Source organism: Protomyctophum parallelum (assembly GCF_964188405.1).
Source record: "Protomyctophum parallelum genome assembly, chromosome: 18".
Lineage (NCBI taxonomy): Eukaryota > Metazoa > Chordata > Actinopteri > Myctophiformes > Myctophidae > Protomyctophum > Protomyctophum parallelum.
In genome coordinates, this window is record NC_139716.1 from 32,192,565 (window position 1) to 32,250,540 (window position 57,976).

General features: G+C 42.6%; 8 protein-coding genes across 10 annotated transcripts; 7 read left to right on the forward strand and 1 right to left on the reverse strand.

Annotated features, from left to right (window-relative positions):
- The first annotated feature begins 1,129 nt into the window (after positions 1-1,129).
- On the forward strand, positions 1,130-9,868 carry LOC310875537 (placenta-specific gene 8 protein-like). Of its 2 annotated transcripts, XM_083788811.1 has the most exons (5): positions 1,130-1,265; positions 3,277-3,431; positions 7,367-7,976; positions 8,367-9,543; positions 9,624-9,868. In XM_083788811.1, the coding sequence occupies exons 1-3, from the start codon at positions 1,160-1,162 to the stop codon at positions 7,541-7,543; spliced, it is 438 nt and encodes a 145-aa protein (XP_083644937.1). In that variant the 5' UTR covers positions 1,130-1,159; the 3' UTR covers positions 7,544-7,976; positions 8,367-9,543; positions 9,624-9,868. The 2 variants fall into 2 exon arrangements, with proteins under 2 accessions (XP_083644937.1, XP_083644936.1); XM_083788810.1 differs by having other exon boundaries at positions 7,367-9,543.
- Positions 9,869-12,732: 2,864 nt separating this feature from the next.
- Positions 12,733-19,921, forward strand: LOC310875783 (cornifelin homolog A-like). Of its 2 annotated transcripts, none has more exons than XM_083789149.1 (4): positions 12,733-12,848; positions 13,861-13,980; positions 14,498-14,652; positions 18,971-19,921. In XM_083789149.1, exons 2-4 carry the CDS (start codon positions 13,872-13,874, stop codon positions 19,091-19,093), a joined length of 387 nt encoding a protein of 128 aa, XP_083645275.1. In that variant the 5' UTR covers positions 12,733-12,848; positions 13,861-13,871; the 3' UTR covers positions 19,094-19,921. The 2 variants fall into 2 exon arrangements, with proteins under 2 accessions (XP_083645275.1, XP_083645276.1); XM_083789150.1 differs by having other exon boundaries at positions 12,818-12,848; positions 13,864-13,980.
- LOC310875781 (signal recognition particle receptor subunit beta-like) lies at positions 16,167-18,024 on the forward strand. Its single transcript, XM_083789147.1, has 2 exons — positions 16,167-16,206; positions 16,342-18,024. The coding sequence occupies exon 2, from the start codon at positions 16,908-16,910 to the stop codon at positions 17,703-17,705; it is 798 nt and encodes a 265-aa protein (XP_083645273.1). The 5' UTR covers positions 16,167-16,206; positions 16,342-16,907; the 3' UTR covers positions 17,706-18,024.
- Positions 19,922-20,156: 235 nt separating the features above from the next.
- LOC310875782 (placenta-specific gene 8 protein-like) lies at positions 20,157-25,955 on the forward strand. Its single transcript, XM_083789148.1, has 4 exons — positions 20,157-20,433; positions 21,747-21,878; positions 22,742-22,926; positions 24,716-25,955. Exons 2-4 carry the CDS (start codon positions 21,764-21,766, stop codon positions 24,941-24,943), a joined length of 528 nt encoding a protein of 175 aa, XP_083645274.1. The 5' UTR covers positions 20,157-20,433; positions 21,747-21,763; the 3' UTR covers positions 24,944-25,955.
- A 2,770-nt stretch (positions 25,956-28,725) lies between these two features.
- Positions 28,726-32,227, forward strand: ugt5g1 (UDP glucuronosyltransferase 5 family, polypeptide G1; the record flags this gene model as incomplete). The annotated part of the gene is made up of 2 exons (XM_083789628.1): positions 28,726-28,808; positions 30,607-32,227. The coding sequence occupies exon 2, from the start codon at positions 30,620-30,622 to the stop codon at positions 32,225-32,227; it is 1,608 nt and encodes a 535-aa protein (XP_083645754.1). The 5' UTR covers positions 28,726-28,808; positions 30,607-30,619.
- A 1,929-nt stretch (positions 32,228-34,156) lies between these two features.
- On the forward strand, positions 34,157-37,763 carry LOC310875534 (putative G-protein coupled receptor 132). Its single transcript, XM_083788806.1, has 3 exons — positions 34,157-34,392; positions 34,756-35,633; positions 36,224-37,763. Exons 2-3 carry the CDS (start codon positions 35,053-35,055, stop codon positions 36,681-36,683), a joined length of 1,041 nt encoding a protein of 346 aa, XP_083644932.1. The 5' UTR covers positions 34,157-34,392; positions 34,756-35,052; the 3' UTR covers positions 36,684-37,763.
- Positions 37,764-39,870: 2,107 nt separating this feature from the next.
- LOC310876088 (prostaglandin D2 receptor 2-like) lies at positions 39,871-42,904 on the reverse strand (the record flags this gene model as incomplete). Its single annotated transcript, XM_083789534.1, has 2 exons — positions 42,629-42,904; positions 39,871-41,086 (listed from the first exon to the last, which is right to left on the reverse strand). The coding sequence occupies exon 2, from the start codon at positions 41,005-41,007 to the stop codon at positions 39,871-39,873; it is 1,137 nt and encodes a 378-aa protein (XP_083645660.1). The 5' UTR covers positions 41,008-41,086; positions 42,629-42,904.
- A 12,317-nt stretch (positions 42,905-55,221) lies between these two features.
- Positions 55,222-56,460, forward strand: LOC310876089 (nuclear factor 7, brain-like; the record flags this gene model as incomplete). The annotated part of the gene is made up of 1 exon (XM_083789535.1): positions 55,222-56,460. The coding sequence occupies one exon, from the start codon at positions 55,222-55,224 to the stop codon at positions 56,458-56,460; it is 1,239 nt and encodes a 412-aa protein (XP_083645661.1).
- Positions 56,461-57,976: the final 1,516 nt, after the last annotated feature.

Genomic DNA, 57,976 nt, shown 5'->3' on the forward strand with positions numbered 1-57,976 from the left:
TTCGACCTGAGTGCTTTTCTCTTGAGTGAAGACATGTCGTCTCTCCAGCTCGACGGTGCATGGACGCGTGCGTCACCCTGCAACAAAGGCCCATGTCACGTTTGCGAAGCAGGCTCAAGTTACTATACATAGATGATATAGCTGTGACAAGATATTGTGTCTAAATCTTTTATGACGATTTCATGTTGATCTTAATAATGCACACTGTTACTGTGTTGGTCGTAGTGTGTACTGTAGTGTGTGCATTGTGCGAGTTATTGGCAGACTGTGTTGTACTATATATGTTGTGCTTGTCCATGACAAATTTCTTCCAGGGACAAATCGAAGTCTGTATACTATCCTCCTTTGGGTCATCCACTCCTCTCTGATTTGCCAGAAACTATTCATAGCTACCACGCAACCACTGATCGATACAAATAGGACAATACAGTACATTCTGCTCTCAGCTTCACTACAAGCAAACCATGTTTCACAAGGCAAATGTGCAGGTGTCATATAACATTATAATATTACGCCAATATTATTTCCTCCATGTCTAAGTAGAGTGAATTCCCACTGTGTGTGTGTGTGTGTGTGTGTGTGTGTGTGTGTGTGTGTGTGTGTGTGTGTGTGTGCGCGCGCACACGTGTGTGCGTGTGTGTGTCAGTGTCCTGAGCATGACATTAAACTGCTCCGATGTAACTACCACCGTTAATGTATAGTGGGTGCAGATTTAAGATGCATTCGCAACCTCTGTGGACTGTGTGCTGTGATTGCAAGCTTGCATACAAAAAGGCACTGCTCACCGATGGAGTATAATACCAACAGCCGGTGCAGCTTGGTGGCCCTTCCCGTGAGCAGCTACCGGGAAGAGGCGTTGAACCTGGCCTTCTGTGTCCGTCTGCTGTCGGAACAGCCATGGGACATGCCCGCGGACCGGTTGTTGGAGGGGGTTTCGAATGTTGCCCATGGAATGCTGCATGGGTGACATGGCATGCTTGTTGTATTCGTAACTGAGGACATATGCCTTGATTTTGTTGATGTAACTTTATTGCTGCACCTGAAAGATTTATGTATGCAATTTTGTCTGTGTGGACATAAATAAATTGTTAAAATCCATGTCCATGTTCTAAATTCGTAGGTGTCTCTACCTTCTCTGCCCTGGCTACTGGCGACAGTAATGAGCCATGAGGAGACCCAGGTAGTGACATCCCAGCCAGGAACAAGCGGAGCACCAGGAGAGTGGAGCACGGGACTGTGTGACTGCTGGCAAGACATGGGAGACTGTAAGTGTCTCACCACAGACAAACTGAACGCCATCTGACTGGCCCATGAAAAGCAAAGGAGTTTGTGTGTCATGTGTTCCTGAGCCGACACTGTTTTTTGTTGGTATGACATACATATCAAGGGCATGGGTGTATATGTGCTACTTTTAGAAGTGGGGGAATGCATCTATACCGCATTTTCCCCTCTACACCAAATCTCTTTGCCAAAAATAGCCAATCTACAAGTAAAGTCACTGCTGTGGGCTTGTAGATCTATATTGATAGAGAGTATGCACATGCATTACTTTTCCACTGGGACACGCCCCCTCATCTAGACTAAGTGGCAAAACATGGAGTTTGGAAGTGCTTGTTGGAAATCACTCAACGATCCTGCACAGAATTTCTTGACAGAAAGTTGCTCATATCAAAAGCTTTGCAGATAGAAAGAGGATAAATTCAAGCTTTCTGTACAGATACAATGTTGGTGAGTTGTTGTTTAATACAATCATGGACTTTTTTGTTTGGATGTATGGGCTGTCAAGGCCAGAAAGTTATATTTTTTTTGTTTAATAATTTTTACCAGATGCAAAGCTGGTCATAGAAACTTGCACTACCACACCGACACCAGTAGTCTGCAAGTAATTGATCTGACCTGTCCTATAGGCTACTTTTACACAGCTGGAATGATGCAATTAATTATTGAGAGCAGTGTATCCATATAGGCTATGCACATTTTAAATTGCTGCCATACACATACTTGTATTTTTTCACATGAGATTTGAACCTTGTAGATGGAAATGTAGGCTACGGTTTTTTCTTGTTTTTTTTTGTTTTTTAATAATCTTTATCCCACGATTTTGTAACCCATTTTTCACCCCTGTGTCAATTACCTAATGTGATCCTGGGCTCTACACACCCTCTGCCAACCTAGTCCCCATATATGGGGGACATGGGGAGAGCAACGGACTTGAACTCATGCTTCCTTCATGCCTGAGTGTCCAAGTTGCTCCTGGGGGGAGTTTCCCTGGTTGGACGTAGTGCCTGGAAGGAACACGTTATTCCAACCAGTTCCTTTCCCCTCCATCAGGTGCCCCGGCTGGCCAGGGGGAGGCAGTTTAGAGACCAGGATTACTGCATTTTTTTTGTGAGACACGGGGAGAACATGCAAACTCCACAAAGAAAGGCTTGGTTATTTTATACACTCTATTACCAAGATATATGAATATGTCTGAGGAGAATCTAATGTCCCTATGCTGTGCTGTGGAAATCGCACAATGTCTCTCTCTCTCTCTCTCTCTCTCTCTCTCTCTCTCTCTCTCTCTCTCTGGACGCATCCTGTTGTTGTTTCCACACACATTAAATACAAATTCAGAGCACAATTCTGGAGATATACGGCAGCAGCTGGTTATTAATTTATATAGTGTATGAATTCTTGTTTTTACCATATTTATTTTGTGTGCCATTTTGCATTACTTATTTCTTGACGTCAGTATGTCTTGAACTACTGCTGAACAAAAGGCATTTTTGTATGACTCAATTGCCTCACTGTCAAACACCACACTTCCTTGGAATTAACACTATCATCTGGTGTATGCGTTTACATGTTTTCCAAAATGTTCAAAATAGTTGGATATAGTTGGATAGCCACACATACCGGTAATTGTGAGCTTCTAGATTAGGTTGTTTGACACCCAGTATGACTTAATAAGTTATTACGTTTTACAAGTGAGGCTTGAAGTGAGTCATACAAATGGTTAATCATACAAACCAGTTTTGCAACCAGCTCTATGAAAACAAGCCCGAAAGAAGCAACTATAGGCTACATGAGACCTTCTATTTGAAATTAAATAGCCGATCTACAAGCAAGGTTGACCACGCATAAAATGTTTTCAGATTGGATTAGAGAGGTCAAAGGTTGAGGAATGAATATTGCAATATTGCATAACTCCCTGACTGTGTGTGTGTGTGTGTGTGTGTGTGTGTGTGTGTGTGTGTGTGTGTGTTTGTGTGTGTGTTTGTGTTTGTTTTCCAGGCTGCTTGGCTCTGTGCTGCCTCCCAGTGTTCACCTGCAAGGTGACCAGTGCAGCGGGCGTCTGCCCCTGCCTGCCACTGCTGGACTGCATGGGCTGCGTGCCGCCGGCCTCCCTGGCTGTGCGGGCCTCAGTCAGGGAGCGCTACGGCATCGAGGTAAATACACACAGACATCACTAAACACTTGAACCCTCTAGTCTACACTTAGAAAACTGGACTAGAGTTGGCTCTATACTTTTAGAAAAAAGTACAGAACCATCTACACTGAGTGGCAAATCATTGAGCAGCATGGAGCATTGGAGATTGGACGCGCTTGTTGTAAATCACTCTGTGTTAGCTACATAACCACCTGTTTCTTAATCCTACTATAAATGTACCACATCTCTGTGTGTCTGCGAGTCTGCATGCGTGCGTGTGTGTACGGTTGAAATGCACCTAACTCGAGAACTGTTCGCCCCACCGACTTCACATTCGACACACGTTCCACACCCCCACACAGGGAGTGCAGCTAGTGCCCGGTATCGAGTCGGTTCTCCAGAACCACCACAAAAGGCTCTGCTCAGGCTCTGCCAGTGGGCCTAATCAGCCTAAGTCCCCTCACCTGTGCAATTTCCAGCCTCTGCCTCATGGCAACCCCACACCTGCAAATTGATTAATTAGCCACTACACTTTTCACAGTCAGTTTGCACTCTTCGGGCACAGGCAGATCAGAGATCTCCATATACAGTATGGGCACAAAAGGGACACAGACATGAAACAAACGCTTTACAGATTTAAAAATGATCATTCAAACTTGCCCTACAGCTGCAATGTTGGTGAGTTTAACTTTATTTAATACAAGCAAATCTTGCAACTCTAGATTCAAACCTATTTAAAAAAAAAATAATCTAAGTTTATGGGCTGTCAAGTAGTTTCGTCCGTCCGTCGGTCCGTCGGTCCGTCGGTCCGTCGGTCCGTCGGTCCGTCGGTCCGTCTGTCCGTCTGTCCGTCTGTCTGTCTGTCCGTCCGTCCGTCCATGTTGAGCTTCACACTGTGCACAGGTGCAATTGGCCATATTCAGGCCGCAGCCATCTTGCCAGCAAGGTGATACTTCCCAGACAGCCCATTCATCCAAACAGAAAAGTCCTCTCTAATTATATTAAACAACGTCAAAATCAACCAACATGGCAGCTGTAGGGAAAGATTGAATTATCCTTTAATCTGTAACGTTTTTGTTTAATAAAAATCCACTGTAGACATTTTATGAGCTACTTCCGGTCAAGACATTCCTTGCAGATGATTATTTTCTAAGTATCAGAGTATGGAAGCGCTCGTTATCAGTACAGCAACCTCCTGCAGCTGCTGCACTATGTGCACATTCAAAACAGGTGGTACACATGGGCGTGATTTTGAACGAGCGCTTCCAAACTCCAACACATGCAAGGAATTTCTTTCTTCTTGCATCATAAAATATTTACGGTGGATTTTTGTGAAATAAGCACTTTACAGATTGAAAGAGGATAATTCAAGCTTTACCTACAGCTGCAATGTTGGTGATTTTGACGTTATTTAATACAATTAAAGACTTGGATGAATGGGCTGTTTATGGGAAGTATCACCTAGGTAGCACCTTGCTGGCAAGATCTGGCTGTGGTCTGAATATGGCCCATTGCATTTTTCTTTTGTGTGTATCACCACCAGTACAGTACAGTACAGTACAGTACAGTACAGTACAGTACAGTACAGTACAGTACAGTACAGTACAGTACAATACAGTACGAGTACAGTACAGCACCACTCAGTTCAGACGGGTCTGATTTTGAAAAACAGGGAAGTTGTGCTCTTGTTGGTATGCAGCCATTCTGTGAACCATCAAACTGTTGCTCTTGTTTTTGATAAATACTTCAAGATACTGTACAAGTAAATGAAAGCAATGTTGTTGTTGTTCAACATCTTTAGACACAATGCTTTCCCACCACCCATAGAACTGTGTTTGACCCGGTTTGCCCACAGAAAGCCCTCACTCGGTGCTTTGTAATGCGAGTTAATCCCCAGATCTGGAGAGACCACTGATGATTTCACATGGGCCAATGCAAGGCAGGTCTAAAACAACACAAATGCTGTGCAATACAGAATATCAGTAGATTGTTTATGCCAGTGGTTCTCAAAGTGGGGTCTGGTAGTGGGGACCCCCCCCCCCCCCCCCCCCCGGGGTTCATTGAGGCAATTCTATTTTTGAAACATTTTAAAAACGAAATAATTCCTAATGGGGGTCCACTGCTAAATACATATTCATTTGGGGGTTCTTGAAGTGAAATGTTGTGATAAGCATTGGTTTGTACAGTGAACAGAATGAGAATGAGAAGGATAAGAAAAGGAACTGGGTGTGGGCTGAGGCAGGAGCTGGAAGCGAGAGCAGGTGACTCCTATGGAGGTGGAGTGGGCTGTGGACGCTTGTCAATATAATACACTGCACACAATGCTTCTGGGAACCCATTCAGATTAGCTTCAGCCTACGACTGTAGGTCTAATCTGAATGGGTTCCCAGAAGCATTGTGTGTGTTCCCCAAGCACTGTTGGGAAGGAGAGAATCTTATACATTTATGATACATTCTATTCATCATTACTGGTTTGTAGGTGTAGGTCTACTCTATACAGTATCCTTGTGTGATGGGAGCTAATTGGGGTTATACATTCTAATCTAAAAGACTGATTTGTATTTATATTTCTATATGTCAAATGGTTTGCCCTCAATGAATTAACCCTGAGGATCAAGCATTGTACATTGTATATAACAGAAAATGAATCATATTTTTAATTAAATGGTATTGAATATTATCATTATCAAATGAGTTTGCTGCAGTAAATTAATTCTGTCCTAAGAGGGAGCTCTTGCACATGAGAAACATTTATTTTCCACCAATTCCTTTGGCTCAACCTTTGTTGTGTGGGATTTGTATATTTTGTTTGTTTGTTCTTCAGTAGCTAAAACGTTATGTGCATTGTGAACCAATATATGGTAAAGACGTACTGTATAATATAGTGTATATTAATAATTGATATTATAGTAGCCTATTTGTATAGTGCTTGGAAGTGATCTCCCTACTAGTCCGTCAAGAAATTGAGCCGATGGTGTCGAGTAGGACAAGGACACCTACTGAATGAAGTAGTGGTGAAGTAGTGCTGCCTGAAGCTTATGAGTGCAATATGTCTCCTGACCAAACGCGGATTCCAAAGGGCAGCCAAGGGCCTATACTGCATGGGCCCAGGCCCAGGGGCCCAAGAGTTCATGATGGGGCCCCTATAAGCCAGAGCCTTTGTGTGAATTGCCGCTAGCTTTGCATTTGTTGTCAAGGAAGTTGGTCGTTCATGTCAATCGCAGAGCCCCAAATGTCCCACTGGGAAAAAACTGAAGGAATGTCCCCCAAACATTCACTTTGTGGACGTCACAAGAAAGAAACCGTCATTTGACCTTTTAAGTGCATGTTTTGTTTATCCTGTCAGTTTACCTTCAGTATATGACTTTAGAAGGGAGTGCAAAACAGCATTGAAAGCTGTAACATCCTGTTGAGATGCACATGTGTGTTAATTTGAGGTTGACATTCAATTAATGTAGCCATATATGCACATGCCCTGAAGTTCCACTTGCAGTTGAATATAAATATTGTGGTGTTGAGTTGACTGCAAGTTGGTGTACCTTCTGGGGGGTTGAGGGGCCTTTTACAAGTTTTTCTCAAATATGGGGGTAGAAGTTTGGTCTTCAACTCGCAGGGGCTTTTCCAACGTCGTTGAACTGGTTCAGTTATTTCTTTCCTGTCTAATGTTGAACCAGTGTTTCCACTGAAAATGAATTGGTTCAGAAGTTCAGAACCCTCATCGTTGGTTCGGAACAGAAAGAAAATAAATGGCCACCGCTTCCATGACAGCACCAAGGTTCCAGGAATGTAGAACGGAACCAGTTCTAGAACCAAAGTTATTTGGGTGTAAAAAAAGGTCCAGGGATTGTTGAAATCCTGGGTTCGTTGATGCATAAAAGTTACGGAATCCCAGCTTCACATTTTATGTTCAACTTTCCCCACCTGTGTTCACGCGGCTCTTTCTGTGTGTTCCAGGGAGGTGTGTGGAGTGACTGTTTCTATGGCTGCTGCTGCTACACTCTGTCTTGGCTCCAGATCTCTCGTGAGCTGAAGAGACGAGCAGCGAGCCACGCCAACTCCACTCGGTCGTCCTCCTCCCCTTCAGTCAGGTACACTGCTCTGACCTCCCTGCAGGGGGCGCACTTGATTTAGACTCGGGCTGTGGCTGGTATATAAGCATAGCTGGCTGTTCAGAGGTTGGCATGTGTTCCTATAATAAGCTCACAGTGGAGAGTCACCCTTTAGTCACCCTTCCTGTAGACACTCCCTGTTTTGCATGAACTTCAGCTAGTGATTTTTACACACACTGGGACAAAATGTATGCCAGTAATCCGACAATGGAAATGTCTTAATTCATGACGCTGAACGTGCTTTTAGACAAAATGGGTAGCATTTATTATGGCCATAATGTGATTAGTGAAGTTGCTTTCGTGGTTTTGTCATGTGTTTCAGATGTCTAATGTTTGGACTGTATAATACTGTTTCTTGGTGTATTTTGTGAAAATGTAACTACGCATTCAGATGTTCTTTTATATATTTACACCTGTCCTCTTCCTGTTTCCTGAAGAAAGTGAATGTGACTCTGGTGTGTCATCATTTTATGATGGCCTATAGCCTACAGTATTATCATTAATGTCATCCCATTCCATTCAGTAACAATGAAAACTAAAACCATTTAATAACATTTAACATCATAATCATAATTTCAAAGCAATCCAAAATGAAAGGACCATAGCTAAGTGTTACCACTTATACTGTCCATTTTCAACATTGCCCACATACAGTAGTAGCGACATGCTGTCCGGCTGGATTAGCAGCCTAGGTGCTCGGACGTCTAATGTATGGTTTGTGTATACATTAGTTCCTAGTAGGCTTCCTGGTCACAATGGGCTGATAGATGGTAGTATGACTGTCAGTGTCTACTGCTTATTTTAAGTCAACATGGAACTAAGTAGTGCTGAGGTCAAAGGTCAAGGTCACAATCACGGGGATGGTCAGTAAGGTAAAGAAGGTCACAGTTAAATACTTGTTGTTGTGATCAGGGTTTGAAGCCTAAGATGCCTTTTATTGCAATTTGTATAAAAAAAATTGCAAATCAGCTTATACTGTAATGCCTCGCATTGTGTGCTTGTAGATCGGATATTTTCAAATGGCCGAAATGTGTGTATGGGGCTGAAGTGGTTAATGTATATGTTTTGTAATGTGATTTCCATCACTGCTAACTAACATTTTTTAAACAACACACACCAACACAAACTTTACTGAGGTCATTACAGTCATGCATCTGTGTCATTAGAAATATTTGTTATAATGAACACTAAGTTTAAGGGCTTTAAATTAATATATTCAAACTACCATAGGCTGCCAGGATTGTTTTATTGCCTTTGGAGCATACGCCAAAGTATTTGCGGCTTTGATCCATGAGAATCCGCCTGAAAATAGTTCCATGGGTTGTTGTTGAAGAGAAAAATATGCCACCATCGTGATACGAGACAACAGGCTGCGAGGGCTGCTGTAGTCCAGTCAAAACCACCGCTAAGTTGCATTGAACTCATTTTCCCAGAAGCCCTTGCAGCCCAGAGCACGGGTCGATTTCCGGTTTCGTCGTCATAACGCGCCGGCCTCGTCACCAGGTCCGCAACAAAGCTGCAATTTATTTTTAATTATTGAAAAACGTCGAATTAAACGCATAAAACAAATGGCGGGTTTAGCGTATTAAGCAGCATCAAAACATGGATAAAATAAAGGCCCGGCCCTACCTGGGCCCTCATCAAAGCCTGTACACTCAAGACACTTCCCCCGCTGCCACCCTTAGATCTCCATATATGGAGCTGACCTGTTCTGACATTCCATATGTTGATCTGACCTGATCTGTACACAAGACGCACTCCATATATGGCCAGTACATAATTCATTCCATATCTGACCCCCCCCCCCCATGCCAAAGCGCCAGTGCTCGCCCAGCAGTCTGCTGTCACCCAGGCCGATGTGTGCACATAGCACAGAAAAACATGTTAGACAACTATAGTGCGTGGTATAATATCAGCACCATAATACAACACTTTCAGGTATATCAGGTTATTTTTCAGCCTCAGTGCATGCATGAGTGGTCTATCGTTGGAACACACATTTGATTTGTTTGTTTCTTTTTGGTTGGGACTCATAATTATCCTGGCTAATAAGCCAGACCAAATCAGCCGTTGGCAAAAAAAAAGAGAGAGAAAGATAAAAGACATTCAGTGAAAATGACACATACTGTAAAGGAATGTTGGCAGTGTCTCGAATCCATCAAATCTAGTTAAAGAGAAGAACACTCAAAGGAGTGGCTGGCTGAATCCAGATTCCAGAGGCGTAAAGTAATGGTACATTTACCCATGTAGTACGAATACTACTTTGCAAATATACCTGTAGATTATAAAATAATAATACAATTATTATTTTCTTAATTAATTAGCTTTTAAAAGACCACAAAGTGTTGCCTCGTGTCATTATCATTAATATAGGATTTAAGTGCTTAATGATCAAATGATCAATGATTAAAGTTACTTGAGTGGTGTTACTTTCCATTCTGATATTCCAGTTTAAAGTGAGGTCAAAATTGTTCAGACTGGTGCAGACTGCAGGGAAGATCATAGGGGTAAGACAGCTCCCCTCTCTGCAGTCTATTTATGAGGAGGCTACATTAAAACAGGCTCAAAATATTGTCAGTGATGTTACCCATGTTTTAAATGGCGAGTTTGTACTTCTGCCCTCTGAGAGAAGATACAAAGAACCAAAGTGGAAGTACATCAGATTTTAAAAATCGTTTGTACCAGCATAAACTAAGATGTTGAACGAGGCACTGAAACAGCAGTAACTGTGTGAGGCTAGATTATCCACATCATGTGTGCAATGGTGTAATGTTGTGTCTCCCTCTGTAATGTATTTTTGTCTGTCATTGATGTTTTATGTGTGGCTGTAGCTGGGGTGAAAGCCCAAGACAAATTTCCCTTGTGGACAATAAAGTTTACCTTGACCTTGAGCCCAAACCACACCAAAGGGTCAGAACTTCTTTTTTTTTTCAACCACACCAATGCAACAACGTGCAACAATGAGTTGCATTGGTGTCGTTTAGCGTTTACCTTTAAAACCGTTTTGTCCGGACCCGACCCTTTGGTGTGGTTTGGGCTTAAAGCAGTATAGCCATGCATGTTTCACTGGTTGCAGCTGCATTGCTTTACATTAAATACTACTTTGACCCTGTCCATATTTTGGTTTTTACAATGTGCAGCAATGCTAACAGAAACAAAGGGTATCAGACAGATAGCCAGTATCTGTAGACCAGTAACTTTGGGCGCCCTTGCATGGACCTCACCCATCTTTAAACTCAAACTGAGATCTTCGTTGTGATCTCAACCACACACGCTCATGACATCATCATGAGCGTGTAGTGCATTGATAAAATCTGTCCACACACACACAGGCACAAACAGACTCACAAGGTTAAAAAGAATACCAGCCACACTGTCGTGGCTGGTAACAAGCGCTAAGTCTAAAAATAAAGCCATTAATGGGAATACATGGTTTATGTTTATGCATTATATACGGCTGAATAGACAAAGGCATGTATTGATTTAGCTATTTTGGAACAGTGTGCTGAAGGATTGTTGTAGGTCTCTGAATTTCTGGACATTTTTAAAATAAATCTTAAGACACTTAGGTTTCTCCATTACTCTTGTAGCTTTTAATTTATTTTAAATGTACTTTAATGTATTATTAATGTACCCATTAATGTATAACCTTTTATTTTGCCTTTTATTTTTCTGCTGTGAAGCGCATTGAACTATATAAATAAAGCTTGATTGATTGGTGCTGGTATGATCCTCTAAGTGTCCCCCTACCTTTTTAGAAATTATATGAAACATCAGAAATATAATAAAAATTACATGGGAACTGAAAATGCTTATGATGTCGTTGAGGTTTCCTTATACTGTTTCAGCGCAGTTCTAAGAAAGGTAGAGGGCAACATTTAGCACCACGGCAGAAGAGCGACGCTTTATATTTGTGATAACATTTGCAAAGAACATGTACACACTGTACAGAAGCACACGACAAAAAGGTTTGATTTCGTTCACCCAACTGGAAAATGGCGAGTCACAAGAGTCACTAAAGGAAAATCCATAGGGTCACCAAATCAATAAGGTTAATTCTGGATTCTTCCAGTTAAATTATGCAATTCATTGTGTGAAGCAAGTTTATATTTTGGCTAGAGGGAAGCACTATGGCTAGACGGGGCCACTCAGTTTTAGGTTTCTGTCCATAATGCTATTGCTCAATGCAAGACCACTCCCTGTTTACAGACCGGGGCTGCTAAAACATCATGGAGGGGATTGGCCCAAAATTCGAACTTTCGTAGAATTTATCGATTAATCGATAAATACATCTATTTGGAATAAACCTTTTTTTTTTTTTTACCAAAAATGCCATCTGGGACAAGGAATAGGAGATACAGGCGATTGAAAGAAACAGATGGAGTGGGTGTGTATGAGCACGACAGATCAAGATGGCACGATCCAGTGTTATTGACACCACCAGATAGTAACCCAATGCTAACGTGAGTAGTATTACGACTTTTTAGAGCAATTGCCGTACATCTACAGCATTGGCGTTAAGCGTAACATTTATTAATTGACGTAGTTCAACGCCAATGACGGTACGGTCTTTGTGTTAATATTATTAGCTATTATTGAACACCCTTTATGTCTGTGTTGGTTAAAATAATATTGATCCATTGCAAAGTATTAAAGTATTTCAGTGATGGATCCTCAAACTATCTGCCAAACCAGCTCACTCCATCCGTTTATCCATCTTTTTTTCTTTTCTTTCCTTTTCCACAAATCAGTGCTATTGAACACCCTTATACATCTGTGTAGAAATGTAACCAATGGAAAGTATATTAAAAACCACAAAACCATTTTCTGAAAAAATGAACATTTTGAGGTTACCGGTAGATGGTTTCTTCCAGACAGCACACAGATATGTACAGGTTACATGAATACAACATTTCTGCTGTGGGCTAATATCCATCTTATCACATCCCCAATGGTAAAATGTAACCAGCGCCTGAAAGGGCTTTTTTACAGTAACCTACAGTACAGAATGTATACTGCTGATGTTTGAGATTTCATGGGTTGCGTGATCTGTGCATACTGCTACTCACCGCTCAGCACCTGCCCAAGTTGGGATTGGATGTCCATGTCTTTGTACCTTTTTCATGGGTTGCGTGAGGGTCAGACAATCTGATGTCTGAACATCTAAACTATGCACATGCACGTCATTAAACAGGACAGACCAGTTAGTGATATAGATCCTCTAGTCACGTTCACCTCTGTCCTCCACCTATAAGATGCTGTGCAAGTTCTCAGTCATCCACGTTATTCAGATATAACCGAATCCCTCGTCCATTGACAAGACCCAGGTAAGACAATCCATTTCATGGTTTTGCATGAGTTAGGCTAGACTTAACAATCATGATAGGGAAACATTTATAGTATTTGACAATCCTTTCCAATTAGGGAATCAATTATCGATTATCATGTTCTAATCCATGTTCATTCAAATTGCTCAGAGAGCTGATCTATGTAATGTATTCATCAAAGAAACCACAGTTGGTGTTCTCACTTCTCAGTATGGCCTAATGCTGAGAAATGACGTTAAAATACACAATTTCATAGATGAAATGCATCAATAAAAATATTTGTCCAAATCAGCTAGGTAGAGAATGGGAGAACTTGAATTTCTTCAAATAATTTCGATTCAGAAGAGTTCTTTCCAAGCTGAAGACGGCGCATTCACTGAGATGTCCTTTGGGTATTTAGTCATATCAAACATATGCTGCCCATGTATGCCTAACTAAATACATGATACCCAAAGGACATCTCTGGATGTGTAGCTGATAGTACTTCTAGTAGGTTTTCAACCTTAACCAATCATCTACATTATTTACTCAGGATAAAAAATATGCTTCTGGTGTATAGAAAGACACTTAAATTAATGTCATGTTTGATCACTGTTTCAAGTGTCCACTCCTGGTCTTATAGGGTGATAAAGGGTTGATAAAGACAAGAATCCTCTGCTCTCTCCAGAAGTATATAGCTTATGGATGAGCCTGCACTCAACTTTAAATTTTAATTGACACAGATCATTTTACTATTCATATCTGAAACGGTAGAGCAGCCAAAGCTCAAATTTGTCCATCATAAATCCCACAGTGTCACGTCAGACTGCATCAACTTTAAGAAAGAGGAAATTATGATTGCTATTTGAAGTACACATTTGATATTTCATTCGTGCACAGATTGCGTCAACCTAAAAGGAAACATGTCAAACATGGCACGTCATACATAATAAATTCCGGGTAATGCTGAATAATTTGTAATTTACTGTGGAACCAATGAAGATTTTGCAACTGTGAACTCTATTTCCTGTAGAAGCTGTCACCATGTCCACGAATAAGATGGTTGTCAGCCAGCCCAAGCCCTACACAGCGACCACCATCTCCAATGAGTGGAGTTCTGGGATCTGTGACTGCTTCCAGGACCTTCCAGGATGTAAGTGTGGCAGCGTGTCAACATTTGCTCATTGTGCTTGTTTAATCACTTAAACCCTCTATTATGTTATTAAAACGGACCGCATCGAATCTTCTAGCCAAAAGTAGCTGATCTACAAGCTTACAATGCGTGTTGCAACGATGAGCTTGTATAGATTGGCTATTTTGGGCGAATGTTCCCCCCCAGAATAGGGATGCTGGGGTTTACAAGCCTTTGCTATAGAGTAGCAGTAGCAGGAGGAAGGACGATCAATACATGTTTATGACGCATACAACAAACAAAGTATAGAGAATGAAATGCATTCATTGCATTTTTATGATGATTTGACAATCTAGAATCTTGTCATGTGGTTTCCATTTAGTTTTTGTCATATAGTATTAGTCGACAAAATTGACACTGTCCCACACCAGCGCCCTTGCGCCAGGCTTAGAGCTGGAGTTGCTGCCCAGTAGCTGTCCATTGTTTCCAACAGTTGGAAAGAGTCAAATGACACGTTCATCACATTTTCCTTTTTCAGGTTGCCTGGCCTTCTGGTGTCTTCCCTGCTTCGTGTGTAAGACCTCGCATGAGGCCGGGGAGTGTCTGTGTCTACCACTGCTGGATGCTTTCGGGTGCATCCCACCCATAACCATATCCCTCAGGGTGTCAGTGCGCCAGCGCTACGGCATCGAGGTACACACACACACACACACACACACACACACACACACACAGACACTTGCCTTTCTGGCCATCCTACTGTGTATGCCCCCCCCCCATCGTATGATATTGCACTTAAGTCACTTAAAGGACAACTTTAGTTTTTTTTCAACCAAGGTTCATGTTTTAGGTTGTCATTAGAGAAACTAAAAGATGAGTGTTAATTTTCTTTCATTTGCTGCTTTCTTTCGTTTTTGGGATTTTACCAGTTTCTGACAGGGGGGTGGGGGCATTCGAGCATGGGGCTAAATATGTATTTTTTGACAAAATATTATGGTGATTTATTATTTTATTATTTACTATAGTCCTAATAAACCCCAAGAAATTACATCTGTCCACAAAATATCACAGGATCTATTGAATGTGACAAACTGACATATTGAGCCTATACACACAGTATAAGCCTTCCCCCAGTAGGCTACCTTCATATTCAGTAGATCCTGTGATCTTCTGTGGCCAGATGTAATTTCCACCAAATGTCCTCGCAAGTATAGTATGTAAGTAAGTAATTGGTTTTTTATAAAGCACCTTTTTATTTTTTTAAGATTCGTTTTTGGCATTTGTGCCTTTATTGATAGTTACATTGAAGATGGACAGGAAAGAGGCGGGGAGAGACATGCAGCAAAGATCGTCATGAACAGGACTCGAACACGCGACACGCTGTTAGGCGGCAAGAGCCTACATTGTGTGGCATGCGCCTGGACCGCTAGGCCAGTGGGCACTATATATAGCACCTTACAAGGTGCACTATACAGTGGACAACAATATAAATCAATCAACGTGCAGTCAGGACAACTCAAGAATAGATGGAATAGATATTTATTGAATATAAAGGAGCAATATGTTTATTATGGTTTGGCGATGAACTGGATCTGCTTTTTAGGTACTCTGATCAAGCGATGGATGAGAGCGTGATGCTGTAATTAACGCCTGGCAGCGACTGCACGGAGGTTTCCTGACTGAACTTGCTCTGCACATGTCTGTGACAGGCACAATGCTCATTAAAACAAGGCACATAAGAGTGATATAACACAACAAGAAGTAAAAGCAACACATTGACCTGCAGGAATAGGTCAGATTTAAAAAATATAAGACAAAATGCGTATGAAAAAACGGAATGTGGTTCTGATTAATCAATCACCACTGCTGATCTTGGCCCATGTAGTTGGGCAACAGCTTGCAGTTCCAAGTTAAAGGAGCATTCAGTGATTTGGAAAAAAAACGGTCCGCCCCGGTAACAAGATGTACACATGCACGCTCTACAGCGCGACACACACACACACACACACACACACACACACACACACACGCAACAGGCCAACAGCGCGCACACCAAGGCCCGCCCCCGCTCGATCATGATTGGCAGAAGGCCCCTCTCTATCCTGATTGGATGACGGCTGGTCCATTATAGCCAAAAGCTAAACCTACGTTTTTTTTTTACCCCAGGTGTTAACTGGGGACGGGGAGGCACTCCTTATATTATGGTCAGCACACTCTATAGTAGGGAGGATTATCACAACAAAACAAGTGATATTTGAATTAAGTGAAATCACTGAAAATAGCTTTAACACACAACCACCATTAAGACCTGAGGCTGATTGTCTAAATGGCATGCGTCTGCTCGCTGATACATCAGATACTGTCAGTATATGAATGGATCAGAGGTTCTCAGCGTTTGCTGAGCTCTGGAACCACTAATATTAAATTAGTTATGCGTAATATTGTGCAACAAACTAAACCAAGCCCTTAGGCCTAAATAACAGCCATGATTTAATATCATGTTGTTGTTTTTTTACCCCACACCAAGCCCATATCCCATAATACCCAACGCAGCAGCTTGATTCTTAGTCGAAGTGTCTTTGAGCAAGACACTGAACCCCTAATTGCTCCTGATGTGCTTGGTTGGTGCCTTGCATGGTTTCTGCCACCATCGATGTATGAATGTGTGGGTGAATGTAATGCGCAATCTATGTAAAGCGCCTTGGATAAAGGCGCTATATAAAAAATGCACCATTTCATAATTTTCTCGGTATTCAGTACGCTGTCATGGTGACATCAGACAGGGTCACTGGCTAGTCTATATAAGGTGTGAGGTACTTTCACATTCACTTCAACCTGGTACAGTCCATAATAAACCCTAGAAGACGTGCGAGAACTGAGAGACGGAGAAGGACCGACGGAGAACAAATTTAGCCTAAACAAGCCCATCCCCATCATCACAGTCCACCATGGACTTCTTTGGCAACAAACTGCCGCTCCTGGACGGGGAGATGTCCGAATCTCCAGCGTTCATCATCGGATTCATCGTTGCTCTATTGGTCATCATCATCACTTCTATTTTCCTGAAGTACCTACACGGCAGTAAGACGACAGCGGGAAGGAGAGGTGGTGCCGTGGTGCTGCTGGCGGGATTGTGCGACTCCGGAAAGACCCTGCTGTTCACTCGGCTGCTGTCCGGGAAGTTCAGGCGGACACAGACCTCCATCACCTCCGGCACCGGCCTCTACCGAGGCAGGAACGAGGGAGGAGGCGCCGCCGTGTCGTGGACCCTGGTCGACCTCCCCGGTCACCCTGGCCTTCGTCCTCAGTTCCTGGAGAAGTTCAAGTCCACGGCGAGGGCGGTCGTGTTCGTGGTGGACAGCGCCGTCTTCCAGAAGGAGGTGAGAGACGTGGCCGAGTTCCTCTACGTTCTGCTGACCGACGCCGTGATATGCGGGAACGCGCCCGCTCTCATCGTGGCGTGCAACAAGCAGGACATCGCGATGGCCAAGTCGGCCAAGCTCATTCAGCAACAGCTGGAGAAAGAAATGAACACGCTGAGAGAGACGCGCTCCGCCGCGGCGGCCCTGGGCTCTCAGGACGGCTCCGTCGACGGCGGCGTGCGCCTGGGGACGAAGGACGGGGACTTTGAGTTCAGCCAGCTGCCCATGAAGGTGGAGTTCTTGGAGTGCAGCGCCCGTGGCATCAAGGGCGAGGAAGGGGACGCGGACATCGACAGTCTGGAGAGCAGCCTGGCTGAGCTCTAGAACCATCCATATGCTCCCGTCTCGGTTCTCTCCACGAGGACTCTGCAGGTTGCACGGTCCCTGGGATGAGTTCAGCTCTATATAATTCATGCAGGGTGGAGACTGGACTGGCTCAGGGGGTAGACTGGCTTTCAGAGCAGCCGGATGGGGAAACCGTGAGGTTCCCACTGGCACTTAGATGCCGGGCTCCCCCAGAGTAAGTGTCGAAGTGTCCTTGAGCAAGACTCTGATGAGCAGGTTGGACCACCTTGCATGGTTTCCTCCGCCATCGGTGTATTAATGGGTGAATGTAATGCACAATCTATTTAAAGCACTTTGGGAAAAAGCGCTATATAAATGCACCACTCACTGTAAACGGACCTCAGTGACGAGACTGCCAGCTTTACAATTACAGCCTGAATGTCTGCACCTGTTAACCTTTTAAGGCAACAAGGACAAGACATCAACATGAGGCTCCAACGTGTGGCTTTGTGTGTATATATGTCTGCGAGACAGAGCCCAATTAATTAACTATTTATACTCTGGGGCCACAATCTACATTATAAAACCCAAACTCACACGGGCAGATGGAACAATGCCAAGACGCGCTGTGAGCAGATATGGAGCAGATGCATGCATCGCTGTGCCTTTGCCTTCCTTTGACAATGAACGGTAGTTCTGCATTGTTTAATCTGCCCCGTGTGAACACATGAGTGTACAAATAAAATGGAACCAATGCTTTTTTTTTGATTGATTGAAATATTTATTAACAGTTTGCAGAATTACAGTACATTTCAAGCGCAAACTCAATACAAAGACTGTTAACTGTGAGTGGACGACCCAATTAAGCATTACACTTGTTTACAACAGGGTCCACCTTGTTCAACATTTAGAGACGTACAAATAGACACTTCTATATAGTTAAAGAACAGAACAGGAATTCATTATTTCAATTAAAGGTAAATTATGTTATGCTACAATATTACTTTTCTGTGCCAAGTATTGCATTATATTACTTTTGTGTGCTGTTCACAAAACAGGGTAGGGTAAATGGAATGGAGAAGAATGACACAACATTGTTGTTGCTATTAAAATGAGCTTTTAGTAGCCTATATTTCAATGTCATACTGAATCACAAGCACCCTCTCTATTGGTGCTACCAGACATACCAGCTTTATACCAGCAAACTAAAGTATGTTTTTATACTAAGCTTTTAAGTTGACACTTTTATGTACTGAGTGACAACCCACCATCTCTCTCTGTCTCTCTCTCTCTCCCTGCATCAGGATACGGTTTGCAGTGACTGTGTGCAGGGCTGCTGCTGTGGACCCTGCACCTGGTGTCAAATATCGAGAGAGATTAAGAACCGCTCGGTTCCCGTCACCTTCATCAACACCATGTCCAGATAGATTAACGAGCGACCAAACGTCCAAACGACCCCCACACCTGTGCTGCCGTAACCCTGCTTGTACATTTGTTTTGTTTATGGCCAGAATACTCTTCCTTCAGCCGAAACAACTCACTTACTTCAGTAAGCATGGTATTATGCTAACTCATGGAATGAGCATCCCTCTTTGACGCCATCCTCTTTTATCTTCTACCATCACATACAGTATGTACCTGTTTGCCTCGCACACAATGAGCACACGCACGCCATGTGGGTCTGAGGAATGCCACCGGCTAATATACGACACACACTGATGATGAATGCATGGAGGTGGAATGTAGTTTGGGCGTTGCGTACTGTACAATGACAATAGGCACCATTTTGAACACAATTTATAGCCACCTCGTTTCCCTAATGCTCTATAGAAATACATATTTTCATGCTTTAATACTTCATTTTTTGTAATTGTAAGATCTTTAGTGACATTTATTGTACAGCCCCCTTATAAATTCAGACTAATTTATTGGATGGTATATCTGGTATACATCCAGACATTGTTCATATCAAGTGTTCATATTTCTCATTTGGCCCATACTCTATTTTATTGATTGATTGAATATTAACACATTTTGTTGACTATGTAGTACAGTCAAAGCAAAGATCATGCTAAAAGGATAACACCAAATTCCCCAGGGGGGCATGTGGTCCATTGTAGATATTCTTGGCATGTTTCAATCATGATCATTTTTAGAGGTTTTCCTTGTCTTTTCTCCATTTTCATCTATTTGTGTACACAAATGATTATGTAAATCTTCACTTGCAGTGCAATAAATGTCTTTACAGTAGCCAATATCTGTGATCCTTACTCTTTGAACTCACTGTGGAATGGAACACACAATGACACGTCACACAAGAGCCTTTCACGCATTGTGAAGTTGTAGATCGGCTATTCAAAAGGGTTTTTTATTTTAATATACACTTTGAATTCGTGAAATGGGATTCTGCACATTGAGTACTGTTACTTTTGGTATATTTTGATGCCAATACTTCTAACAGACTATTACATTGCCGTATTGATACTTTTACTGGAGTGAAACATGTGAGTACTTCTTCACTCCATATGTCTCCATGTGGGGCTACATCACTGGCCCCAGACAGACAGACAGCTCAATCATACCGTATGAGCCACAGACCGCTCAATCGTATGCAAACCATCAACCTCAGAGTGTTCGGTACATGCAAACCACACCGATGCAAATCACGAACTGTGTCGAAGCTCAGTTCTTCCATGAAGTTCCAGACACCAACGTGGCTCAGTCGTGTGGTGTACCAAAGATTTGCCCACAGTCCACTCAACATCAGGTACGTATACGATTGTGTTGTAAATGTACTATGGAAATGAACCACTTAAACCCTCTATAGTCTTATAGTGAAATGGATTTGATTTACAACTGTACATGGACCGCTTCTTTCGGTCTGCACCATCTGCTAACCAAAAATAACCGATCTACAAGCTCAATCTGCTTTTGTTGGCGAATGTTCTTAGGTTAGGAGTTGGGTTAGGACTCCTTTACAAGGAGGTTTTTTTAATGGTCTAAATGGGTTAATGTGGGCCAACAGATAGGCCAACTTAGATATTTATTAGTCTATATGGACTAATAAATCATTATCGTTGTTTGTCTATATTATAGACAAACAACAATATCACCAGTTGCTTTAAATGAATAACACATCAGCTATTTTCAAGTACAATTTTGAATGCAGGACCTCCACTTGTAAGGGAGTATACTTTTATAGTGGTGTATTACTTTTACTTAAGTGAAACTATCTCACTTCTACCAGTGCTTGATACGCTTATAATAGCTGGTTCTAATGGCTGAAAAAGCAGCTGTCAAGTCATGAGAGGAAGTTGCACATAGTGTATTGATTGTACTTGCCATAATATTGACCTATAATTTATAAATATACATTGTAGACGTATAGCATTCAAACCCACCAATAATTGTTATGCTCTTGATTACTCTCTATTGTTGAGTGTGAAATTAAATGTATCTTTAATTTCTTTATGTTTATACACAGCTTGAGTGAGTTTACCAGGGTTCTTCCACTCCTGACATCACAAAGTATAATTTACTGATTGTTTTCTGAATGTTGTAGTGGGACAGATTTAGATTTAACCGAATTATAATATTGGTGCAGTTTCTTCCCCCACGTTATTTGAATTTCTTACATTTTTTTCTTACATTTGAGATGTCATAACTGTTGCCAGGTCTTTGAGCGAAAATGTTGGCACAGCCAGTGACCGTATAACTTCAGGCGCAATGTGAAATGCATGGGAAAAATGTGTCTTGACTTATATGGTAAACAGCTGTCAGCCAGTGAATGCCCAAAGCAGCCACTTAAGTTGGTTCCAGGGTGTTCTGGGAGTGAATGGTGTTAACTTTGCCTTTATGGAGATTTAAATGAACCATATCACATGGCAGAACAATGGAAGGAAGGAAAAGTGCTGCACACGAGTGTGCTGAAAGCTTTGTTTGGTTAGTTGGACGTATGCCTACATAATGTCATGTCAACATTGAGGAATGCTGCGAAAGTAAGAACTGTGAGAAGGGATGAAAAAATAAGGGAAAAAAAACAAAAGAAAACTCCATTGTTTTGTTTGTGTTTTCTTTAAGACTCCTTGTCGATCACCATGGCAACAAACATGATCATCAATAACGGCCAACAACAGGGATCGTCCCTCATAGCGATCCATTCCAGCCAGTGGAGCACCGGTATCTGTGGCTGCTTTGATGACCTGAACGTCTGTAAGTGTGTGGAAACTATAAGGAACTAAACACCTTTACTCAAGCACTGTACTTTAATTTAAATACAATTAGGTTAATTTACTTTATTGGGTATTTCTGTTTTTTTTTTTAATCAGGGGCGGGTGCTCAGATCGGTGAACGTGAACCAATATTATCCAACGCTTGCTCCATGTGCTATACCCGCCCCTCTATAGAGCGTCGCAGTCCCGACCCCTTTCATGACGACGCCAGGCCCAGGAAATGATTCCCAATGCATTTTTCCCATAGACATTTCAAAAGGTATTTATTTAAAGACGGTTACGCCGCGGACAAAGCCAACTCGAGTCGTGACAACTCATGACGACAAAGGACAAACGCAATATTTCGGATCAAACAAATAATTACAAAGAAGAAAAACAACAAAAAAAGCAGTTTTTTGTCTTCGTTCTAATTATTTGTTCGGCCCAAAATGTCCCCTCCTTTTTTCACTCTATACTACAACAAATCTCTTTGGCGAAAATTGCAGATCTACAAATATGAGCTTGTAGATCTGCTATTTTCATTGAATGTTTGCCTTTGTTTGGGATGCAAGGGTTCATAGGTTAAATTAAATTAGTACTTAAAGGCTATGCATAAGCTTTGCTGACTCTCAGAAGCACTCGGCTCGCCTTTGTAGTTTGTGCTTTGCTTTCATATCAGCTTTTCTGATTTATAATAATTACTGTAATCTGATGTTACAAAGGAAAACAAACATTCGCCATGTAGAACTAAACCGTACACAATTTCTATTGAGATCAGAACCTGGGACTTGTTATTGCACCGGAACATACAATGACATGTGAGATAAGAGTGCTTTATCAGTGGTAACCCATCTCTCTCATCAGGTTGTTTTGCATACTGGTGCTTCCCTTGCTTTGCCTGCACCACCACCTCCCAGTTTGGAGAGTGTTTCTGTCTCCCCTTGCTGGACGTGCTGTGGGCCACGCTTCAAGCGGTGGGCGTCCCATCATGCACCCCGCCTGTGTCCATGGCCATGAGGAGCGCTGTACGCCACCGCTACGGCATCCAGGTAAGTTACTTGATGCAGGCTGCAATTATTCATATTTCAAGACTCAGGGGGGCGCCGATGGCCTATTTAAGGCACAACCTCAAATAGGCTGAAAGTGACCTGGCAGCGTGTCGTGGGTTCGACTCCCGAGCCTGGCGACCTTTGCTGCATGTCACTCCCGGTCTACTACTACTATCCAAACTATCCAAAGACTTATAGCTGCACTATGTAGCCGTATAACTTTCCTCTTTATTTAGAACCCGGTATCCTGAAATTGAATGAAGTGCTGAAATCTTTACCATTGATCTAATAGAGCCTTCCTGCTTGCTCAGGGGATGAATTGAATCTTGACCATCAGGTCAAAAGTCGTGTCAGGTCCTGTGTCTAGATCAGGGGGGCAGTCAGCCAGATATTTCGTGAAGCCTCATTTGAAATCGGTAGTTCATATAATGGCCTGTTGTGGCGCTGGACTGGACCCAAAAAGCCCCATAGCTCCATAGAGGCCCATGTATTTTGGCCCAACTTCACCTAGACTGTATTACCTTAATAAACATGGTCATGAATACTTTCTTCTTCCAGTCACTAGTTTAAAGTCTAATTTCTAATGTCATAATATTCCTTTTGGAAAATTATGGTCCCATTAATTAAAAAAATGACCATAAAGAAAAAAAAACATCGCGTATGTTCTGAGGGGCGTGGCTACCGTTACAGTCTATGATCGGGATTCCCCTCCCACTCGAGTCAAAATAAAAACCAACAGAGAAGAAGGGGGGAAGTCCCGCCTCGTTGTCTGGGCAGCCAATGGCCAGCTGGTCCAAAACGGAGCCAGCCAATGGCCAGCTGGTACCAAACGGATCTAGAAAGATGGCGACTTACAGTGCAGGAATAACAGGCTTCATTTTACGTCCATGTTAGACCCGGCGAACGCTTTGTCCATATTTTTTACAGTCTATGGTCTAGATGAGACATGACCTTAGGCTTTGACATGATCTAAAATGTCTCAATAGAAGAGCAGGGAGACAAAATGTGACCACCCCAATTGTATAAGTTATATTGTATTAACATACACTACCAGACAGATTGGACAAAATTACATTTAATTTCATTCATTAAAAAAGGTAAGCCAGTGCCGCTTTATGGCAGCAACATATTCCAACCAATATTTCGGTTTAGGAAGGGCTTTCCGAACTGTTTTAGTGTTTTATACTGCCTGATGTTGAATCCCGCCCACTCAGTGCTGTGTTCAGCACTGGAACCGGTGGTATTAAAACTGGGATCTCCATGCTGTGTACTGGGAGGGATGGTTTCGGGACCAAATAGGGGGGTCACAGAGGTGTTTCTACCTTCTTGGAGGTTCACTCCTGAGACTAGTACCTCCCAACATCCTCAGCCAATTATGTCTCTTCAAAACTATCAGTTTTGCTGCTGGCAGAAAAAAGCCTTCGGAAACAAAAATAATTAAATCACACCTAGAATGTCTGACCAATTGCACACAAATCCACGATGTTCTGACTTTCTTCAGCTAGTCACTACATTATTCTTTCCATTGACACAATGTTGCTCTTCATTACTATTTTTGCAAGTTGCTTTGTTATCGCAGTTATTGTGTAACTTACGAGCAGACTGTTCCTGAAGAAACAGTGTGGGCTCGAGTAGCTCTCTACTCGATGATGATGTATTGACGTGGCATCACAGCCCCTCTCCCTCTGTCTTCCTATTGGTTGACCCACATGACGTCACGGCCCGACGGCTCCGGACTGACTCGCTACTCGAGCCCACAATGATAAACGTTTCTATGTGTACTCTTCAGGGGGACATGGCAGGTGACTGCGTCTATGCCACCTGCTGCAACATGTGCTCCTGGTGTCAAATGGCCCGCGAGATCAAGAGACGCAGCCAGACGGTCACCGTCATCAACAGCCAGCCCACGGTGCTGGCCAACCAGTTTATCATGCCCATCCAGCAGGGGGTCATCTCATCTCAGCCCATCATGTCCTCGGCTGTCTCCCAGGGGGTCATGACTTCCAGGATCATGTGACCTGTCTGTCACCCCCCCCCCCCCTCAGCATGTCATTGGGTTACTGTATAGGGCTGGGCAATATGGACACATATTACAATATTGTGTAGAAATACCTCAATATTTGTGATAATATCGTATTATGACGATAATATCAGATTTTCGTAACACAGGGCTTAAATATATTGCAATCCTTGCATCCTTAATTCTCGGCCGAACATACATTTGGCCAAAATAGGGTGAAAACAAGAGGCTCAGCCGATATGACCAGTAAAATATAGTTTGTTGATTGCTTTTGATGCAATTTTTAGGTAGTAAAAAGGTTATAAGTCCTTAAATTGTCACATAACTGTCATCTGGGGACCACCCTGGGGTTCCCGACCCACATGTTGAGTGCCCTATACTAGTAGGGTAATATAGTATAAACCCGGGGTTTAAATTTAAATGATTAATTACAACCAGGAAAAGAAAACATATGCCTTATCACTATATACCGGTACTCTAAAATCCAAGACGATATCTAGTCTCATATGACGACATTGATATAATATTGATATATTGCCCAGCCCTAAACTGTTCATTCTAGTATGTGAAACTTTATGAAATATCTGTAGGCCTAATGCATAATTACTAACTACTTATACGTACGTACTGTACATAACTACAAACTAGCTTGTTACGATATTTCCTGGAAAAGGTGTGTTACGCAGATAATGCATGCAAATCTGCCTCGTTCCAGTGACTAGAATTAAACTCTGCATGTGAGCCAGTAGAACTCTCTCCCGTTCCATGACACCCTTACGGTTCCGTTGTTACAATCTCAGATTTAAATGAACACTTGTGATTTTGCTGTGTGCTCTGCTGATAGTACGGGAGTCGGGAGGGAGTGTTGAAATCAGGTCTATGAAAACAAGCCCAGAAGAAGCAACTAGTAGTAGGATACATGAGCACTTTTAGCACTTTTAAATTTAAAAGAAGAACGTGGGATCTTTTTTTTTTTAAATGTTTAACACAAATCTTCTCTTCTGGGGGTCCCTAGCATAAAATATTTTCAGATGGGGGGGGGGGGGGGGGGGGGGGTCTGTATACAGACAAAAGCATAGGCCTATTTATTAGGGGGTCCTGAGTGACTCCTTGACATGAAAATGTTTGAGAACCACTGGTTTGGACAGCAAGCTCAAATAAGCAACTGCACTTTAGAAATAACCCCAACCCAAACTTGCAACCCGCAAGTACAGTACCAATATTAAGCGACTTTACAGGAAAAACAAGCCCAAAGTCGCTTATAATAGGCAGCCATGGCAACACTGGTGTGGACCTTGAGGCAGCCTGTTCCAGTGCCAGGGTTTCATAACTCCACAGAGGGAAGGTAGAGAGGAGGTGCGTGGAAGGCTGCAGCACACTGATATGACTGTTCAGACACACGCGCCGTTATCGGAATCATCAACACTCATTTTATTTTCCCTCGCCAGTGACCTTGCTGCTTCCTCCCACCCTATTTCGCTCTTTCCCTGACACCCCCCCCCCCCCCCTTACTCTCTTGCTCAAGTCTTTTCTCCTCCCAGAACAGTTTTGCATGAATTAATAACATAATGAAGTCTGGCATGTTGCATTTTTATTAGAATTATAACTTTTTGTTGTTGAAAGGTTGCCCTGCTCCTCTTCAACAGAGCACACTACTGTGTCCCCTATTCACACTGCCACCTTTTGGATGTATTATGTAATCAGGAACAAAGGAGCAGACCACCTCCGCTCAATATGCTTTGATCTACCCTAGCTGGTACACAGGTCTACTGTACCATAGCCTCTAGATGTAGCTGTGCTGCTCCTGGCTGTCAGGCATGGGGGCTCTTTCTGGGCGTCAGTGTCTGGAGATTTCCCCCTAAATGAAAAGCTTAGTTATTATCTCAAACAATGGGAATGCTTTCTTTCAGTGGTAGGCGACATGGCCAGAACTGGCCGCCACTGCCAACAATATTATATCTGGCCCCTCATAATTCATACATGTAGGTATGATGTGGACAGTTAAATAGACAATGGCTTTGCATTGATGAAAACGAGCAGGAGAGTTCTATTTCCATTCTTGTGAATGTTCTGTTTTCACAGTCAACTTTCCTCTTTAGACTTTTGGATGAAAAACCTTTCTCACGTTTAAACAACTGTGTTCACATTTATTCAACTGTACAACTATACGCTGTCCAAATCTAAGAAAAGACCTTGAAAAATTAAACGGCTTTTGTTTGAAAAGCTGTATGACTGACTGTCTGTCTCCAGGTAAATGTTCTTTATAATCTTTTTATTATCTAAATATCCTATACTGTATGCCACATTCAAGATTGTAGCCTGCACAAAATGATTACACAAGCATTTCCATCTGCATCTGTGATTGCACAGACCATGTGCAATTATAACATACTCATCTTTATTTATTATAAGGCCTTTTGTAGCATGGTCCACTTCCTAAATTAAATAAACCTTTTCTTATCACCATGCTCTGACTCCTCTGGTGCGATATCCTCTTAGATCAGGTTTTCAACTGATTGTGAACGAGGGACCACCACCCTGACTTAGAATCAACCTGGGGACAACTGTTGTGTTGGGTGTGGGGATATGGACTAAGATGATTAGTGCTTTTGTAACACTTGCCATGTATCCTTAGCCATGTGTATTACATCCCACTGTTTCTCAACCAATTTCCTAATAATAATGACTGAACCAGACCAGACAATCCTGTGCACTTTACCCCTCTTGAGATTCCAACTCTGTTGCATTTCTTGAACTCCAACTTGTCAATAAATTACTACATGGACAGTCATCATAGGTCACCAGGTCATTCAGTTCACTGTTTCTCAACTAGTGGAAAGCACATTTTTTAAATCAACAAATCCTACATTACTAGGGACCACTTGCAATACTTCCACAGACCACCAGTGGTCCACAGACCACCTGTTGAAAACCCCCGTCTTATATATATACATTTATAAAAGTAATGAGTGGCAAGAGTGTCTCTAAAATTAACAAATGCACTGACGAAGGCTGGATGGCCGAAACGTTTGTTCATTTTATAAATGTTCCAGTTCCTAAATTAGCCATTGATTGTATTCTGGCCTGCCATTGCTTTGAAAAACATTGGCCAGAGGCCAAACTTCCAGACCCGTCTCTATTTGATGTTTGTGATCACAATTTCAGAGTACATCACTTCCACCTCCACTGTAACGTGCACACTGCACACGTGCGCGCGCGCACGCACACATACACACATTAACAGTTAAACCAAAGAGCACGATGTTTTTCTCACACTACTTTTTCTTTCACCTTACAATACCTAACAAAAAGAAAGATATCGCATTATTAACATATGTAGGCCTATAAACAAAAGCACATAGTAGTAACATGAGTAAGCCAAATAAAGTAACTTTTGTTATTGCGTCTTTTTTTAAAGACTAGACTAGACTAGAATTTTTATTAAAAAATAATAATACAGTAATACAATGATTATATACTGTCGCCACCATGCGCCAAAAGATTCCACCCAGCTGCAACCAATTAGATTGCACAAAATTGAAATGAAGGTCAGCTTCTAGCAAAGCAAAGTTACCCATAATGTACCCGATTCCCGGCCCCAAGTTTGGCTTGGTTTGGCTGGCCCCATGGAGGCAATACTAGATCAGGCATGCACTCCAGTACAAACCAGTTTATCTGACATCTCACATTTCACAGTGCACTGCACGCTTCATAATACATCATGGGGAGATTGTCATTACTTTTGCTCGATGTTTAATGACACAGTGGGCAGGACATAACGGAAGGATAATTGTACTCACTCCTGGTCTGTGGAAAACAGGCAGAAGACAAGCATTGGAACTCAAGTTACTCAACTCTTGCTGTAAGTTTCTCTTTTTTTCTGTTTCTCACTTTACACATACAGAATATTTGCCTGCGTGTCTTAAGTCTTTAAGATGAATGTTTAACAGACATTTTCATAGAAATGTATAGTCTACTATCGATGTAATAATTCTTTCACAAATTGTGAAGTGACAGAGCATGGATCTTTTCTTTACCATAAATATCATCAATATAAAATACTTAACAAAATATACTGTGAATACAGAGCATAACTTTTAAATGGATGATATGACATGATATAGTACTTTATTGTCAGCTCGCACTGACATTTGTCTTAGTGTATAAAGCAGGGGTTTTCAACTGATTGTAAACCAGGGATCACCACCCTGACTAAGAATCAACCTGGGGACCACTTGTCATGCATCCCATGTCTGTGCATCCCACTGTTTCGTCCACAGACTACTAGTGGTCCATGGGAAAACGTTTTAAAATGGAAATAAATACAATAGCTTTGTTAAATGTATTAAAATGTTTAAATAATTTTTCATAAGTCCATAAAAAACATATTTGAATTAATAAGGGTGGGGGGGAAGGCTTGGAAATGAACAATTCGTTGCATTGTATTGTATATAGTCATAGCACGCCATAGTACATATGTATAGCATAGTAGTGAATATGTATAGTTTATTATGTATAGTGTATGTATAGTTTCATCATATAGATATTCCACTGTTACCTTCTTAGCTTACGCATGTTTCATGATAAATGCTTTTATGTGATGTATTCCCATGCTTTTGTTCTTGCTTAAATGTAAGTCGCTCTGGATTAAGAGCGTCTGCTAAATGCCTAAATTGTAAATTGTAAATTGTAAATTGTACGATAAAATCATACTATGCGGTAGTACACACATCGCACAACAGCACTTCACTTTCCTACAGTACGTTTCTAATTGCATGATTAGGGATCACATGCAATTCCTTCCCGGTGGTCCATGGACCACCAGTTGAAAACAAACTGCTAACGAAATAATTTACAATATCTGACTGACTAACGTTTTGTGTTTTTTCGTAAATTAACGCCCTACTTGATCATACTACAGCATTGCACGAAAGTAGCAAAAGTAGCCAATCTGCAAGCTCGAAACATGGCGCGAAGCGGCGCGTTTTGTAGTTTGTCGATCTGCTGCTTTTGCTCTACATTTATTCAAACGCCTAACTCTGACTGGGGAGGGAGTCTGGAAGATAGGTGGATTATTGCTCTGAGTCTAATGATCATTACATCCTAATGGGAAAGAAAATATTACAAAAGACAATAATACAATAAAGGTTGTTATATAGCCTATGGACAATCAAAATCAGTTGGAAACATTACATTTTGATGTGGCGTCATAATTGAATTTTATGTTGATATGGCACACTGACTATCAAGAAAATGAAAACATGGCACTTCACGTCAAAAGGTTGCCAACCCCTGCCTTAAACAATGCATTGTTTCTCTCTGTTCTAAAAGTGACCTTGAAACATGAAAGAGCTCTAAGGAGTATGACTGCATGTCTGCACGGACGGCTTATCATACTGAAACATAGCTTTGCTTAGTTAACTATTACTATTACTTTTCCCTAGTTTATTACTTATGTGTGAATATACTATATACTGTGTTTTTAACAGAATTTTAACCTATTGAAAGCTATTCCTATTTTTCATTACACTGTGGTATAATGTCAACGTATTCTATTCTAGTGTACATATTTATAAGCATGGCCTCTATATCTGTTGGATGAGAGCCCAGCCATGAGAGAATAAAACAAAACTTGCTTTCCCCCCCTATGTGAATTCCAGCTTCTTCGAAAGGATGCTTGTTTGTGGAGCAACAACGCTCTCACTCAGTCCCCTTATCGGCCTGCTGTTCACGCTCCTGGCCAGCGGCTGCCACGGAGGAAAGATCCTAGTGTGTCCCGAAGACTACAGCCACTGGATCAACATGGAACTGATCCTCCGGGAGCTGCACGCCAGAGGTCACAGCCTCACGGTGGTGCGCTCTGCCAAGAGCTGGTACATCCGCGAGAACTCTCCAGTCTACGCCTCCGTCACTGTCACGGCTCCGGACACCCCCGGCGGGGACGTCGGACGCGACTTCTATGCCGAGCTCATGCAGCGGTCACTGGAGCTGCACGAGATGTCGCCGCTCTGGCGCTTCGTCGAGCAGCAGAAGGACGTGGCGGCCATGCTGCGGATGTTCCACGGCGCGGCTCTTCGTCTGATCACCGCCGTTTTGGAGGATTCTTCCCTGACGGCGACGCTGAAGGAGTCCGGCTTCGACCTGGTGCTGACTGACCCCACGTTCCCCGTAGGGGTCCTACTCGCGCAATACCTCCGACTGCCGCTGGTGTACAACGTCCGATGGCTCAATGCTGCAGAGGCTCACATGGCAGTGGCGCCGTCTCCACCTTCCTATGTGCCAATGTACAACTCTCTGTTCAGCGACAAGATGAACTTCCTGCAGAGGACGGAGAACGTCCTAAGGTATGCAGCCGGCATGTTGCAGGAAAATCTGGTCATCCTGCCTTTCTACAAGGACTTGCTCCAGCGACATTTCCCCCCTGGAGCAGACCTGCTCTCCATGCAGCGCTCTGCCGATGTGTGGCTGATGAGAGTGGACTTTGTCTTTGAGTTCCCCCGGCCTACGATGCCCAACATGGTCTACATAGGGGGCTTCCAGTGCAAGGAGGCCCTGCCCCTCCCTGCCGAGCTCGAGGCGTTCATGCAGAGTTCTGGGGATCAGGGAGTGGTGGTGATGTCTCTTGGGACTCTGGTGACGGCTCTGCCTCGGGAGATGACAGAGTCCATTGCTGCAGCCTTCGCTCAGCTCCCTCAGAAGGTGGTGTGGAGGTATCTGGGCAGCAGGCCCTCCTCCCTGGGAAACAACACCTTGCTGCTGGACTGGCTGCCCCAGAACGACCTCCTGGGACACCCCAAGACTCGCGCCTTCGTCGCCCACGGAGGCACCAACGGCTTGTACGAAGCCATTTACCATGGTGTCCCTGTCCTCGGGGTCCCGCTGCTGTTCGACCAGTTTGACAACGTCCTGCGGCTGCAGGTGCGCGGCGCAGCACGTGTAGCGGAGGCCACCTCTCTAACCACGGACAACTTCTTGGAGGCCCTAAAGGACATCCTGGAGAAGCCTTCCTACCGACAAAATATGCAGGCACTGTCCCAGCTGCACCGTGACCAACCTATGTCCCCTATGGACACTGCTACCTTCTGGATTGAGTATGTCATCAGGAACAAAGGAGCAGCCCACCTGCGCTCAGCAAGTTTTGATCTACCCTGGTACACATACCATAGCCTAGATGTAGCTGTGCTGCTCCTGGTCATCAGTGGGGCCTCTTTCTGGGCATCAGTGTCTGCCTGCAGACTGCTCTGCTGCCGGGGGTCCTGGAGGAAAAGAAAAGTAGAATAACGTATTATAGATTAGTAGGCTTTTTTTAGTCTTGAAATCGTCATGGGTTCTATTTGAAACGTGTAAATAAATCTAGATGGATATGTGAATAAAATGACTATTAGTATAATTTTCCATGTGAACATGTAGACTGTGTTCTGCATACTGTAGAGTACTGTCCTTTTAAAATGTATAGAAATGCTATTCGTTATTTAATTGTCCCTCGGGGTACAACTTTCACCTTGAATCATCCATCAAATAGCAGACTGGTGACATTTTAAAGGAAACATGCAACAAGTGATTAGACCCTCCTCCCTTTGAAACCATGTTGTAAAAATACTGCCTAGTATCCATTGTCTCAACATTCCCATTCTTCCTCAAACAATTTCAATTGTGCAACATTTTCCTCCCCTGCACCACAGCCAAGTTCACCGTGGGTAAATTGCTGAAGAAAATCTGCAGGGACAGATTTTCTTGGTTACTTGATTTCACAAAACTTTAGACTTATGAGAGCGTAAGACTTTCTCTGTCTGTTCTGTTCTGTGGGATTACTGACACTAGTTCAAATCGGGTGCCTTTACACATGGACAACTATAGGTCGTATACTACAGAATCGTGCCAGATTTCTGTTAAGGATAATAACTGTTGAGTGAGAGACTTACTAGATATTAACTCATACTACTGTATAGTCTGTTCTTAGGCCTATTCATTGACATATTCACTGTTGATAAACTGTACATATTACCCAGATACTCACTGTTGATGTACACATAATATGCATTCTATTCAAATTCACTGTTGATAGTCAGTATATACACAGTATCCATTCATATATTCATCCAGACGTAAAAACAAAATCCATAGACTGTGAATTCATACTGGTTGTTGATACTGTTGTACTGTACATAATGTGAACTTGTTTATTGAGAGACTCAAATCTAATCTAATCAAATCTATTTGTTTTTATTTCATATTGGCTCTTAACTCTTAGTCGTGTTTGGTGTTCCTTTGTTTCAATCTTACTGCCGTCACTATGACATCACTATGTCACCTGAATTTCCGCCCAGGGATCAACCAAGAAGAAATGTCTGCATGTGCATTGTGTCGAGTTCTCTGTTGGCAGACTCTGTCCATATGAGGCCCCCAACATTTCCTCAAATCTAATCGATCAAGTTACAGTTACAGTTTCAGTACGCTACTTAATGAACTTCCTCTACTCTAACCCAGTGGTTATCTAAGTGAGTTCTGGGGACCAACAGTTGTCCTTGAGGAGGTTCCAGGGAGTCCCCATTAAAATGTGTTAACATATAGCATCAACACCATTTTAACCACTTTAACCCTGTTTATACTTTGGGTATACATGAAAATGTTGAGAATTCTATTCTTGCTATTTGTCATTATTCTTTGCTATTTTTGGATACCGGTATAATATTTGTCACTATTCTTGAAAGATTACGCAAATAATGAGAGGTTGAAAGTTAAAGTCTGTGGGTTTTATCACTATATTTAACCAATGAAACGCATTAACAAAAGCTTATGACAAAATAACTACATTATATCCATGGAACACATTTCCGTTTCCTAAAAAGTAACCGTTTTGGACATTTTCTGGTTTCTGCTGCCTGACAAAGCAAAGTGAGACAGGCGGACAGACTGACATTTCCACTTGCCTGTTTAAGACTGTCCTATAGGCTGTACCTGTGTAATCGAAATGTGCTCGAGTAAAAATGTATATTATGTAAACGACTCATTAGATGCATTATATGCAGTTTGTTGAAATGTATAATGCCAAAACGGTCTGCACTGGTATTATTCACACATCCATCACCAGATCCTCCTGACGCCCTTCTGAATAGCCCTGTCCTGTTCCTGAGGGGGAGGGAAAAGTCTGACATAAAGGGTGAGAGAGCGGGAGAGAAAGAGTGCGTGTGATCGTATGCGTGTGTGTGTGTGTTGTTGTTTTTCTTTTTTGTTCTGGTGGAGAAAGGCGTTCTCCTGCCTCAGGATGTTGCCTTTAAAACCGAAGAAGTGGGTTTCCTGTGGAGGAAACGATCACACAGTAGACAAGGCCTGGTTCGAGACTCTGTGCTCCCAAATACACCGGCAGCAGGTCGTCAGGCGGCAGTGTGCGGAGAGAGAGCAGCGTTCGGGAACAGTCCCTTTTCTCATTTTCATAGTCATGAGAGGTGAGTGAGCAGAGTTCATGTGATTGAGCATGGTGTGAAAGCCTTTAACCGCTTAAACTTATTATTCTTATTTCTTACTTGACCATGGTACCCCAGGGCTCTATCCTTGGTCTGTTTCTTTTTTTCCCCCCTCTACACCAAATCTCTGCAAATCTCTACAAGGTGTGAGCTTGTAGATTAGCTATTTCAGCCAAATGTTCTGCCCAGAATAGGGACATTAGGGTCCATGTGGTTAGAATGGTGACCTTGTTTTCATTTTTATGCACCTGTTTACAATCTGATACTGTGACACAAAAACGGTCCTTTTCAAGGGCCTTCGTGTCTAGGTCTAACCAGGTTCATTCTCTGTTCTGTGCTTTGCAGGCAAGAATGGAAACGTCGAAGACCCGAGTCACCCGACGGACACTTCACAAGCGATAAGCGATTTACAACCTTAATTAACACAGCAATGGCATGACAATGGACCAATCATATAAGTGGATAAACCCAACTGTCACCTTTCGGTAGATCAATTTATTTTCGTGTCTGCTTGGGAAACATTTGTTGTCTATCCGTTCAGGTGGAACTATATAAAGTAAATCACATCTGGTTTCCCATGTGAGGTTGTCACCTCTGACACATGCACCAGCACCACCCAGAGACACGTCCCCCGCCAGAGACATGTCCAATGACAGCTGCGACCTCCCCCTGGACACGGACACGGTTGGTCTGACCTACATCTACAGCCTGAGCTTCTCCCTGGGTCTCCCCAGCAACCTGCTGTCGCTGTGGGGACTGTACCACCTGGGCCGCTCGGGCGGGGGCGGCTGCCAGCTGGTGTACATCCTCAACCTGCTGCTGTCGGACCTCCTCCAGCTGCTCACGCTGCCGCTGTGGATCCTCTACCTCCAGGGGGGCCACCGCTGGCCCTACGGCCGGGCCGCCTGCGAGCTGGTGGGGTACGTGTTCTACGTCAACGTTTACGCCAGCGTGATGTTCCTGTGCCTCATAGCGCTGGACCGCTGCCTGGCCATCGTGTACCCGCTCAGCAGCCGCGGGGTGAGGACCGTGCGGGTGGCCGCTGCGTCCGGAGTGGCGGTCTGGACGCTGACCTTCCTGTTCTGCCTGGGCGGTCTGCTGCCCTCCGTGTTTGACTCCGAGAGGCTGTGGTGCCTGGAGCACTACCCAGTCACGCCCAGATTCGCACACTTTAAGATCGCCAGCGTGGCCTTGGGGTTCCTGCTACCTTGTGGGATATTGGGGTAAGAGCAATCTAGAATAGATAGTCTATCTACTAATCTAGTAGTCAATTCTATTTTATTCTACTCTATTCTGACTGAGGCTGAATGTAGCAGAGTAGCTCAGCCAGCCTGGCCTGGCCTAATACTGTATCTCCCCTAGCTGGCCAAGAGGCTTCACTGCTGATTGTTTGGCATTAGTGTCCCTGTACTACTCAGGAGACGTGGTTTGAATCTTGGATGTTAGTTACCGGCACATTTGCATAGAATAGCATTTATTTCTTTGTTGCTTGTGGGTCTTCTTTTCAAACTCATCTTGCTTTTATGTCCAACTGCAACTTCCAACTAGCACTTTACACATTACCTACTCCAATTTGGAACCACCAAAGGAAGATTATTAGATCAAAATTATGGATGCTTTTATTAATGTGTTTTTTGTGCTTAAAAATATATATTGTATTATTTGTTTATATTTGGGGCCTAAATTAGTACAGATGCAAATGTGACCCTATATAAACCAGCATGCTGTAAAAATGAAGCATTGATTGATGCTTCCGGACAGCAAGTTAACTGACCTCCCTATGGTCTCATGCAGCATCTTTCTCCCTCCACAGCTACACCTCAGCACGCATTGGGGTGACGCTCCAACGATCGCCCTCCGTCTCTGACCACGAGCGTTACAAAATCGTGGGCATCCTGGTCGTCATCACCTTCAACTTCATCGTGGTCTTCGGGCCCTACCACTTGGTGGGGGGTTACAGGTTTGTGTCCTTGCTGCACACAGACCCAGACACACAGTGTGAACTGGAACGCTCCATCTTCCTTGTCTATCGCCTGTGTTACGGCCTGACCAGCCTCAACACGCTGCTGGACCCGCTGTTCTACATCTTCCTCTGTCCCGACGCTCGCCTGGAGCTGCGTCGGTCCCTGCCCTGCGTGGGACATGGGCACGGCCGTGCTCCCAAGGCCAAACAGTTCATGCTGAACCCCAGAGCTCGCCCGTGCCACAACAACAGTGACGGCGCGGAGAGGAACATTGTGACACAGACGGAGACAGAGAGCATAAGGATGTAATTATACGTTGTCGTGTTCTTTTTTGGAACGTTTTTGAACATTTTCGCATATAAAATAGGAAGTCAGGTTGAAAGTTAAAGTGGTTAATTTATGTAACAGACGCTGCCTGCTTGATACAGCAAAGAAAGATGTAATTGTGCCACCCAGTGGTAATGTTTATGTACAGCATACACAACAAAACATGCATTTTGCTTAAAATAGACAACAATCAATACACCTGTTTCGTGGCTGCAGTCTTCTGTGCGTGGCTGGTTGTGATAGTTCTACGCTTTAAGATAGAGGTAGGCCTAGATGCCCATTTTATGTGTAGCATATTTACTTATGTTCTTGTTCAAAATGTGCTTTTTGGAACGTTGCTTTCAATTCGATTCAAATTTATTATTATTCAATTTCACAACAAGTTGTCTGAACTCTGAAGACACTTTACAAGACACTTTATACCCATTGTTTTTAGAACATAGAGGTTCTTTTTCAGTTTGACGTTTACGACGTAACATTTAAACTTGTTTAATTGTCACATAATGCATGTCTGTACATCAACTAAAGCCAGTAATTAAACATCATTTCAAGAACTTTAATACTTCAGATCACGATTATCTGTTTGATCGGTACAGTACTGATTCACTCTCATCTGTGTAAGCATTCTGACTATGCAGTGACCGTCCAGTGACCATGGCCATGGCATCACATTCAAGTATGATTATGCAGATCGACATTAAGGTGCATGGTCAGGTCACCGCATTATCAGTATGTTTAAACAGATGAAAGTGAGTGTGAGTACAGTAGGTCAAACAGATAGAGGTCAATCCTAACATATACACAGAGTCATACCAAAGACTATCAGCATCACGGGTAAGCATCATGTCCATGGGAGTGTACGTATATATGTGACATACTAGCATCATGTCCAGGGGGTGTACTTGTGCTGCATAATGACATACAGTACCAGCATCATGTCCAGGAAGTGTACTTGTTCATAATGTGACATACTAGCATTATATCCAGGGGGTGTATTAGTACATCAAGCTGCCTCACGATTGACGCTAAAAAGAAGATAGGCTCCTGTGTTTAATACACAAGTACATTAAAAAAAAACATCATTAGTAATTTGGACATGAAGATGAAGACCAAACAGGTAAACATTCAAGAGGCATTTATTTCACTGAAAGAACAGTTGAGATCATTCTCAGCAAAATATATTTAATCACAATCAGAATCTGTTTATTAGCCAGGATCATTCACCTAACCTTACAAGCTATACAGTATCATAATCATAATATTCTCCATTGTTCTCCATAAAAGTCCCAGACGATAAATCAAGGTTCAAGGTTCCTTTTATTAGTGTCCCCGAAGGGCAAATGGTTTTACAGCAGATCATAAGGCTTGAAACACATATAACATACATCAATCAAACCAAACTTATTGCTGCTGGTCGCAAGCGTGTGCTGCGCCCGGATCTCATATCACAATATCAATATTACTGGTAAATTGATATATTTCCCAGCTCTACTACCAACCATCAGCGAGGTTTGTTTGGTTTTTAGATTTAAAAAAAGCTGCCAACAGTATATATATATATATATTTTTTTTACAACAGAAGAAAAAAAATGTCATTCAGTCCAGTGAAGCTGGGGCAAACAGTGAAATTGGCACTTTACGTGTTTAACCACTTAAACCCTATATATATTTCATTGACCTGGCTATAGGGTATGCACATGCATAAGAGGCAAATCGAGTGGCAAAGTGAGTTTAACGCCGTTTAGCGTCGTCAGATTTGGATGTATGGGCTGTCAAGGCCAGAAGGTAGTTTTTTGACACTGTATAGGCGTTCCCGCATAACTTCCTTGTATGATGATGATGTCACGTGCATACCCTCTATTGACTGGGTCCATGTTTTAATCTCTGAATAATTACCACCCACCTCTGGCCAACACAGAATCAGAATGATACTTGGTCATCAAAATCACCAAACACCAAATCTCTGCGACAAAAATAGCAGATCTACAAGCTGATCATGACTTATCTGATCTGCTATTTTTGCTGAATGTTAGGCAATTTTAGCCGGATGTTTGTCTATTGTGACATGCCCAGGCTTTAGGACGCTACGGTTCATGTGGTACAAAAGTACCTGGACATGGAGGTAATGGACAATATATGCAATGTTTGACATCAAGGACCTGCAAAATGAAAATACATGTTTTCTACTGCACGCACAGAGGAGGAAATCATTGCAATGTGTCAGCAGAAGGGTTTTTTTGTGTTGGCCACTTCTGCTGAGAAACGGCATTTCATGCCATACAGGTTTCTGTGGTTTTTGGTTGATGCACATGCTGTTCCTGCACTGAATAAATTATTGTATGGCTCGTTTGACGTAAACAACACCTGTCCAAGATAAGAGACCATTGCAGATTGTTTTCCATAGTCATTTTATCAGTTCATCTCATGAAATCCCTCGCTCCAAATCTAAAAGCAACATGCTATTAAAGCTCAGCTTGGCTGGGCAGATTCTGTACATAATACTGACCTCTTCAGCCTATTCTGTGGTCATCACAGACACATAAACAATGGCGGATGTAATTTCACTCAAGTGGTAATGTAAGTGATTTTTGTTTTGTTTTGATTCAAAATAAGTCTCCCCACCTCTATAGTCAACATAAAATAAATTTTCAGATTGGGATACCAATTTTATCCAATCATGAGAGAGAACCTAGACATGATACAAGATGTGAAATTGGAAGTGATGTAACAAAAACAAAATTGCTGAGAAAATGTGAACTGCAACACAAAAATTGAAGCTGATAACTTATCTTTCTGAGTGCTCTCTCCATGTGTTGTATGAGAGAAGGGGGGAGCCATTATTACTGAACAAACACACAGCGGCCATTTTGCTCTCATGGGTTGGGAAGAAATTCCACCTCCCGTGGCACATTAAAGATTGTGCCTTTTGACCTGGGCCTCAATGGGCCATTTGAGAAACCAAAAATACACATGGAAGACATATTTCAATATTCTAACCACACCTGGTGGTAGAGTAATGTTAACTCCATAGACACATACAAAACAGAAAAAGTACAAAAATCACTGTAGGCCTAAGTAGGCCTATGACTCAAGTGCAAAATGGCCACCATATGGTCTATAATATCAATGATTGATAACAGAATATAAAACTTTCCCTTTCACACCACTTTTATGAGTTTTGAATTTGAGGATCCTCCCCCTTATATTCTTCTGGACTCTGACTAGGTTTGCGTAACAGCAGGACTTCGGTGTTGTTGATGATTGACGAGCTTCGGCCTGTGCTTCGCCTTCGAGCCAGGTCCACCAGGTCCTCTGCCATTACGGTCTCCATCACGGCACTCAGGGACTGCCTGATCTTACTGCACAGGTCTGGGCAACTGAACACATACAGGATCGGGTTGAGAACGCTGTTCAGGAAGGAGAGGCTCGCCGCGGTGGGCAGGGCGCGCGACGCAAGCGCCTGTGCGGAAGACCGGTCGGGGGCGACCACTTCCATAATGCTGAAGAGGTGATACGGAAGCCAGCACACCACGAAGCTTATTACCACGGCCGAGACCAGGCGGAAGAAACGCAAAGGCCGCCGTGAGCCTCGGCGCGCCAACCTGGTAGACACGACGACGTAGCTAGAGATGATGACCAGCAGAGGCCCGAGGAAGGCTACTAACATTTTCATAAAGGCCAGGGCTTCTTCACGCGTTTCACACACAGACGCCAGATCCTCACCGTGAGGAAGGAAGCGAGCGTAGTTGTAGTAACACTGGACTTTGCCATTGCGCTGTGGGATGGTGTCACGGAACAGGTAGAAAGGCACGGTGCAGAGCAGTGCCATGGCCCAGATCAGCCCGCACACTTTCCCCACCAGCTGCACATTCCTGCGGTTCTGGGCCCAGACGGGCTTCAGCACCACCAGGCAGCGGTCCAAAGAGATGGCCGCCAGTATGAAGGCACTGACAAACATGTTGAGGAAGAAGACCGAGGAGTGCAGCCTGCAGAAGGTAGTGCCCAGTGTCCAGGTGTTTCCAAGGGCCATGTAGAGGGTGAAGAACGGCAGGGCAGCAGTGGCCAGCAGGTCCGAGGCGGCCAGGTTGAGGATCCAAACGCTGATGACCGTGCGGCGTATGCGGAAACCCACCACCCCCAGGATGAGGAGGTTCTCCAGGATTCCCAAGGAGGAGATGATGCCATGGAGGCACACTGTGAACAAGCCCAGGGCACTGGCCGTGGCCGTGGAATTGGACGCACCCCCGCTGACATTTGCCATCCGCTGGATGAGGGGGCAGTAGACTGGGCTGCTATGTGTGCTCATCTTGATGGGAGGAACTGCCCCGAAGCCCTTGAACCCGGTGGTCTGTATACTGTATACTTGTATCTCACAGTGATCAAATCTGCAGCAGAAAGTATGAGAAATGACACACTGCAGAGTTCAGTTTTAAAGTTAACCACTATATGCTTTGTCCTATGGGGTAATAGGTCTAGCCATTGTATGCAACTCATTGTGAGCTCTGTTATTTCCTCAGAGGTTTCACCAATCTTTGCCCACAATAGGGAAGCTAGGGTTGAAGTCGTTGAAACAAATGCTGCGTCACATGGGCAGATGCAAACATATTACAAAGATACAAAGATGCAAAGCTACACAGCGTATTTTTATAGCTTTGTATCGTTGTATCTGAAGTTGAAACCAGCTCAAGGTTTTTGTAGCTTTGCAGCTTTTGCTTCGCTGGCTTCCAATGAATGGTAGACTGTCTTTGCATCTGCCCGTGTGAATGCAGCAAAATAATAAAAACAAGGTGCTGTCTTGTCTAATGTTATTGTGAGTAAAATGCCCCCAATCATGCGTGCAAGAAAATGCTTTTGTCATAAAACTTCCATCACTTACAGTGGATATGACCGCATTAATCATGAAGGTCTACTACCTACATTTAATTGTCTCCATCACTAATTATTCTTTGATTTTGGTGACTTTTCAATCGCTATAGTCCAGCACCATTTAAAGCACCTGTGGTTTAATATGACCATGTTTTCAACATACAAAATACAGCTTCGACTCCTATAAGGTGAGACAAAATAATACGAGTTAAACTGCTCAACAATTAATGGCCACAGTGATTCTGCTGTAGCCCCTTTCAGCCATGCCAAGAGTATAGCTTAAAGGGCTAATATTTTCCAGTAACAAATGAAAGACAGATTTTGTGCTGTGGTAATTACTAATTACGGTGTCACTCCCTCCAGTAGCCTTTCTCTATTGATTGTGCAATGAAGGCCACACAGTACATTAGTAGGCTAATACAGTAAATGTCATAGTGTTGCATGTTTGTTATAACAACAACACAACAGTGACTGTAAAATGTAATTTGACTTTCTGAAAAATGTGCAGTGTTTCAAAATGCATTTATCAATTTCCCTTCTTCAGCAGTCACTAAAACTATACCTGAGAAACCCATGTTCAAAAGATAACCTTCTGCCACTTGTGCAACAGTGATGTTGTCTGTGAGACTGAGACCGCATGCAGCATCACCACTATCTGATCATCACACTTCTCTCACATCCTCTGCCCATAGCATATCAGAACGAAAACAATGTACCAATGTACCAATTAGGCACAATACGCCCTATATAATACTGTAGCCTGCATACACTACAGTAAGTATAGGCTATGATATAGGCTATACAGACCATATAGCTAACTTAAATATTGTAGTGTGTAAGTTTTAAATGTGGAAAGAGGTGTGTAATTTATATTATATAAAGGATAGGGCTGAAATTGAGCTACAACACCAAAAGCATGGCTACAATAATTACAATGCTAACAATACAATATACAATAATATAATATGATACGTTTCACTCAGCTATTATAAGGCACCAATATCCAATGCACTGTAGATTTAGTTATTGCACCAAAGAAAATCATAAAACTTTAGGCCTACCTGGGTTGTTAGTTAACAGAATTCAATCACTTCCACCCACCATTGATCAGTTCTGTCAACTCGTTGCGCTGGTTATGACTATACACAACATCAGCAGAAGGGCGCACGCGTAAAGGCGCGCAACAGCACACCTGCATAATGCATATTACAAATAATAGCGACGATCAAAACAAAAACGGATATTCTTGTCAGACCTACGATTTCTCGGCTAATGTGTTATATACCAGTAAGAGAAAACAGATGATCACGGAGAATCATCGAGTGGAAACTGGAATGAATCGCGTAAATGCACCACGTTGGCCAACATCCTCGTTCCAATGCCTCCGCCTCCTTCCTTCCTTCACGGCTCACCTGCTTTTTGGCAGGTCTGACAAGCAGAGCAGAGCGAGTAAGTATGTTGTCAAATAAGAGTAGCCTACGATATCCGCATCTCTCCTGCAGTAGTAGTTTGAAAACCTGCTGTGAAACCAGAGGGAGCTTAAATGTCAGCTGTTCCTTTTTGGTTCACTCTAGTTCACACCCAAGGTGACTTGTATCTTGCTGCGGTCTCATTGCTGGATGGATGGATAGTTTTTTCTTTTTGTATTGATTCTTGTATGCTATATCTGTCACTGTCAGAGTCTATACAAAAATAAATCCATACCGTTAAGGCTAGTGCAGTCTTCTGGTGTTGAAGAGATATAATGAAGGTGGTCATTATAGAGAAATACAACCTTTACTGACATCCCACATGGCCTCATCACCCTGAACAGGTTTATTTATTATTGAGCTTTTTCTTTACATATTTATTATTCAGAATTCATTTCTCTATGACCACCTGTAAGGAGTAGGCCTCATTGGCTAAGCTGACACAAAATATAGGCCTGCAACAAAATGTTGATGCAAAGACATGCAAAGACTCCGTTTGCATGCAGGTTATATATAGCTTTTTGTTTGTTTCCTGTAGGCTATGTAAAGTAAAAACATAACTGCTGTGTCATTGGCCTCCTACAATAGCAATAGCATCCAATACGCTGTTCTTTGATTTATCCAGTTTACACTGAAACTACCTGCTATACCAGTTTGTAATTGTATGATAAATCATTAGTGGGCATTAGGCTACGATGTTGAAGAGAAACCACAACAACAAGCAAATCAGAGAAGTGACGAAACGTGTAACTTGTCACACTTTGTTGAAACATTCTGTAGGCCTATATGGTCTACTGAGATCTGCCCCAGGTTTGTACCACAGGCTGAAAATACCAAACATTTTTTCCCCACTCTGGCTTTTCTTTCTACACTAGGTGTAGCCTAATTATAGCCCAATTGTAGTAGGATATGACAGATGACTCGTTTAATCAAAGAAACCGTCGTACACACACATAATGCCCCTGCAAACAGACATGCTTTTTTTGGTACTGTGTGTGTGTGTGTGTGTGTGTGTGTGTGTGTGTGTGTGTGTGTGTGTGTGTGTGTGTGTGTGTTCCTTTCCTTTCTCTTTCTGCATTTACGGTTTGTAGTCACTCTTACGGCCACCATTGTATAGGATCATCGTACTGGTGTCACAAGAGAGGTAATGTTGAATTAAACTTTAATTATTAAAGCATAGATTGAAGTATTCTCATTTCTAATTAGGTTATTGCATTCCTGTCATGCTGCACCAAGCCCCGTTCCACTAGGAAATGTCACAATGCTGAAATAAAGTAGTCAAAATGCCATTTTCTGTCTTTAAAAGGTGCATCTGCATTAATTGATATATGGTCATGATTTGTGTGTGGCAATTTAAAGCAAGCCTGGATAAGCTGAGGCCTTTGTCTCACAGATAGACACTCAAACTAGCTAATAATGCACCCCCAAATTGAGTTTGAAAGAAGCCCATGCAATTAACAAGAGTATAATAGCTTGATTAAGTCCTGCAAAAGCAAACATAAAAAGTCCATAGACTTGGCTGCCACATGACATCACCGGGGGCACACACAAAGCCAGGCGTTGGAGGGGCTAGCGCCCCTCAAAAACTAAAATGCCACACAAATGTATGTGCTGCTGGAACCTAAACAATGCCCCCAGCCAACTAAAAAAAAGGACTTACGGAAAAAAAAACGATTAAATAAAAATAGGACTCTGGCTCCCCAAATCCCCATTGCTTCTGTCTAAAAACAAAGACTTGAAAAACGAAATAAAACAAAAATCAAGGCCCTGCCTCCGCAAGAGCCCTTTTCTTCAGCTTAAAGTTTATTTATCACATCACAGGTTTACAAATATCCATTTGAAGTTACATACTGTCAGTGTAGATGATAAGAAGAGATAAATGAAAATGTGAAATATCAAAACAAAACAACATCAAAATATAAACATAAATTCATCAGTTAATCAGTTAATCCATTCATTTATACAAAAACAAGATAGGGCCTAACGATGGCTACCATGTCGATGACAGACATCATGTGGCCAGCCTGTCATGCCAACCGTGACATTTGACTCCCAATGGGAGTCAAATATCAATGGGTAAAATTCCAGTTGTCCTGAAGCTCTTTAACATGAGCCGGAAACTCCAAATGTGTCCCGTGTTCCACATTGTCCTGCAAAAGCTCTTCTACAGATTGACCTGGTCACCGTAGCGTGCTGTGCGGGTTCTGTGGAGTCCTTAGAGATGTCTATATGCTGGAGTAAAGTGAACGCGAAGTCACTGGCCTTCTCCATTGCGACGCCGGCGATGTGTGCGTGGTCTCTTCTCCCCTTGATCCTGTTGTCGGCGATCAGCTCCTTGGTCTTCTTGGCACTGATTCATCGGTTGCGGATTGCGGAACTCCGCCTTCCGGTACTGTGGGGGTTGCCACGCTCTCAGGTGAGGGATCCCTAAAGCTCTAGCCCTGCAAGGGTAGGCGGGGTAGGTTACATAGTTTGTCTGGTAACAATTGACAGTTATTCCAGATATCCCCGGACCCCTGCAGGAAACATCATAGGTCTCAACGTTGGACTTATGACAAGTATGATGGTTCTCGAAGATCGGTTGGTTGGGATGTGAGGTTCGTTTGAGCTCTATGATGTCTGCACTGAGCTTGTGATTATGACGAGGATAGCGTTTCGCTGCGACTGGACCCCTAACGCGAAGACCATATTGATTGGGATAACAATTATCCACGTTGGACATGGATGGTTGTGTTCCTGGACACAGAAGGCCGCTAGGATTCTTTACTTCAAACACCATTGGTTTAATTACTTGACGTTTCTGTTTCTCTACATGGGCTCTCTTCTGTCTAACATCTTCCGACTTAAGATATCTATCGAACCTGGGACACATTTCGGCCTCTGGTTGAATCCCACCAAGGCTTTCTCGAGTAGGATTCCCCAGAGGCTTTCTAAAATTCTTGCTACATTCATTGGCAGTCAAGTCACCAGTCCAGTGGCTGCTGCGTTCAATCGGATTGGACGGAGCCCAGCGTTTCTTCTCATCAGCGCGACAGCAGTACGACATCCCCTCCTCTGCTGCCGCGTGGTGTTGGCGCTCAAACCGATGACATGGTTTGGTGTTCTGACTCGCAGGCCTGTGACGGCTGCTCATCTTGTTTCAAATGGTGAAATCGTGCATTCATCGAGCGCCTTTTTCCAAAGGCGCTATCAGATATGTTCTATTTCTGGTTCAAAGGGTCCGCTGAGATGTCGAATGAACTCCGTCTGAGTTTACACACAGTATTAATACCCATAGTGCCACGTCATATTGTGCAATGACGTCACACAGCGCTAATTACTGCATTTTTTTTGCTTAAAATCACACCTGTGTGAAGTGAGGGGCACTCTTAACATCATACATCATCTCATTTCGGCCTCACTTTTGTCTTCAAATGTTTGTTTACACAATGTTTGTGTTTACACTGGCTCCCAGTTCGCTTTAGAATTATTATTGTTTGTTTTTAAAGCCCAAAATGGGCTTGCCCACCCTTACCTCTGCGAACTCATTGAGCCATATACGTTCCAGCCAGACCCTTGAGGTCAGCTGACCAACTGCTTTTGATTGTGCCCAGATGTGTCACTAGAGGTGACAGAGCCTTCTCCGTGGCCAGTCCCACACTGGAATGCCCTGCCTCTTCCCATTCGCTCTGCCCAGTCCCTGGGTGTTTTTAAATCTCTTGTAAAGACCCACTTTTTTAAAACGTTGATTTGATTTGATTTGATAACAAACACTCAAAACTGGCCATTCATTGTCAATGGCATTCAATGTTTGTGTTTGCACAAACACTCAAAACTGGCCATTGTCAATGGCATCCAATCAGGCTCGGCTCCAGGATGAAATGACTGAGGGGGCAGTTGTACAATTGTACATAAAACTTAAACTGAGGGGGGCAGAATTTGCAACTGAGGGTGCCAGGCTCCCTCTGGCACCGGGTATACAGGCTTTAGTTCCGACATACTATTATATAATGATATAATATGCATTTCACTAGTACAACGATCACCTTTATTGGCCTATACTGTGTCTTTGATAGTATTAAACCGTTTCCACATTACATTGAGATCCAAACCAATTAAGCACTTAAAACCTATATTTGTTCTATAAATAGCAAAAGTAGCCAATCTACAAGCTCTCAACATGTTGGTAGGTTGCAGATCTGCTATTCTCACAATATTTTGAATATATATATATATTTATAGGGTCAAAATGATTAATGGACAATGCACAATTTGATGTGGCGATATTCTATTGAATTGGGAGAGTGAAGAGTAGTCTGCAGGCGTGTAGCGTGGATCAAATGATTGACTGGGTAAATTAGCATCGCGGTTGTGAGGGTGCATCCCCGAAGTGGAAGTGGAAGTGTGTGCCATTTAAAACAAAGGAAGTTTGCATGCTGTGGTTTGCTATACTAAACAGAAATTTCAAATATGCAAGAGTGCATGCATGCCAAAGTAGGCTATCTTTTGTTGTTTTTCTTGTTTTTTTGCCAAAGTAGGCTATATTTTGTTGTTTTTCTTGTTTTTTTTATCCCCCACTCTTCGAAGTTAGACTGGGCCAGCTAAACTGACTGAGCCACGGTCCGTGTGGCCCAATGGACCCTGCTGCTTGGGTGATGATCATGTTTCCATATTGAACAAACAGATGGTACCATTCAGATGTACTGGATCAGTAGCTGTATGGTGAAATAGGATCGGTCATGGGTTGGACAGGGAAGTGTGTATTAAAGTGAAATATTACAAGACAGGATGAGGCTGGATCTAATAATGTCGTGGCTCCCATGTGAATCTCTAACAGGTGTTGCCCATATATGGAGAGATGGCGGGATGGTGGGATATGTTCTGACTCTTGAGTCTGTTTTTCTGAGCTTTACATGATTTGATTTGTAGGGTTTTGTTGGATTTTAGGCTAAATTAGCTCTTACAAAGCCATGCCGTAACCCAGTATTCTCTGTGTGCGTATCCATTTTCCGGAGCAGCTAGTATCATACTGAGAGGCCAGTCTGTGACGTCAGTGCTAAGATGTCATATTGATGGGCACTGCACAGCCACGGGTCAGGGCACACGTCAGGTTTGAGGCTGTTAGGTTGGGCAGCACACAATTTTTCATTATTTATATATTTTTATTTATTATATTTATTAGCAGGCCTAGTAGCCTATGTTGTAGCTTCCTAGAGGCTGAGCTGGTTGTTCAGACAACGTTAGCTGTCTTAACAACCAGTGCGAATTAATCTGAAAAGAGTGTGAATTCATCTGAAAAGATCACATTCAGGCTTCAGTGGCATATTGACAATTGTTTAATTGTCTTAGTTGATAAACAAGCGTTAGCAAGATAGTATTTAGCTGTTTCTGATTCTGGAAATTAATAAATAACTTCCCAGTCTGTTTAAAGATGTCAAGTGTTTATATGTAAAGTGGGTTATTTCCTGCCATGATATGAGCATACTGTGAACTGAACCTTGTTTTTTTTTGTTTTTTTTAAGAAACTTGCGCTTTTCCTCCCTGACATACTGTTGTCCATGAAAGATGTGATATAATTCAAATTTATATTTCCTCAATATATTATTTCAACAATGTAAAAAAAAATCAAAATATATATCAACAACTAAACAGAACCAAGCTACCACAAGTGCCCATTGCAAAAATCAAGCCAGGATTTATCTGTGCCCAAGAGCTTGAGATCCACGCCCTCATATCATCCTGTTTAATTACTGCAATTCCCTAGCTCTGGTCCATAGCTCTAATGGCGTTGCATTTGTTACCGTTGACTTCCGGGGCTCGCATAAATGCAGACCAGTCTCTCGTCTGTAGCGTAAATATAAAAAAACGTTCTTTATATTTACGCTACAGAAGAGAGGCTGATCTGCATTTATGCGAGCCCCGGAAGTCAACAGTAACATAGCTCTAAATGCATCGACATTAGAGCTTGGACCAGAGATATAGCAGTGTTCCCTACGCACTGGAATGAGCAAGTCATCCTTAATTACCCCGCCTGCAACTGGTTCAAAATGCCAGCGGTCATGGCTCCTCACTGGTACCAGCAAGAGAGACCATTTAACCCCTGTCCTGACCTCTCTCCACTGGCTGCCAGTACGGTAGTAGGTCCTCCCCTACGTTGCTGACCTTTTAACTACAGCTCCTATTACCTCCGGGTCAGCTGTCTCTGCTGTCGAAGAGACATGGTCACCCCTGAGCCCGAGTTTAGTTCCATTTATCTCAAGACTCAAGTCCAGGCTCAAGACTATTCACTATAGCATTTGAATCCCACTGATATGGCAGATTTTTTGTTGTTTTTAATAATGGTTTATTTGCATTTTATTTTGTTTGTTTTTGCCTTTGAGTTGTATCGTTGATGTTGTTCTGTAGGCCTACAGCACTTCAACGAGATTTGTTTTAAATGTGCTTTATAAATTTGATTTGATTTGATGTAAAATGGGTTTTATGTATTATCTCATGCCATCTTGACACGATATGAGTGCACTGCACATTTTTTGACAGCCTTTAGTAGCCAGACCTGTGTCATCTTGTTGGTGGCTAGCTGGGATCAATTTGTTTTTCAAGTTGCATATGCATATGTAGAGTGGATAGAGAAACGGCCTGTGTGCAGCCTGTGTGCAAAATTGCAAATGTCCTGGACAAAGTAGGTGACATTCGGCGACCAGATGAAAATGCCAAATGTGACAGGCACAGTGCACAGAATGCATGAAACAGCGACATCAAGGCCAATCCTAATTGTTGGACTAGAAAATAGTGTCTTCCTTGGCCTACTTGGCAGCATGCATGACAAGTTGCTGATTGGTCAAGCAGTCTGTAAGATTGGCTCTTTGGTGTACTCTACTGGCAGTGCGCATAAGACATTTGACAAAGAATAGAATAACTCCGGACAAACAGATGCTCTTATAAACACTAGCTTCCTATAGAGCATAATAAAGTAAAAGTAACTCAGTACATTGTACAAACGTCATCAATTAGCAGCAGAGCACCACATGCCTGGTGTGTGGACCATGTGATGTCCTTGGAGATGTGTACGTCCACGTTGTCAATGTATGGCATGCTCTCTTCCCTGCTAACTATATAATCGACAATCAGCTCCTTGTTCTTCTTGGTGGCGAGAGCGAGGTCTCTGGAACTCTACTTCCGGTAAAGGCCTCAACAGAGTCCGTTTTGACTTGCGTTGGGGGTGAGAGAAGACACACAATGCACGCAAGGTTATTAGTGTCCATACAGAGTGCACAGCGTTGCTATTGTTGATTTGCGTCGCTATTTAGGTGGGGATTTGTGTGATAGCATTGACGGATAGTGGATTAAGCCAGGGTTTTACAGTTATCCTGGCTGAATTTATAGCTTTGATTCGATTTCATGAAAGCAGTGGCATACAAGTTACTGTGCCAATTTATTCTGTGCGACTAGCCTGCTCCAGAACAGGCATCATCATCCTGGTTCCTTCTCTGAGACATTCATCCTGGTTCCTTCTCGGAGACTTCATTCATCCATTCCTTCATTCATCCACTCCTGGCTCCTTATCGGTTCAGTACACACTCCCGTGTTCGTGTGTATGTGTATGCCTGATTTCTACATTCTACATTGCCATCAATGTAATAGCCTACTGTTTATTATTTAAACATTTTGACATTGTAATATTTTTATAATTATTGATTTGAATCGTCAAACAATGACGAGTCTGTGAGATTGTTTCTTTTCACTTCTCAGTGGATTATATTTTCTGTTGGATTATTGACTGAATGATGTGGATTGTTGCTCTATCCCAAGGGATTTAATATTGTATTACCTTTTGTTTGTTTGGATTGGCTGTTTTTCCCAGAGTGAGCGTGTGGACCTTTATCGTCCTTTGTTTTCTTTTTTTAAAGCATTGAGTTTAATAATTTATAGTAAACAATATAATCAAATTAGAGGTTATATGAATATATTATTGCAGTTGTTGATATTATACAAAATGGCCGGTAAAGGCTTTTTCAATTAAGTCGTATGGTATTAAGTATGGTATTATATTATCATGTTATGTGCAATGATGACATTTTGATTTTTCAGTTCAGAGCAGTAAAATAGTACATGTATATTTATGGACTAGTTCCACATTCACGCTAACCCACATTTTTGTTTTGTTTTATATATTATATTCTTTACTTCCTCGTAAGTGCATCTTCTCCATTTCAGGATCAGTAAATGTGATTGAACTTGTAGGCTGTTGAAGAAATCTGTGGTTGACCTCGTGGTCTTTTGGAGGACCGTGCACGAGGCCGTGAATTGCTCCTTCATCTGAATGGATTTAGCTGGCTTCACCTAGTAGCACTTCCTCAACCTGGCTTGGCCTACTACGTGAACCACAATGAGATGCACTGGCCTCGCTTGACCAAGTCATGCGAGAGTCAGTGACTGACTCAGCCTGACTCGGCACCCTGACTCTTAAATGCGGAAAAGGTTTTTCCTGCTTGTCTGAAAAGTGGGGGCCTGGAGCCCTGCAGGTAACACCATAGGTCTTGATGTTTGTCAGCTGACAAATGTGACGTTTGTCGTTGAAGATAGGTTTGTTAGGTTGTGTGGTTCGTCTGAGCTCTATAATATCCGTAGACAGATCGTGGTTAAGCCGAGGAAACCTTATGCTGGCCTTTGGACCCCGCACGGGATGACCATATAGATTGGGAAAACACATGTCTGACTTTGAAGGTCTGGTCCCTGGACGCACAACAGTGGGAGCGTCTACTTTAATCAGAGCCGGTATAACTGCTTTACGTCTGTGTTCCTCGTCATGAGCTCTCTCCTGTCTAATATCCGAAGCCTGAAGATATTTATCAAACTTGTGACATATTCTGGTTGCTGGTTTGATCCCAAGGTTTACCCGAGTCATGTTCCCGAGAGGCTGCGTAAATATCTTGGCACAATTACTAGCGGTCAGGTCGCCGGTCCAGTGGCTGCTGCATTCAATCGGATTGGGCACAGCCCAAGGACCCCTCTCATAATGGCGGCAGCAGCACATATCATCTTCTCGTTTCCTATAATCGTGATATTCAAGCATAGGACATCTATAGTTCTTCGGTCGAATCGCAGGCCTGTGACGGCTGCAATGGTGTTTTCCAATTCCAATCAAGGGGCATGGTGGAGTTTGTTTATTTCTCGGTTTAAGTAGCTCCCCACAGCTGCTCATGCCACTAAAGGTGCTCATCCTTCCTTGAGGGCACTTCGTAAATCCACAAGTGGAATGAAGTCCACATCAACCTACGGAGCTGTTATACCCACAGTGCCACGTCATATAAGAATGATGTCACAGAAATGCAAATATAATATATTTTTTGTGGCATAAAAAAGCAACGCTATTTCAGGAAGTCCACCATTGTCCCTGTACCCAATACGCCAGGTAGCGCTGACCTCAGTGACCACAATAAATAATAATAATAATAACTTGCATTTTTATAGCGCCTTTCAAGAAACCCAAAGCGCTTGATGCACAATGCTTTGAGAGGCTATAGTAAAGGTTTAATCTGCTATGTTAGGCTTAGGGTTGCGATTTGTTAGGATTTCGGTTCCGGATCCTTACCGGATCCCTCTTAACGGTTCCCTTAACAGTTCCCTTAATAATTCTTTCCCCTTTTTTTCTGACATATATTATGCTTATATTATAACTAACCTAACCAACCATAAAGTTAAACACAAATTAAATTATTGTATTTGCACTTTACAATTATGAGTTGGCACTATTATTTAAACTTCACCACCACCAGCTAGCCACCACGACAATATCATTGTTGCAATTTGTACTGTATATTAAATATACAGTACACATTGCAATAATGATAATTGTTGTGGTGTCTTTAATGTTCAGATTAATTTAATATAATGTTTTTATTGAACTGTAGGCTACGTTCCTGTGCTTTTTTCTGCAAACTGTTTATAAAGTAATCAATGTATGGAGGTAAATATGCACCTAAAGGCTGGGCTCTCAACAGTTGCGCGATTAATTTAGAGCCAAATCAAAAGCAGTTGAGTTGCTTATAAGTTGTAAAAATAAGTGCAGACAAATAGATTTTTATTTAATTCATGGCTCTATAGTTAACGTGATTCAGACAGAAAGACGTCGAGTCATTGGCGTTCTAAATTAACACCATTAACAACAGTTGTACAATAAGCCTAATAAAAAGCTCTGTAGAAGTTAGTAGTTTATATTATCTAAAGTTACTAGCCTGGGGAAAGTGAACCAGCCTTGCATCATCCTCGTCCCCCGCCGGCTGTGGTGGAACTGCGGGGAGTGGGGGCACGGCTTTTGGCCTTCTGCAGGCTCTCAAACACGATGTGTCTATTGATTTTGAGATGTTTCCTGTGGACGTGCAACTGGTGCAAGTTGCAACAACCTTTGCAGGAAACTATGGCATTGCATTTATTGCACTTTGCATGCTCAGCCTCAGAGTCATTTCCCTCTCTGTTAACCTCACTCGCTCCGCGGCGGTGACCGCTCGCTGAATGCACAGAACAGTGGTATCCGCCCCACTCACTCACTCATCGTCATTGCAAAGTGCAATAAATGCGATGCCATTTCCTGCAAAGAAGAGGAAACATCTCAAAATCACTCACTCACTCAGTCTGAAATGGACCCGGTTCCGAATCCCAACCCTAGTTAGGCTGTTATTAATTGGAAACGCAATTGGCCAAATTGGAAATGCTATCAACATGAATTGGTTGAACTGTTTTCATGGACCACAATAGAAAGAATTGCCCCTGACTTTTTTTTAATTCAGCTATTAGTGCAGATTTTAGTCTTACACAAACATGACATTCCCATTGACAATGAATGGAGAATGTACGTCATGTACGATGATAAGAGCGCCCCTCACTTCACACACATTCTTTTGTGATATCCATTTCACTCTTTGTAACATACTGCTCTACATTTAAATTGTCACTACTATATTCAATCAATAAAACATTTGTAAAATATGCCACTAACACAAAGGTCAATTGGATTACCACCATAGTGTCTTGATTCTTGTACGAAATTGATTAAAGCAAAGTGTGCATGTGTCGGTCATTGATAAGAATGAGTTTGTAGTAGGGGGATCTAATCATTTCTTCATTGTAGTCAATATAATGTTGCCTGCTTGTGTCACAAGGTCGGAAATAAATTATGTGAATTAATCACATGAACCTATAGCATTCCTATTCTGGGATGAACATTTGATGGACGTGTTATGATCTTGTACAGTATATCAGCTATTTTCGGTGAAGAGAACTGGTGTAGAGGGGAAAAGGGAAAGGACCAAATATAGAAGAAACATAGAAGTTTCTCTATGATTGTCCCTCATGTGCCAACTCAAGTGAGTGGCGATGTAGATCAAATCGACAGCTGGCCTATACTCGACAGCTGAGAAGTGAGTCTCACACTTGTTATAAATGTCACTCCCCTCCCCCTGCATTAACATACATTGCTGACTTTTTCTATAAAAATGATGGTTAGAGCCCCAAAGAAATCCCAGTCCTTGTTGAAGAAACTTCACGGTGCACTCTATATTACACTTCCTTCCCAGACCTGCATTGGGATTTTAACATTGCAGCAGGTAAGACAATTATTGTAGCATATATTGTAATTATTGTTTGTCAGCATTCATTCAGTCTTCAGCAGCAGTAATCTTTTGTTTTATTTTCAAGCGTCAACTAGTAATGTATTTATTACAATCTGAATGATTTGATTCTAACCGTTTCTCATGGCACAATATGGTATTCAATAGCAGGTAAACAACGCATAGACAGATTCTACAGTTTTACTGTAAATTATATAATTAATTATGGTTATTTTGAACGATAATTCAAATGGAAGACATTGGTCACACTCAGCAATCATTGTGACAAATGCACAGTTAAACAGCATTCATTACTACTATTACTTTACTGCTGCCACTATAGTACTTCTACTCTATCTAATTACCATCGGCACAATTCTGGGGAATTGCAAGTGTGGTTGCACTGACAATTTCAAGCTTTGACGCCTTTGAGTCTTGCATAAGTGTACAGTATGATGATGATGATGTATTGACGTCACAGGGACTAAAGTCCTATTGCCTCTGGCAACCACACTAATAGTGCTATTGCTAATTATAATGTTATTGCTGTTGTTTCCTATTCCAGTATCTACATTTCAGAGCAGGAAGGCCGACTGGCAAATGGCTTCCCATTTGCATCATCATGAAGAGAAGCTCACCTGTCGTCGTTCGGTAACCTCAGAGGTTCTCTGCACGACACACGGAGAGGAGCTCAGGCTCTTCTGTCTGGACGATGAACAGCTGTTGTGTGTTGTGTGTTGGGATTCAGAAAAACATGCCCGACACAAGTTCAGACCTGTGGATGAAGCACTGAAGCATTGCAAACAGGAACTCCACGAATCACTGGAGCATTTAAACAACAGATTGAAGTTCTTTAATAAAGTTAAAGCGAATTCTGACCAAACAGAAATTCACATCGAGGTCCAGGCCCGGACCACAGAGACGCACATTAAGGAACTGTTCATGAAGCTTCATCACTTCCTACACGAGGAAGAGGAGGCCAGGATCGTCACTCTGAAGGAGGAAGTGGTGCAGAAGACTCGGAAGATAAAGGAGAGGATTGAGGTGCTGAGCAGAGAGATGACAACCCTCTCTAACACCATCCGAGCCACCGAGGACCAGCTGAAAGCCGACAGCCACGTCTCATTCTTGCAGAACTACAAGGCCACTGTGGAACGGGTCCAGCTAACCACCATGCCAAAACCACAGCTGGACCCAGGAGCACTGATCGACGTGGCCAAACACCTGGGCAACCTGACCTTCAAAGTCTGGGACAAGATGAAGGACATTGTCTCCTACACTCCGGTGATCCTGGATCCCAACACCGCCTCCCCGGAACTCATTCTGTCCGATGACGATCTGACGAGCGTGAGATATGGACAGAGACAGCATGAGCTTCCCGACAACCCAGAGAGGTGTGACGTCATTGTCCTGGGTTCCGAGGGCTTCAATTCAGGGTCTCACAGCTGGGATATTGAGATTGGAGAAAATAGGAGCTGGTTCCTGGGTGTGTTAGTCGAGTCTTTCCATAGGAAGGGAGACATGGGGGACAGACGAAGACAGCGCAAGATAGGGTTTCGTAATGGCGAATGTAGAGCAGTCTACTCATCAGGGTCAATCACCGATATCAGCGATCCTCTCCCAGTGACCCAGGAAATCCGGAGGATCAGAATCCAGCTGGACTGGAACCGAGGAAAGCTGTCCTTCTCTGACCCCGATTCTGACACACACCTACACACCTTCACGCACACTTTCACTGAGAGACTCTTTCCATTCATTTGTAATTCGGATGATGACAATTGCATCTCTTTGAAGGTGTTACCAGGGAAGATCTCTGTCAATCTGGAAAACCACAGTTAGAATGTCTAGCACACAATACAAGCTTATTGAATACATGGATTGAATCCCTTTTGATTATTAGTGGCAGGTTTGATTACCATATTCCGTTGTAGTGTATCATTTATCGTTCATTTTGGAATTTGTTATTATGGCAACATGTTTTGAAATCAATTATTGTATTATTGATTATTGTGAAATTAAACATGTCACAGAAATCTTGTGTTGCCGTTTTTCAATTTGTGGTTTGACCTCAATCTTTGATTGATTGATTGATTGAAGTTTTTATTTCACAGTCAGTATGCAGAATGGGTACATTTCAAACGAAAGCACAAGTCATTGAAGTCAATACAAAAACGGTTACTTTGTGGACGATCCATGATAAAGCATTACACTTACTGTATTTACAGGGGTCCAACAGGGTCCACCATTTTCAATTCATCAGAACCTTTAGAGATGTACAAATATACACTTCTATTAAAAAAACAGGAAATCATCATATAAAGAAAGTAACAAAGGGAAAAGACAAATGTACAGTATGGGGAGAAAGGGGTGTGGGGGGCTCAGACTTAGTGCATATGTTCTGTTGGCCACTTTATTTATTGATTATTGATTTATATTATGTATTTATGTATTAATGTATTTGTATTGTATCTCGCTATATGATAGCCTATACCTTCTAGTAGTAGAATGGGTGAATTGGAACGCTGAAGTTCTGTTGAATTATGAATGTATGTATCCAACTAACTCAGTGAATGGAGGATTGTGCCTTTGGTTTCAATCCCGTCATTACCTTGTACCACCACCAGAGGGTGGCGTTGGACTGTGTGTGTGTGTGTGTGTGTGTGTGTGTGTGTGTGTGTGTGTGTGTGTGTGTGTGTGTGTGTGTGTGTGCGTGTGTGTGTCTGTGTGTGTGTGTGTGTGTGCGTGCGCGTGCGTGCGTGCGTATGTGTGTGTGTGTGTGTGTGTGTGTGTGTGTGTGTGTGTGTGTGTGTGTGTGTGTGTGTGTGTGTGTGTGTGTGTGTGTGTGTGTGTGTGTTGTGTGTGTGTGTGTGTGTGTGTGTGTGTGTGTGTGTGTGTGTGTGTGTGTGTGTGTGTGTGTGTGTGTGTGTGTGTGTGTGTGTGAGTGTGTGGAGTTATCCTAAACCGCTTTGTATTCTAGGTATAATATCTGTATGATAGCAAGGAACAAAGGGGAGATAGTCACAGTGAAAACTTCCTCTATTATGGCCTTGGGGGATTCTTGCATGGGATACTTGGAGATATGGAACATTCCTCCAGCATCTACACAGAATTGGGTGCCATTGCAAATGCCTGCATTAAAGGAAAACTTCACAAATTTCATGTCTGTTCTCACCATTCCTCATAGTTAAATAGCGGAACTCGGTTCATTACATTGCGGTGTTCATATGGGAGAGAGAGAGAGAGAGAGAGAGAGAGGGCCAAGATAATATCTCCACTTCTCCAGGCTCCAGCCATCAACTACTTTTTACTGCCTTTTTATATTTTGTGAAGTGCTTCTCCTTTCTGATCATCACCC

What these genes read in the sequence shown, in the direction of transcription:
- LOC310875781 (XM_083789147.1), top strand. Translation starts at nt 16,908, where the DNA reads ATGGACTTCTTTGGCAACAAACTGCCGCTCCTGGACGGGGAGATGTCC.
- LOC310875783 (XM_083789149.1), top strand. Translation starts at nt 13,872, where the DNA reads ATGTCCACGAATAAGATGGTTGTCAGCCAGCCCAAGCCCTACACAGCG. An exon ending in CTTCCAGGACCTTCCAGGAT is followed by an intron (nt 13,981 to 14,497) that starts GTAAGTGTGGCA and finishes TTCCTTTTTCAG; the next exon opens with GTTGCCTGGCCTTCTGGTGT. An exon ending in GCCAGCGCTACGGCATCGAG is followed by an intron (nt 14,653 to 18,970) that starts GTACACACACAC and finishes TCCCTGCATCAG; the next exon opens with GATACGGTTTGCAGTGACTG.
- LOC310875534 (XM_083788806.1), top strand. Translation starts at nt 35,053, where the DNA reads ATGTCCAATGACAGCTGCGACCTCCCCCTGGACACGGACACGGTTGGT. An exon ending in CTACCTTGTGGGATATTGGG is followed by an intron (nt 35,634 to 36,223) that starts GTAAGAGCAATC and finishes CTCCCTCCACAG; the next exon opens with CTACACCTCAGCACGCATTG.
- LOC310875782 (XM_083789148.1), top strand. Translation starts at nt 21,764, where the DNA reads ATGGCAACAAACATGATCATCAATAACGGCCAACAACAGGGATCGTCC. An exon ending in CTTTGATGACCTGAACGTCT is followed by an intron (nt 21,879 to 22,741) that starts GTAAGTGTGTGG and finishes CTCTCTCATCAG; the next exon opens with GTTGTTTTGCATACTGGTGC. An exon ending in GCCACCGCTACGGCATCCAG is followed by an intron (nt 22,927 to 24,715) that starts GTAAGTTACTTG and finishes TGTACTCTTCAG; the next exon opens with GGGGACATGGCAGGTGACTG.
- LOC310875537 (XM_083788810.1), top strand. Translation starts at nt 1,160, where the DNA reads ATGAGCCATGAGGAGACCCAGGTAGTGACATCCCAGCCAGGAACAAGC. An exon ending in CTGGCAAGACATGGGAGACT is followed by an intron (nt 1,266 to 3,276) that starts GTAAGTGTCTCA and finishes TTTGTTTTCCAG; the next exon opens with GCTGCTTGGCTCTGTGCTGC. An exon ending in GGGAGCGCTACGGCATCGAG is followed by an intron (nt 3,432 to 7,366) that starts GTAAATACACAC and finishes TGTGTGTTCCAG; the next exon opens with GGAGGTGTGTGGAGTGACTG.